Here is a 72,089-nt window from a genome sequence, read left to right as displayed (position 1 = left end):
TGAAACTCTCTACAACCTCTGGTTCTTTCAGTTTATCCAGGTCCCATCTCCTTAAATTCCCACCTTTTTGCAGTTTCTTCAGTTTCAATCTGCAGTTCATAACCAATAGATTGTGGTCAGAATCCACATCTGCCCCTGGAAATGTCTTACAATTTAAAACCTGGTTCCTAAATCTCTGTCTTACCATTATATAATCTATCTGATACCTATTAGTATCTCCAGGATTCTTCCAGGTATACAACCTTCTTTTATGATTCTTGAACCAAGTGTTAGCTATGATTAAGTTATGCTCTGTGCAAAATTCTACAAGGCGGCTTCCTCTTTCATTTCTTCCCCCCAATCCGTATTCACCTACTATGTTTCCTTCTCTCCCTTTTCCTACTGACGAATTCCAGTCACCCATGACTATTAAATTTTCGTTTCCCTTCACTACCTGAATAATTTCTTTTATCTCGTCATATATTTCATCAATTTCTTCATCATCTGCAGAGCTAGTTGGCATATAAACTTGTACTACTGTGGTAGGCATGGGCTTTGTGTCTATCTTGGCCACAATAATGCGTTCACTATGCTGTTTGTAGTAGCTAACCCGCACTCCTATTTTTTTATTCATTATTAAACCTACTCCTGCATTACCCCTATTTGATTTCGTATTTATAACCCTGTAATCACCTGACCAAAAGTCTTGTTCCTCCTGCCACCGAACTTCACTAATTCCCACTATATCTAACTTTAACCTATCCATTTCCCTTTTTAAATTTTCTAACCGACCTGCCCGATTAAGGGATCTGACATTCCACGCTCCGATCCGTGGAATGCCAGTTTTCTTTCTCCTGATAACGATGTCCTCTTGAGTAGTCCCCGCCCGGAGATCCGAATGGGGGACTATTTTACCTCCGGAATATTTTACCCAAGAGGACGCCATCATCATTTAATCATACAGTAAAGCTGCATGTCCTCGGGAAAAATTACGGCTGTAGTTTCCCCTTGCTTTCAGCCGTTCGCAGTACCAGCACAGCAAGGCCGTTTTGGTTAATGTTACAAGGCCAGATCAGTCAATCATCCAGACTGTTGCCCCTGCAACTACTGAAAAGGCTGCTGCCCCTCTTCAGGAACCACATGTTTGTCTGGCCTCTCAACAGATACCCCTCCGTTGAGGTTGCACCTACGGTACGGCCATTTGTATCGCTGAGGCACGCAAGCCTCCCCACCAACGGCAAGGTCCATGGTTCATGGGGGAAGCATTTAGAGATACAGAGTCCTAACTTTAGGATACAGAGTCCTAAAGTTAAATGAGCGCTGAAAAATCTGCAGTTAAGATACCAGAAATATTCACGCATATGGCTTCTTGCTAGAGATGAACCTTTCTTTCTGTTTGTTTGGATCATTAATTTCAGAAGCATTATAGGCAGAAAAGTGGAGGTAATGGACTTGTACCACTATTGACATAAGCCCTTCATATTAATGAATGAACGTCGTATCGCCACACACTACAACAGACTAAATTTAATATTTTACGCAGTAAGAACAGGTAGGTAGATTTCAGAGTTTTGTGCTAATATTTCACCGCTAGAGCAATTCAACTCACATCGTCCTCGTCTTACAGCTGTCTATCAAACAGACATCACATGTGTATGCCACAAATGCATTCTGTAAGGTACACAGGACGAAATACGCCTGATTCTGATGGCATGACCATCCAAATGAGTAGTAGACTTTAAACAAAGTGTGAGAAAAGGAGAAAAATTAAAATTTTTATTGTATTATGTAGGCAGCTGTAACCCTCTAAGAACAATCCGTTATGGACGAAGTGTTTAATATATGTGTTGTTTACTATCTGTGTTTCCAAGAGTCTACCTAACCTACCGATACCGCATGTTAGCTTCGTCCCGCAACATACTTTGGTTTGATATGTGCCTTCGTACAAAGGCTGAAGAAAAAATGCCACACTTGGAGGTCGGAATGCGATTGAAGACAAAAGTTTATCTACGAAAATGATATCGTGTGCATTTTGGAAACATATGTGCGAAAACGGCTTGCTGGCAACATTTCGAGATGGAAACGAGTATCACCCTGCACTATTGCACCAGCCGTCGTTGCTTACTGAGTAGATTGTTGGGACTTAAAACCCACATCCACCTTGGAGCTACTGTTCGAGTTCTCGTCAAGATCGTTTTTTATATTTTAGGGGCCCATCCCCTAGTTTCGTCGTTTATAATCAGGACATCATTTTGTCACATGACAATAGCCTACCACATGACAGTGGGATCCATCAAACTGCATGCGCAGCCTGTAGCCATAACTGGCCCTATGAAGTTCATGTAGGGATGCTTCTTGATGTAGTACACAAACGATGACTATGTCGAATGCTTGCGGTACTGGGTGCATTCAGTAACCAAGCTGCTGCTGCTCCGCTCCTGCTGCTCGTGAGTATGCTGCACGGTACACTCAAAGGTATCATCCCGATAAAAAACGTTTTTCATCGCCTGGAGCAACGCCTTCGGGTAATCGGTAATCTTCGTCCGGAAGTAACAGACAGAGGCAGTCCAAGATCCATTCCACAAACAGAGGATACGATTCTTGAAACAGTTCAAGAATCACTTCGCGAAGTACCCGTGATATTGCAGGGCACTTCCAGATATCTCAAAGACTGGTCGTTGAAGTGTTGCACGAAGAAGAGCTTCATCCATATTATTACACCTTAATTCGACACTAGCGGCCGGAAGACCGCATTCGACGAGTACATTTTTGTGAATAGCTTCTGTACAAAGTGTAAGAAACCGAACTCTTTATAAATAGCGTCATATGGATTGACGAATCTAGACACACGCACCGTGGATCTTCACCATGAATACCGCCTTGATACCCTCAAGGAAGTATTCAAGAAACGCGCCACACGACTATACAGGAACTCGAGACACTCGAACAATCCTTTCATCCTCACTCTGGGAAACTACGATCACAACCACAGGTGGAAACACAAGCGGCCAAAGACACTGCTAGCTAGGGCATAACCACCTATGGTAAGCTAACATACGCAAACAGCGACAAACGCCGGTAAGCCCCTGCATATCAGCAACACTGACTGGCAACTACCAGCTGCTATTAGAGCCGACCAACAGGCCACAGCAGGGACACCGACGAGCTCGCCCACAGACGCACGAACAATATGCTCACACTGTGCCTCCGGTATATGACCTATCGGACACAAGACCGATAGCAAAACTAACTGTTGCAGGTTGCAGGACGCTGAACGAGGACTCTGTACCAGCACCCAGCGCCAGCCGCCGAGCAGCACAAACGCACAACGTCAAGGTATCGACATGCATGATACCCACTACTAACAAAGCCTATCCTTGCACAACCTATCGCAGGCAGCAAGACAACCGCTACTGCTCTTGCCGCCCGACCTAACTTTCTCAGAGGTTTTTTCCCCTTGGCTCTTGCTTTGGCACTTTTTTTCCTCTGCCCTTCAAACCGCTACCCTTCGTCAGATTTCGACCAATCTATCTCCAGATGAGCGCGTATTAATGGTTAATCCTAACCAGACGTACGCAAACATCGCAGTACCCACATCCTGCGACACCTCACTTTAGTGAATACTAACCGTTATGCAGAGATGGCAGTAGACCTTTTGTGTTGGGCATCATGCCGGTGTGGGCGTGGAGGGGCTCCACCTCTATTAAAAAAAAATGACGAATCTAGATTCATTCGTCAAGGCTTTTTCAGCCTCCGCAACAGCCATTATTGGTCGAAAACAACCCACATGTCACCAGTGAATGTGGCTTTCAGTCATGCTTTGGTGAGCTTTTACCTATTGCAGGACACGTTGAACAAGCCCCTGTATTGTATGTTTCTTTGCAATACTTTGCCTGACGCAAAGAAAACGTTCCACTTGTTCAGCGGCAGTTATAGGGTTCAGCACGATTGTGCAGAGCCACAGCTTGGAATCAAAGTGCATAACTATTTAAACGAAGTGTTTCCAGGTGAATGGATTAGTCGTGGATATCCAGTACTCTGGCCTTTATGTTCCATAGCCCTTGATCGATTAGATTTTCATGTGTCGTAACATTTAAAGGAACGAGTTTATAGTACTGCACCCAAGCGTGTACACGACCTAATAGGTTGCGTGCATGTGCTTCCGCAATGGAGGATGCAGATGTGTTGCGCAGGTTCCAGCAAAGTATGATCCAGCAACAGGCGTAGTGTTTGCAAACGTAAGGTGGTCGCGCAGAACATATTCTCTAAAGTGAACATTGTTCGTACCTGTATATACTGGCTCTGTACATACTGGACGTCAAACGTAGAGATCGAAATTATTGTGCGTAGCATAATATGCTATCTATTGTAGCCTTCCTACTGAGTTTTTACACCGCAGTGTATACAGACGATGTTACTCTATTCTCTATTATTTTCTGTTGGCTTTATTTGTGTCATGGAAAAAGCAACGTGGTTGTTTGCGTCTGTAAGTAGTTCATGTTACGTCTTAATATTCAAATAAAGGTAACAGTAACAGAAAGAAATACACAAGATATCGCATTTTGAAGGTGTAAATTAGAGACAATTTGATGCTTTAATTGAAAATAAAAGTTTGGTGCTAGAACGACTCAACGTCGATGAATGTGCATATCCGTCCGCCACGGCATTCCCACGTCTCAGTGTGCTAATCGGGCAACTCCTGCACAGCACAGAGCTCTTACCACCTGTTCTTGACCACACTGCACGCAGTTACAGCGTTGCCACAGCCTCGTTCTTTAAATCGCATTTCTATTAAAATTATTGGTGGGACTATGTTTTGTTAGAAACACTTTAGTCTTGAAGCACGATGAGGAAACTCATGTCGATGGCCAACATTGCAGGAGCGCCTTAGTTACACCTGCAGTGCGTACTGAGCATTGTCATGGAGAAGAACAACGCTTGATGACAACATTCCTCTTCGCTTGTTCTGAATTGCCCTTCGTATACTTTTTTTTGGAATGGCCTGATCCACTCACTGAACATAATCATCCGTTGACACTCACTTCGTTCCCTGGCCACCTGCATCATTAACAACTGCACATCCTGCTTAAACGTTCCTGCACTTTGCTCTGGAACAAGACAGTTTCTTTATGTGGTCCACATGATATTAGGCAGAACCTCTCAGCATGAAGAACACGAATGACAGCACGCACTTCACTCTTGGCGGGAGACTCAATTGGTCTAGGCATCTTCACACGCTAATTGCACACTCAGAACTAAAAAGTGTGGAGACATCAGTGCAAAGCTTCGTCGGATTTTCCTTGTGGTTTTCATTGTGTAACCGATCGGACCTTGAAAAAAAAATTTACAGTTTTAAGTTGTGATGACAGATTGATCTCTAACGTGTCCCGAGGCCAAAGTTAGATTGAAAATCGAACGCTTCATCTAATCCCATGCCAAAGCTATGTCGCGAGAAATTCCACACTCATTCCTTAGCAAACACGAAGCAGTGTCTACTTCTAAAGCTTTTAGCATCCACCAACAAAGTCCGATGCCGCGAAAAAAAATTCGTTGCAGTGTTTCAGATACACTGTACCAGTTCCGTTTTCTCTCTGAAGACCCTCCAGCTGAACAGGCTGGAAATCTGAGGTATGTCCAATCACAAGGTTTTCTCAGATCAATATCTAGTGACCGAGCGAGGTGGCGCAGTGGTTAGACACTGGACTCGCATTCGGGAGGACGACGGTTCAATCCCGCGTCCGGCCATCCTGATTTAGGTTTTCCGTGATTTCCCTCAATCGCTCTAGGCAAATGCCGGGATGGTTCCATTAAAAGGGCACGGCCGACTTGCTTCCCCGTCCTTCCCTAATCCGATGAGACCGATGACCTCGCTGTCTGGTCTCCTTCCCCCAAAACCAACCACCAACCAATATCTAGTGTAAAGTACAGTTATTCTAAACCTGAAATTTGGTTTCAACACCGAAGTCCTATTGGATGTGGTAAACCGATGCCTCTTTCCGGCCTCTGTCAGTTTCAGGGGTTAATAAACGTAAACATGTTCCGTAGTAGGTTGTAATGCGGTTTTCATTTACTCGTTTGATTAGCTAATTTCGACTATTGGTCATTGTTAAGCACCTGCAAAACCAATATGGAAAAACACAGCACCGTCTGAAAACATCGCCATGTATAAATAACACTTTGCACACCTCACATTTTGATAGAACATTATTGCTACGGACCATGGTTACGTTTATTGAACATCTGGAGGCTGTGGATCTCAAAAAACAGAAAATTTAAGTTTTAGAGTGCTACACAGATGAACAGCGACTCACGATAAAAGTGGCTACTTTTCACATACACAAATCACTGGCTGTCCAGTAATTAAGGTAGCAAGTGCAGCTAACAGACCCAAAAATAAGGTATTCAGTTCTCAAGTTAGTGCCTGGGTTTCCGTCTGCCAGCTTTCACTGCTTTCACCTATGACAACGATCTGTTAATGAGAAAAAGGTCACACCGTGCAGCGCTTCAAAGTCCACTGTAAGTTCCATGTTTCCCTGTAATTGACAGGAGAAGTCAATCCAAAAGCTGGAGGAAGGTAAGGGCATATCAACTCTAATGGGATCCAGCCTATACCTCGATTAAAACAACTTTGTGATTGACGTTTCAGCGACTGAAATGGTAGCGACGAGGCGCCAGCCAATTGTAGTTATCTCTCGCTCGTGGTGTTGCCTTCTTTTCAGGTGCATACACAGCCTTCTCAAGTGTGCCTGGCAGCACTCTTCCAACACAGCCCTCCGACACTGTAACCCATTAGTTTACAGGAATCTTATGTTCAAATACGCTTTCTGATTACTGTTTTACTTTATGACAATCAAAGGCCGTAGGTTAAATGAGCGGTAAAGGTTAAACAGTCGAAGTACGGACTTGGTTCTCTATTTTCACACTGACTCGGTTAGCCGCCTAGACACATTAGCCACATATTTTAGCGTAGCGCCATACAGAATCAGTCAGAAGTTAGCTTCATAGAGGTGGCGGGTCATTCCTTCAGCAAAGCAGTAGCATTGGCAGTATCTATGTTATAGGATGTACCACGCAGTGTCCAGTGTACTACGCAGATACTCCGGCGTTCGACAGCTCTTTGAAATGATTGAAATATATACTCAGCGTACACCGCACAACAACTTCGTATCTCATAGTAACTGTTCAAAGTGACCACCACCAGTCTCAGTGAAGGCGTGGCAATGGTGTATGAAGTTCTGTCGCAATCTCGCCAAGATTCCCGGTGCCTGTTGTACACTGGAACAGGCAACACGTGATAAACAGCGTACACCCCTGACCAGCAGACATACTGTACACCACTTAGCTCATAGCACATCTGTCATGCGACGACCACATACGCCACACTGGTGAATTAACCTGAGCCACACGCTTACTACCGTCCCTGGTGTCTGGTTGTCAGAGGTGCACGCTGTTTATGACCCGTTGCTTACTCCAGTGCACAATAAACACCAGGGATCCCACACCGCACAGCAGAACTCCAGAATATGGCGGACAAGCGTAGTGTAAGCAGTCTCTTTGGTAGACCTGTTGCACCTTCTAAGTGTTCTGCCAATGAATCGACGTCTTTCGTTTGCTCTACTCGATCGTTCCATTTTAGCTTATTTTTAATTGTAATCCCTAAGTATTTAGCTGAATTTACAGCCTTCAGATATGTGTGACTTATCGCGTAATCGAAATTTAGCTGATTTCTTTTAGTACTCATGTGAATAACTTCACACTTTTCTTTATTCAGGGTCAATTGACACTTTTCGCACCGTACAGATATATTACCTAAATCATTTTGCAATTCGTTTTGGTCATATGATGACTTTACAAGACGGTAAATGACAGTATCATCTGCAAACTACCTAAGACGGCTACTCAGATTGTCTCCAATGTCGTTAATATAGATCAGGAACAATAGAGGGCCTATAACATTTCCATTGGGAACGCCGGACATTACTTCTGCTTTACTCGATGACTTTCCGTCTATTACTACGAACTGTGACCTTTCTTACAGGAAATCACGAATTCAGTCGCACAACTGAGGCGATATTCCGTAGGCACGCAGTTTGATTAGAAGACGCTTGTGAGGTACGGTGTCGAAAGCCTTCTGGAAATCTAAAAATATGGAATCAATTGGACGTCCCCTGTCGATAGCACTTATTGCTTCATGAGTATAAAGAGCTAGTTGTCTTTCACAAGAACGATATTTTCTGAATCCGTGCTGACTATATGTCAATAAATCGTTTTCTTTGAGGTACTTCATAATGTTCGAATACAGTATATGTTCTAAAACCGTACTGCAAATCGACGTTAGTGATATAGGTCTGTAATTCAGAGGATTACTCCTACTTCCCTTTTTGGGTATTGGTTTGACTTGAGCAATTTTCCAGTATTTAGGTACGTATCTTTCTGTGACCGAGTGGTTGTATGTAATTGCTAAATATGGAGCTATTTTATCAGCATGTTCTGAGAGGAACCTGACTGGTATACAATCTGGACCGGAGGCCTTGCCTTTATTAAGTGATTTAAGCTGCTTTGTTACTCCGAGGATATCTAGTTCTATGTTTCTCATCTTGGCAGTTGTTCTTGACTGGAATTCAGGAATATTTACTTCGTCGTCTTTGTTGAAGGAGTTTCGGAAAACTGTGTTTAATAACTCTGCTTTAGTGGCCCTGTCATCAATGACTTCACCGTTGTTATCGCGCAGTGAAGGGACTGATTGTGTCTTGCCACTGGTGTGCTTTATGTATGACCAGAATCGCTTTGTATTTTCTGACAGATTTCGAGACAGAGTTTCGTTGTGGAAATTATTAAAAGCATCTCGCATTGAAGTACGTGCCATATTTCAAACTTCTGTAAAACTTTGACAATCTTGGGGATTTTGCGTTCTTTTAAATTTGACATGCTTAATTCGTTGCTTCTGCGACAACGATCTGACCCATTTTATGTACCATGGGGGATCAGTACCATCACTTATTAATTTATGTGGTATATATCTCTCAATTGCTGTTGATTCTCTTTGAAAACATTCCACAACTTTTCTACACTTACATGATCAGATCGGAAGGAGTGAAGACTATCTCTTAAAAAGGCGTTAAGAGCATTTTTATCAGCTTTTTTAAATAGATATACTTTGCGTTTCTTTTTTATGGTTGTAGGTGTTACGGTATTCAGCCTAGCAGCAACTGCCTTGTGGTCGCTAACCCTGTATTCGTCACAACACTCACTATTTGTCCAGGACTATTTGTTGCTAAAAGGTCAAGTATGTTTTCGCAACTATTTACTCTTCGAGTGGGCTCATGAACTAATTATTCAAAAGATTTTCTGAGAAAGCATTCAGTACAATTTCGGATGATGTTTTATGCCTGCCGCCGGCTGTAAACGTATAATTTTTCCAGCATATCGAGGATAGATTGAAGTCACCACCGACTATAATTGTATGAGCGGGGTACTTATCTGAAATAATACTCAAGTTTTCTTTGAACTGTTCAGCAACTATGTCTTCTGAGTCGGGGTATGACCTCTCCCCTTTCTATTCCACATGAACTATCTACTTCAATTTCGCTACAAGGCAAACCACCTCTGACAGCAATAAATACTCCACCACCAACTGTATTTAATCTATCCATTCTGAACACTGCTAGATCGTTTGAAACTTCATGCGCCACTGTCATGAATTCATTGAGACTGGTGGTTGTCACTTTGAACAACTATTACGAGCTACATTGTTGCTAAGCGGTGTACGCTGTGTATGTCCATAACCAAATAAACATGCATTTCTGATCATTGGTTCCCTATATCGGTATAATCGGTTGAGGTCTCACTATCACGTCTTTTTGAATCTGACCCAAAAGTTTTTAGAGACAGTATATAACCAGTGAGATTATATCGGAATTCTCATTCGCTGACTTTCTCTCATTTTATAGTTAGGAAGAGTGATTCTTGTAGCCTGTAGATAGTTTAGTGCGACTGGTTTCCATTTCAGATTTTCCAGTCAACAAAGCACTGTTCGTAGCTTCGTGGTAGTCATGTGTGCTGCAGAAAAAGATCACCGGAAGGAGAGTTAACAATTCTCTATGTAGGCATCGAACAGAGCCACCGCAACATTACGCCAAAAGGAAGGTACAGAACGGCGTCCACACTCAGTCCACCTCCGAGTACGAAATGCGAGAGAAACCAGAGTACAGACAGATCCACATGAGGGCTCAGTGCAGCATTCAGCGAATGCGTCGCCACTCCGCTCACCGAGTACGATTACAGCCGTGTCATCTGAAATGCCACGTCACCCTCTCGTCAGCGGTCAAGTAGTCACTCCAAACGGGCGGAAAGCCGGTCCCCGCCGGCAGTCAACACGTGGTTCCATCAAAGGGAGCGAGAGACGTTTCAGCGTTTGAGGCCATCTTCAGGAATTAACACGATGACACTTTAATTCGTCGCACAGACAGTGTCAGAAGCTGGAGGCCAATCGATAGCAAAGCCGTCAGAGTCCAGCGATGCGGAGCGGGGCTGAGCCGCGCCGCTCCCCGGCGCGACGCACTCGTTCATCAGGGACAGGTGCAGGCCGAGCCCCGCGCGAGCAACGTTATCGTTCGAGAGGTTGCGCCCCGCGGGAGCGCACAAAGCTGAGCCGCTAATTATGCCGCTGACACGAAACACCGCGCACAAGGAATGTTTGTATTGTCTGTTTGCCGGCCTCTCTATCATCCCCCACTGTCTGACCGTAGGCTGAAGCGACGCGTAATTAAACCGTCCTTCCGCAGGGCCCCTGTGGCACGCACCCTTTTCTCCCGGGGCATGCCGATACCTACTTTCTTTCGGCATCGTACTCGCTTCATTCAGCTGCAGACGCAAAAGTGTGCGGTCACGAGTCAAACGGCCAAGAAAGGTATCCACTTCATGAAGCAGTCACTTTCTTATTCTTAGGATCCAGCGTCGACACTCTTATTCCGTTTTATTTGTTAGACTTAATTAGGCGCACTTTGCCGAGGGCTTTCTACCTCTCCCCCTTATTCGCTTTCCTCGTCCACCAATCTGTATCGGGTTTCGGCAGGGAGTCTTCACTGGAGTGCGTCTAATTAGGTCTACAAATGAGCTCAGTAAGAGAGAGAGAGAGAGAGAGAGAGAGAGAGAGAGAGAGAGAGAGAGAGAGTGCTTCATTTTACGAGAGGCTACGTTCCTCGCTGCTTGAAAGTGGACAGGTACGAACTAGTAAAGATGGTGGCTCATCATGTTCGAGCATGACCGTGCTATTATCTAGAAACAGGCAATGATATTATTAAGAACAACGCACCTCAGTGCTTCCTTTTTATTACAAAAATAGCAGGTAGTGACAACTTAATTCATGGTGGGTGAATAAAATTCGAAATTACTTAAGAGAAAGAATCATTGGCTGAAGATTGTAACGGAATTTAACACAATCAACTTGGAATACACGATCTATTTCTAATAAACACTCTTTTATTCGCGAAGATCTATCATATTTGACAGATGCATTCTATGTCTTTAACTATTATGTTTATATATTTGCTTGGTTCACAAATTTTATGTCTGCCTTAATTACGGAAATTATGTGCAAAAATATGGTTTCGTAGCCAGAAGAGTGGGGATTAATACTGTATTAGAATCCTGAATAAAACCAACTTGCTTGCAGAAAAAAAAGTGTTGAGTTACTGAACTCTCCCCGTATCTTTTCGGTAAGAAGGAAAAAACAGTTTACTGTAAACTATTTGATTTTACGTATGAAATCCTATATTATACTCATATTTCATAGTAAATATTTCCAATTCGATTTGTTATCTTGTTGAGTGAATTAAGGAATAAGTACACTCCTGGAAATGGAAAAAAAGAACACATTGACACCGGTGTGTCAGACCCGCCATACTTGCTCCGGACACTGCGAGAGGGCTGTACAAGCAATGATCACACGCACGGCATAGCGGACACACCAGGAACCGCGGTGTTGGCCGTCGAATGGCGCTAGCTGCGCAGAATTTGTGCACCGCCGCCGTCAGTGTCAGCCAGTTTGCGTGGCATACGGAGCTCCATCGCAGTCTTTAACACTGGTAGCATGCTGCGACAGCGTGGACGTGAACCGTATGTGCAGTTGACGGACTTTGAGCGAGGGCGTATAGTGGGCATGCGGGAGGCCGGGTGGACGTACCGCCGAATTGCTCAACACGTGGGGCGTGAGGTCTCCACAGTACATCGATGTTGTCGCCAGTGGTCGGCGGAAGGTGCACGTGCCCGTCGACCTGGGACCGGACCGCAGCGACGCACGGATGCGCGCCAAGACCGTAGGATCCTACGCAGTGCCGTAGGGGACCGCACCGCCACTTCCCAGCAAATTAGGGACACTTGCTCCTGGGGTATCGGCGAAGACCATTCGCAACCGTCTCCATGAAGCTGGGCTACGGTCCCGCACACCGTCAGGCCGTCTTCCGCTCACGCCCCAACATCGTGCAGCCCGCCTCCATTGGTGTCGCGACAGGCGTGAATGGAGGGACGAATGGAGACGTGTCGTCTTCAGCGATGAGAGTAGAGTCGCTTCTGCCTTGGTGCCAATGATGGTCGTATGCGTGTTTGGCGCCGTGCAGGTGAGCCCCACAATCAGGACTGCATACGACCGAGGCACACTGGGCCAACACCCGGCATCATGGTGTGGGGAGCGATCTCCTACACTGGCCGTACACCACTGGTGATCGTCGAGGGAACACTGAATAGTGCACGGTACATCCAAACCGTCATCGAACCCATCGTTCTACCATTCCTAGACCGGCAAGGGAACTTGCTGTTCCAACAGGACAATGCACGTCCGCATGTATCCCGTGCCACCCAACGTGCACTAGAAGGTGTAAGTCAACTACCCTGGCCAGCAAGATCTCCAGATCTGTCCCCCATTGAGCATGTTTGGGACTGGATGAAGCGTCGTCTCACGCGGTCTGCACGTCCAGCACGAACGCTGGTCCAACTGAGGCGCCAGGTGGAAATGGCATGGCAAGCCGTTCCACAGGACTACATCCAGCATCTCTACGATCGTCTCCATGGGAGAATAGCAGCCTGCATTGCTGCGAAAGGTGGATATACACTGTACTAGTGCCGACATTGTGCATGCTCTGTTGCCTCTGTCTATGTGCCTGTGGTTCTGTCAGTGTGATCATGTGATGTATCTGACCCCAGGAATGTGTCAATAAAGTTTCCCCTTCCTGGGACAATGAATTCACGGTGTTCTTATTTCAATTTCCAGGAGTGTATTAGGGAGTCTAGAAACGTACTCAGATAATAATTTGCTATTACTGAGTTTTTCGAAACTAATTATTTAATAAACTGGCTTAAAGAAATATCGTCAATGTGATTGGTACAAAGCATTAGACTCTGGATATTCAGGATTAGAACTGTAAGCTGATTGGCTATGAAGGAACACAGCATAAAAATGAGAACATATCCACAAAGCGCCTGGCAGAAATAGAACGAACACGTTTGACATACATTTCGTACCTATGCCATAAAATAATCACCAAAGACAGTCATTGCCTGTGCATTATCTAAAGTCACACTGTTAGTTTACCGATGTCTGATCATGCTTAACTTTGTGATACTTCAAAACGGCCAAAGTCGAAAATCATGACAGTACAACAAGATAAACAATCTACACAGTCGATAATGTGGACTTTTCATTTAATGCAGCGTGGTCCCCATTTATCAAAGTTTCTTTCAATATTCTACATTGCATTTGATTATATTTGTTGTTGTTGTTGTGGTCTTCAGTCCTGAGACTGGGTTGATGCAGCTCTCCATACTACTCTATCCTGTGCAAGCCTCTTCATCTCCCAGTACCTACTGCAACCTACATCCTTCTGAATCTGCTTAGTGTATTCATCTCTTGGTCTCCCTCTACGATTTTTACCCTCCACGCTGCCCCCCAATACTAAATTGGTGATCCCTTGATGCCTCAGAACATGTCCTACCAACCGATCCCTTCTTCTAGTCAAGTTGTGCCACAAAGTCCTCTTCTCTCCAATTCTATTCAATACTTCCTCATTAGTTATGTGGTCTACCCATCTAATCTTCAGCATTCTTCTATAGCACCACATTTCGAAAGCTTCTATTCTCTTCTTGTCCAAACTATTTATCGTCCATGTTTCACTTCCATACATGGCTACACTCCATACAAATACTTTCAGAAATGACTTCCTGATACTTAAATCTATACTCGATGTTAACAAATTTCTCTTCTTCAGAAAAGCTTTCCTTGCCATTGCCAGTCTACATTTTATGTCTTCTTTACTTCGACCATCATCAGTTATTTTGCTCCCCAAATAGCAAAACTCCTTTACTACTTTAAGTGTCTCATTTCCTAATCTAATTCCCTCAGCATCACCCGACTTAATTCGACTACATTCCATTATCCTCGTTTTGCTTTTGTTGATGTTCATCTTATACCCTCCTTTCAAGACACTGTCCATTCAGAACAACTGCTCTTCCAAGTCCTTTGCTGTCTCTGACAGAATCACAATGTCATCGGCGAACCTCAAAGTTTTTATTTCTTCTCCATGGATTTTAATACCTACTCCGAATTTTTCTTTTGTTTCCTTTACTGCTTGCTCAATATACAGATTGAATAACATCGGGGAGAGGCTACAACCCTGTCTTACTCCCTTCCCAACCACAGCTTCCCTTTCATGTCCCTCGACTCTTATAACTGCCATCTGGTCTCTGTACAAATTGTAAATAGCCTGCCGCTCCCTGTATTTTACCCCTGCCACCTTCAGAATTTGAAAGAGAGTATTCAAGCCAACATTGTCAAAAGCTTTCTCTAAGTCTACAAATGCTAGAAACGTAGGTTTACCTTTCCTTATTCTTTCTTCTAAGATAAGTCGTAAGATCAGTATTGCCTCACGTGTTCCAGTGTTTCTACGGAATCCAAACTGATCTTCCCCGAGGTCGGCTTCTACTAGTTTCTCCATTCGTCTGTAAAGAATTCGTGTTAGTATTTTGCAGCTGTGGCTTATTAAACTGATTGTTCGGTAATTTTCACATCTGTCAACACCTGCTTTCTTTGGGATTGGAATTATTATATTCTTCTTGAAGTCTGAGGGTATTTCGCCTGTTTCATACATCTTGCTCACCAGATGGTAGAATTTTGTCAGGACTGGCTCTCCGAAGGCCGTCAGTAGTTCCAATGGAATGTTGTCTACTCCCGGGGCCTTGTTTCGACTCATGTCTTTCAGAGCTCTGTCAAACTCTTCACGCAGTATCGTATCTCCGATTTCATCTTCATCTTCTTCCATTTCCATAATATTGTCCTCAAGTACATCGCCCTTGTATAGACCCTCTATATACTCCTTCCACCTTTCTGCTTTCCCTTCTTTGCTTAGAACTGGGTTGCCATCTGAGCTCTTGATATTCATACAAGCCGTTCTCTTATCTCCAAAGGTCTCTTTAATTTTCCTGTAGGCAGTATCTATCTTACCCCTAGTGAGATAAGCCTCTACATCCTTACATTTGTCCGCTAGCCAACCCTGCTTAGCCATTTTGCACTTCCTGTCGATCTCATTTTTGAGACGTTTGTATTCCTTTTTACCTGCTTCATGTACTGCGTTTTTATATTTTCTCCTTTCATCAATTAAATTCAATATTTCTTTTGTTACCCAAGGATTTCTACTAGTCCTCGTCTTTTTACCTACTTGATCCTCTGCTGCCTTCACTACTTCATCCCTCAAAGCTACCCATTCTTCTTCTACTTTATTTTTTTCCCCCATTCCTGTCAATTGTTCCCTTATGCTCTCCCTGAAACTCTGTACAACCTCTGGTTCTTTCAGTTTATCCAGGTCCCATTTCCTTAAATTCCCACCTTTTTTGCAGTTTCTTCAGTTTTAATCTACAGGTCATAACCAATAGATTGTGGTCGGAGTCCACATCTTCTCCTGGAAATGTCTTACAACTTAAAACCTGGTTCCTAAATCTCTGTCTTACCATTATATAATCTATCTGATACCTTTTAGTATCTCCAGGGTTCTTCCATGTATACAGCCTTCTTTCATGGTTCTTAAACCAAGTGTTAGCTATGATTATGTTGTGCTCTGTGCAAAATTCTACCAGGCGGCTTCCTCTTTCATTTCTTAGCCCCAATCCATATTCACCTACTACGTTTCCTTCTCTCCCTTTTTCTACACTCGAATTCCAGTCACCCATGGCTATTAAATTTTCGTCTCCCTTCACTATCTGAATAATTTCTTTTATTTCATCATATATTTCTTCAATTTCTTCGTCATCTGCAGCGCTAGTTGGCATATAAACTTGTACTACTGTAGTAGGTGTGGGCTTCGTATCTATCTTGGCCACAATAATGCGTTCACTATGCTGTTTGCAGTAGCTTACCCGCATTCCTATTTTCCTATTCATTATTAAACCTACTCCTGCATTACCCCTATTTGATTCTGTGTTTATAACCCTGTAGTCACCTGACCAGAAGTCTTGTTCCTCCTGCCACCGAACTTCACTAATTCCCACTATATCTAACTTCAACCTATCCATTTCCCTTTTTAAATTTTCTAACCTACCTGCCCGATTAAGGGATCTGACATTTCACGCTCCGATCCGTAGAACGCCAGTTTTCTTTCTCCTGATAACGACATCCTCTTGAGTAGTCCCCGCCCGGAGATCCGAATGGGGGACTATTTTACCTCCGGAATATTTTACCCAAGAGGACGCCATCATCATTTAATCATAAAAATATAAAAAATAGTTAGTGTTGTAATTTTTTAAACATAAATAAATTTTTAAATCGTAGTTTTCGCATGCGAAAGCAAGCATGCTCACATCCTCTCTACGAACCTAGCAATCCCAGCATTTGCAATTGCGGCAGTGGATTTTAAGTGGTCACAATGTATGCTTGATGAAGATCTGACGGATTATTCCCATTATAACATACCGAGCACGTTTTTATTTTAACTTTTTCTTTAGCGAGTAATGAGATAAAACCGAGCAACCAGTGCAGTATGGAATCGTTATCAGACAGGATTCAAGGATGACATCGAAAAAGTTCAAAGTAGGACAGCTCCTTTTCTATTATAGTGAAATAGCTGAGTGTGTGTCACTGATATGATAAGCGAGTTGGGACGGCAGTCATTAAAACAATTCGTTTTTCGTTGTGGCGATATCTTTTCACTGACTTTTTATCTCCAGCGTGCTCCTACGAACCTGAAAATATTTTGTTGACACCCCATACATGGGGGCAATAATCATTGTAATGTAACAAGAGAAATCAGAACTCGTACGGAAAGATTTAAGTGTTCGTTTTTCCCGCGCGCTGTTCGAGAGTGGAACATTGCAGAATTAGGGTGAAAGTAGTTCGATGAACCTTCTTGCCAGGCGCTTAAGTGTGCAATGCAGCACAGTCACGTAGATGTAGCTCTCATTTTCGTATTGTTTTGTGTTCAGTAGTAATTTGCATTTCTGTCGTGTCTAGATCTTTAATTCTGTTGGTGACTCGGTAGAGCTGAAACCGATTAATAGCAATATATCCACCAAATGCGATCAAGACGCTTGTAAAAAAAGGAGATTGTAATGAATTGGAAGAATTGATTAGGAAGTATTCCTTTATTCAGCTGTGGTAGACAAATGGGTGGTGGTAGTGCTGGCAGACGTAGTGGTGACGAATGAAATCGACACAAATATGGTAATCTGGCTCGGTCGAACCTAATACAGGACCCAATTATGAGGGTGCAGATTATCGGGTTTGTGGAGTATCCACCCATAGTTTGGTGATTTTTTAAAAATAGGAGACGAAGCGTGACGAATTCTCACATAATTTCAATGAATATTTTCGTTTAAAATGCACTATTATACATGTGAATCATATTTTATCTTGGAAGCCGATGCGAGCCACAGCCCCACCCTCGCACGTCGAACATCTGTCAAGCATTTCTTCCCATCCTTTTCCGCTTCGTCTTTAAATAAGTTCCAAAATCTCAACATTACAACGTATCTGCGACCTGTTTCTTATCTATATGTTTGCCTATCATTTCCCTGAAAGGAAAAGGTCGATATTCCCAGTTCACTTAAAACCAAGATGAAAAGAAAATGACTTTTTAGAATGAGATTTTCACTCTGCAGCGGAGTGTGCGCTGATATGAAACTTCCTGGCACATTAAATCTGTGTGCCAGACCGAGACTCGAAATTGGGACCTTTGCCTTTCATGGGCAAGTGCTCTATCAACTTTATCTCATTTTGTTCGTTACTGCTTTCAAGTTCATCGTTGACCAATTAACTCTTTTATTGTTGCAGAGGGCAGTTAAGCCTCTGACCGAACACGCTGAGCTACCGTGTAGGCACCAACTGAGCTACCCAAGCACGACTCACGACCCGTCTTCACAGCTTTAATTCTGCCAGTACCAAGTCTCCTACCTTCCAGACATCACACAAGCTCTCCTGCGAAACTTGCAGAACTACTGTTATACAGCGCCAGAAGAAGTGCACTGTTGATAGTACTTTTCTAGCCGCCGGCAGATCTTGGTGATACCACACAAAGATGAGCCTAAACATTATGATCGTCTGTTTAATTGTGTGTAGTTCCACTTCTCAAACACAGCACAATAGAGATTCTGCTTGGCATGCATTCTACAAGTCCTTGATACAGTTCCAGAGGTATGTGGCACCAGAGGTCTGAGCACAGATCAAGCAATTCCTATAAATTACAGGATGGTGTTTTACTGGCACGCAGTTGAAATTAGATATATGTTTTAATGCGTACAGATCAGGCATATGTGATGACCAAGACATCAATGTGAGTTGACTATAATGTCCCTCAAACCACTGTAAGAAGATTCTCACCTTGCTACCGTCCACTTTGGCTATTTAGGCGTTTCAATGCTTTACAATGACGCAGTGTAATATCGATAATGATTTATTACGCCTATGTATTTGATCGAAGTGACTTTGTGATGTCCATACTACAAATGCTGTATTCGAACATGTCCTGCTGGAAGATGTCATCACCGCAGTAAGAGACTTCAAGCATGAAGCAATACAGGTGGTCCGCAATAATGTTTACATAGTTCACTGCCGTCACGGTGCCTTCGATTACCACCACAGATCGGACGGAAGCCCAACTCAGTGCACCTCATAGCGTAATTCTGCCCTCACCGGCCTGTTCTACTCCAGCTGCACGGACTAACATCGAGTCGTCTGTCGCGAAGAAAGTGATATACCAGCCCATACAGCCAAGCAAATGAAATAATGTTACTATGTAGATTTGGCCTACGATAGTCTACCTTCTAAGGCTTGAGATGACGAAGGAAGATAGCATTAAATATAGACAGGTACAAAATGAGTATTCTGATTACAGAAACAAATAGGCAGGTGCCAGCAGAATGCCTCAAACAAGAGGAGAAATATATCTGTGAGATTAAGAGGTGAAAAAGTATCTTCCACATGTGTACCTACATCTGTGCTCTACGAATCACTGTGAAGACCATGACAGAGGGTACGCCCCACTAACCCAATTACTAACGCTCTTCCTGTTCTGTTCACGTATGGAGCGTGGGAGGAATTATTGTTTAAACGCCGCTGTGCGTGCTGTAATTAATCTTATGTTCACGATTCATGTTACTATGTAGATTTGGCCTACGATAGTCTACCTTCTAAGGCTTGAGATGACGAAGGAAGACAGCATTAAATATAGACAGGTACAAAATAAGTATTCTGATTACAGAAACAAATAGGCAGGTGCCAGCAGAATGCCTCAAACAAGAGGAGAAGTATATCTGTGAGATTAAGAGGTGAAAAAGAATCTTCCACATGTGTACCTACATCTGTGCTCTACGAATCACTGTGAAGACCATGACAGAGGGTACGCCCCACTAACCCAATTACTAACGCTCTTCCTGTTCTGTTCACGTATGGAACGTGGGAGGAATTATTGTTTAAACGCCGCTGTGCGTGCTGTAATTAATCGTATGTTCACGATTCCTGTGGGAGCTCTAAGTAGGCGGTTGTAGTATATTCTCAGAGTCATCATTTAAAATTGGTTCTTGAAACTTTGTCAGTAAACTGTCCTGGGATAGTTTGCGTCTATCTTTCAACACCTGAGACGCTCTTTTGTGGGTCACATGAATCAGTGAGCATTCGTGACGTCCTTCTCTGTACACTTTCAGTATCCCCCGCTAGTCCTATTCGGAACGGGTCCCACACTCTTAAGCAATATTCTAGGTTGGAGGGCACGAGTGATTTGTAAGCAAGCTCCTTTCTAGACTAACTGCATTTCTCTAGTATTCTACCAATAAATCTAAGTTTGCTACCTCCTTTACCCACGACTGAGGCTATGTGATCGTTCCACTTTATGTCTCTACTGAGTGACACACCCAATTATTAGTGTGACTTTACAGACTCAATAATATTATATTCATAGGAATTTTGTGAAGCACACCATTTCCATTTTTGGACATTTAAAGGAAGGAATTGCATCACTTCGAAATCTTACCAAGCTCTGACTGAATAATTGTACAGCTTCGTTTTAAGACTGTATTTCGTTATAGGTAACTCCATTATTCCGTAAGTTCAAATGGTTCAAATGGCTCTGAGCACTATGGGACTTAACAGCTGAGGTCATCAGTCCCCTAGAACTTAGAACTACTTAAACCTAACTAACCTAAGGAGATCACACACATCCATGACCGACGCAGGATTGGAACCTGCGACCGTAGCAGTCGTGCGGTTCCGGACTGAAGCGCCTAGAACCGCTCGGCCACCGCATTCCGTAAGTCTGTGGCTACTATTAATATAGCCCTGTGGGGTAGCCGTGCGGTCTGATGCGTCTTGTCACGGTCCGCGTGGATCCCCCCGTCGGAGGTTCGAGTCCATGGGTGTGTATGTGTTGTTAGCGTAAGTTACTTCAAGTTTGATTAAGTAGTGCGTAAGCTTAGGGACCGATGACCTCAACAGTTTGATCCCATAAGACCTTCCCACAGATTTCCAAAATTTACCGCTATTAATATTGTCCACAATATCATTAATATACAACATAAACAGCGAGAGACCCAACAAACTTTCCTGGGGTACAGCAGAACTTACTTCTGCATCTGTCGATGACTCTCCATCCAAGATAACATGCTGCGTCCTGCCTGCCAAGAAATCCTCAATCTAGTCATGTATTTCGTCTGATACTCCATATGTCGTACTTTTGATAATAAGCGTGGTACTGACTCAGATGCTTTTCTATCTTGTGTACCAACAGTAAAATATCCACCACTGTTCGTCTAGAGCAGCCTGAAGTGGAATGACCATGTGAAAATATTTACAGTGAAAGCAGATGCCAGGCTGAGATTCAGTGTAAACATACAAAGGAAATGAAATTCATCTTCGAAAGAACTGGGTTATAAGACGCTTGTCCGACCGAGTGTTCAGTAATGCACGTCAGGTTTGAACCGTCACAAGAAAGGATTTATGCAGGAAGCAGGAAACTCTGAAGACGAGTACGCTGTTTCCACGCGGTTTCGCAAACAGAGAGCTTCGCAGAGACGCTCCACTGTCCAGGAGTAAACTCTGGAATAGAGCGTTATGTATCACACAGAGATTTATTATTATAATTTCGAGCGCATATGTTCAAAGGAAAATCAATCTAAACATTATTTCATTTTGCATACATCACACTAAATTTCCATGACCAGAAAATTCAGAGAAATTAGAACTCACACTCAGTAAAGTCGCTCTTCAAGGGTTCCATTCGCGAAATGAAGAGAACTCGAGGGAATTCTGCTCCTACATAAAATCACTCAGCAGTTCGATGGCTTCTGTTCAGTCCCTCGTCGACGAGTCTGTTGTGGTAATAGCACACAGCGGAAGGAAAGCTGTTAAGAACACATTCACAGAGGGGGGATCGTACAGATACATCGCCCTTTGACCGTCACACAGTCTCCTGTACAGAGTAGGTGTCATCTGACTAGGGCCTCCCGGCGGGCAGACCATTCGCCGGGTGCAAGTCTTTCGATTTGACGCCACTTCGGCAACTTGCGCGTCGATGGGGATGAAATGATGATGATTAGGGCAACATCCAGTTCCTGAGCAGAGAAAATTTGCGGCGCAGCCGGAAATCGAACCCGGGCCCTTAGGATTGACATTCTGTCGCGCTGACCACTCACCTGTGGAGGGCGGACAGTCTCCTGTATGGTGGACACAGACATAAGCATCCCTGGTGTTGAGAAAAAAACGGAAAGCATTAAAAACAAATAAGCCGCCAGGACCGAACTTAATCCCATCTCGGAACTACAGAGAGTGTTGTTGTTGTGGTCATCAGTCCTGAGACTGGTTTGATGCAGCTCTCCATGCTACTCTGTCCTGTGCAAGCATCTTCATATCCCAATACCTACTGCAACCTACATCCTTCTGAATCTGCTTAGTGTATTCATCTCTTGCTCTCCCTCTACGACTTTTACCCTCCACGATGCCCTCCAATACTAAATTGGTGATCCTTCGATGTCTCAGAACATGTCCTACCAACCGATCCCTTCTTCTAGTCAAGTTGTGCCACAAACTCCTCTTCTCCCCAATTCTATTCAATACCTCCCCATTAGTTATGTGATCTACCCATCTAATCTTCAGCATTCTTCTATAGCACCACATTTCGAAAGCTTCTATTCTCTTCTTGTCCAAACTATTTATCGTCCATGTTTCACTTCCATACATGGCTACACTCCATACAAATACTTTCAGAAACGACTTCCTGACACTTAAATCTATACTCGATGTTAACAAATTTTTCTTCTTCAGAAACGCTTTCCTTGCCATTGCCAGTCTACATTTTACATCCTCTCTACTTCGATCATCATCAGTTATTTTGCTCCCCAAATAGCAAAACTCCCTTACTACTTTGTCTCATTTCCTAATCTAATTCCCTCAACATCACCAGACTTAATTCGACTACATTCCATTATCCTCGTTTTGCTTTTGTTGATGTTCATCTTATATCCTCCTTTCAAGACACTGTCCATTCAGATCAACTGCTCTTCCAAGTTATTTGCTGTCTCTGACAGAATTACAATGTCATCGGCGAACCTCAAAGTTTTTATTTCTTCTCCATGGATTTTAATACCTGCTCTGAACTTTTCTTTTGTTTCCTTTATTGCTTGCCCAATATACAGATTGAATAACATCTGGGACAGGCTACAACCCTGTCTCACTCCCTTCCCAACCACTGCTTCCCTTTTATGTTCCTCGACTCCTATAACTGCCATCTGGTTTCTGTACAAATTGTAAATAGCGTGTCGCTCCCTGTATTTTACCCCTGCCACCTTCAGAATTTGAAAGAGAGTATTCCAATCAACATTGTCAAAAGCTTTCTCTAAGTCTACAAATGCTAGAAACGAAGGTTTACCTTCCCTTAATCTTTCTTCTAAGATAAGTGGTAGGGTCAGTATTGCCTCACGTGTTCCAACATTTCTACGGAATCCAAACTGATCTTCCCCGAGGTCGGCTTCTATCAGTTTTTTCATTCGTCTGTAAAGAATTCGCGTTAGTGTTTTGCAGCTGTGACTTATTAAACTGATTGTTCAGTAATTTTCACATCTGTCAACACCTGCTTTCTTTGGGATTGGAATTATTATATTCTTCTTGAAGTCTGAGGGTATTTCGCCTGTCTCATACATCTTACTGACCAGATGGTAGAGTTTTGTCAGGACTGGCTCTCCCAAGGCTGTCAGTAGTTCTAATGGAATGTTGTCTACTCCGGGGGCGTTTCGTCTCAGATCTTTCAGTGCTCTGTCAAACTCTTCACGCAGTATCATAACTCCCATTTCATCTTCATCTACATCCTCTTCCATTTCCATAGTATTGTCCTCAAGTACCTCGCCCTTGTATAGACCCTCTATATACTCCTTCCACCTTTCTGCTGTCCCTTCTTTGCTTAGAACTCGGTTTCCATCAAAGCTCTTGATATTCATGCAAGTGGTTCTCCTTTCTCCAAAGGTCTCTTTAATTTACAGAGAGTACGCTTCGGTATTCGTCCCTTACTTGGCTTGCATTTATCGCGTATTACTCGCCCAGCGCAAAGACTCCATCGATTGGAAAAAAAGCACATTTGACTTCTATATATATGAACGGAAAAGAATGGACCGCAGAATTGCTGATCAATATCCTTAACATCGGTTTGCTGCAGAATTCTTGAAAATTTTCTCTGTTCGAGTACAATATATGTTCGTGAGAAGGAAAAACTAAACTACAAATCAGCACAGATTTAGAAAAAAATCGGTCATGTGAAACTTAGGTTAGCCTTTTCTAATATGATATTTTGCAAACCCCAGATGTTAGCCTTTTCGCATATGATATTTTGCGAACCCCAGATGAAAGCCAAAAGGTTCCCTTGGATTTCAAGATTTCCGGAAAGTGTTTGACCCAGTTCACGCCGGCCGCGGTGGCCTAGCGGTTCTAGGCGCTTCAGTCCGGAACCGCACGACTGCTACGGTCGCAGGTTCGAATCCTGCCTCGGGCATGGATGTGTGTGATGTCCTTAGGTTCGTTAGGTTTAAGTAGTTCTAAGTTCTAGGGGACTGATGACCTCAGAAGTTAAGTCCCATAGTGCTCAGAGCCATTTGAACCATTTTTTTGACACAGTTTCCCACTGCACACTGTTAACGAAAGATCCAACATATGGAATCGGTTTTCAGACATGTAAGTGGTTCGAAGAATTCTTAAGTAAGAGGACACAGTATGTTGTAGTAATTTTTGAGAACATTTATCGTGGATAACAGCGGTTTTTCTTAGTTCTTTAAAATGAACATAAACGGTATCATGTTGAGCAGTATGAGCAGTTGAAGTCCGTGGAGTGCGTAGCGCCTGCTCCGTTCACCGCCAACGCCTAGCAACATCTCATGAGGTCTGAAGATTGTCAGTAACTGACTGAAACATGTAACCACAAAAATAAAGGTTTCTTGCGATCGAGACTGTTAATGTTTATTTCCAGTACATTGTCCTGGACAGCAAGTGGTAATCAGAGGCAAGGCCACTGTCAGGAGTGCCCCAGGGAAATGTGAGAGGACGCCCTTCTATTCTACTTACGTAGCTGATATGGCCTAGATAGTGAGCAGAATTTTCCGAAGTTCAGCTAATGACACTGGGGTGTACGCGAAGGTGTCGCCGTTGAGAGACTCTAGGAGCATATAAGATGACATGCAAAAAATTTCTAGTTGGTGTCATGACTAGCAGCTTGCTCAAAATGTAGAAAAACGTAAGCTAATGTAGATTGGCAGAAAAGCAGACCCGTCACGTTCGAATACAGCATTTGTAGTATGGGCTTGACAATGTCACTTCGATAAAATATATAGGCGTAATAAATCATTATCGATATTACACTGCGTCATTGTAAAGCATTGAAACACCTAAACAGCCGAAGTGGACGGTAGCAAATCGGTCGAAACGTCGGCAATTGAGTTTTTTAGTAGTTTATAGTGACGTGGTCGTATACCCAAAATAATTTTATCCAAAAACATCTAGAAAGGAGGTCGCTACAGCATACTATAGTCGAGTCGGCTTAAGAAGCACCCTGACAGTTGCAGTGGGCTAGCCGCAGCAGCTTCGCGCGCCTACCTCCACCAGTCACTTGTCGCTATTTTGTAAACGTCTCTATGGCAACGCCTCAGTGTTGTCGGCAGATCTATATGTGGCTGTTCTTTTTGGCTCTTGTTTTCGCCTGGAGCCATTGCATTTCGCAGATGAAAACTGACATCAGCGATGCTAGCTTCAGGGATTTTCTGACACCGACTGGACTACAGTTCACCCATTATTTAGTGCGGCTCGAGTGTTTCGGATCGCTCTAAGATGGGATTAAAGAAAGACATCGACGCAGTTCAGAGGCATGCAGCTAGATTTGTCACCTGTAGGTACGATAAACACGCGAGTATTACCGAGGTGCCTCGTGAAACCAAATGCGAATCCTTGGAGGTAAGATGGCGTTCTTTTCCTGTAATACTACAGAGACACTTAAAAGATCCAACATTTTTAACGCGGCCGTCTTCGGCAAGAATGTATCGTAGAAAACGCTTGTTAATTTTGCTGCACTGAATTTTACATACTTATTCCGACCCGTTTCTGTTTTCAACCATCATCCACGGAAAAGCAAAAAACAACACAATTTTTACGTTTTATTTATCATGGCACAGACGAATGCCATACTACTGAGTATGCGCAGTGAACGACTACTGTTCATGTGCATCTTAATATGGCATTCGTCTGTAGCGTGACATATAAAATATAAAAGTGGTATTGTTTCTCGATTTTCCCTGTATGATGGTGGACCACAGAATCTGGCCGGAATAAATGTGTAAAATTCAACAGAGCAAAGGTAACGTGCGTTTTCTAGGACTTAAAAGAACGCGCATTTGCGGATGATTGCTGAAGGACTGTACTGTCTACGTCTACGTCTACATTTATACTCCGCAAGCCACCCAACGGTGTGTGGCGGAGGGCACATTACGTGCCACTGTCATTACCTCCCTTTCCTGTTCCAGTCGCGTATGGTTCGCGGGAAGAACGACTGCCGGAAAGCCTCCGTGCGCGCTCGAATCTCTCTAATTTTACATTCGTGATCACCTCGGGTGGTATAAGTAGGGGGAAGCAATGTATACGATACCTCATCCACAAACGCACCCTCTCGATACCTGGACAGCAAGCGACACCGCGATGCAGAGCGCCTCTTTTGCAGTCTGCCACTTGAGTTTGCTAAACATCTCCGTAACGCTATCACGGTTACCAAATAACCATTCGACGAAACGCCCCGCTCTTCTTTGGATTTTCTCTATCTCCTCCGTCAACCCGACCTGGTACGGATCCCACACTGATGAGCAATACTCAAGTATAGGTCGAACGAGTGTTTTGTGAGCCACCTCTTTTGTTGATGGACTACATTTTCTAAGGACTCTCCCAATGAATCTCAACCTGGCACCCGCCTTACCAACAATTAATTTTATATGATCATTCCACTTCAGATCCTTCCGTACGCATACTCCCATATCTTTTACAGAAGTAACTGCTACCAGTGTTTGTTCCGCTATCATATAATCATACAATAAAGGATCCTTCTTTCTATGTATTCGCAACACATTACATTTGTCTATGTTAAGGGTCAGTTGCCACTCCCTGCACCAAGTGCCTATCCGCTGCAGATCTTCCTGTATTTCGCTGCAATTTTCTAATGCTGCAACTTCTCTGTATACTACAGCATCATCGTCGACGTACGTCTCGCCCAACAACCGAGAAGACGAATTGAGAAAAACTGGGACTCGTACAGAGAGATACAGACAATGAAAATGAGAGTGGGGCAATGTTGCGGGTCTAAAAGTACCGTCTGGTACACACCATCAGATGGTGAGCTGGGTATTAGATGTAGGCTGGAACAGCCTCCATATATGCAATCAACGAGCAGTCATTTTCCCTCTATCCAGCATTCTCAATCTCCCGTAATGCTAGCCTCTTAAAAGATTTTTTCCTACAGCAGTAGACACTTTGTGTATTGCACGCAGAAAGAGCGGGAGCGAATCTTCGATAGTTGCCCACGCCGCTGTGGGAGGGAAACGACTCTGTACTAGAGTGAAGATAATCCCGGCGTTGTACTTGATCGCTGTATACATAAAGGCAGCGGTGTCACGGTCTGGGCCTCCAGCCGCCTACCCAGCCAGCCGGTGTAGCGTTGCGGGCGCGGCTCCAGTTGCGAGTAGCAAAGGGCGCGCTGACACGCGAGAGAGCGACCGGCCAGTCGGAGCCGGCGTCCAGTAGGACGGCGCGGCGGTCATTACAGAACGCGATACCACGCGGGCGCGCGGCCGCGCAGCCGGCTGGACACGTGAGGCGCCTAATTATGCACGCGGCCTGCCTGCCGGCACTCCGCGGGCGCAACACAGCAGCACAGCACAGCACAGCACAGCACACCGCAACGCGAGGCGAAACCCGCCGGCTCTCTCCACTGTGCGCCTGCGAGGCGGCTTTCCTTTCTCGTATACAGGATGTTACAAATAGGTACAGCCAAACTTTCAGGAAACATTCCTCGCACACAAAGAAAGAAAATATGTTATGTGGACATGTGTCCGGAAACGCTTACTTTCCATGTTACAGCTCATTTTATTACTTCTCTTCAAATCACATTAATCATGGAATGGAAACACACAGCAACAGAACGTACCAGCGTGACTTCAAACACTTTGTTACAGGAAATGTTCAAAATGTCCTCCGTTAGCGAGGATACATGATTCCACCCTCCGTCGCATGGAATCCCTGATGCGCTGATGCAGCTCTGGAGAATGCCGTATTGTATCACAGCCGTCCACAATACGAGCACGAAGAGTCTCTACATTTGGTAACGGGGTTGCGTAGAAAAGAGCTTTCAAATGCCCCCATAAATGAAAGTCAAGAGGGTTGAGGTGTGGAGAGCGTGGAGGCCATGGAAGTGGTCCGCCTCTACCAATCCATCGGTCACCGAATCTGTTGTTGAGAAGCGTACGAACACTTCGACTGAAATGTGCAGGAGCTCCATCGGGCATAAACCACATGTTGTGTAGTACTTGTAAAGGCACATGTTCTAGCAACACAGGTAGAGTATCCCGTATTAAATCATGATAACGTGCTCCATTGGGCGTAGGTGGAAGAACATGGGGCCCAATCAAGACATCACCAACAATGCCTGCCCAAACGATCTCAGAAAATCTGTGTTGATGACGTGATTGCACGATTGCGTGCGGATTCTCGTCAGCCCACACATGTTGATTGTGAAAATTTACAATTTGATCACGTTGGAATGAAGCCTCATCCGTAAATAGAACATTTGCACTGAAATGAGGATTGACACATTGTTGGATGAACCATTCGCAGAAGTGTACCCGTGGAGGCCAGTCAGCTGCTGATAGTGACTGCGCACGCTGTGCATGGTACGGAATCAACTGGTTCTCCCATAGCACTCTCCATACAGTGACGTGGTCAACGTTATCTTGTACAGCAGCAACTTCTCTGACGCTGACATTAGGATTATCGTCAACTGCACGAAGAATTGCCTCGTCCATTGCAGGTGTCCTCGTCGTTCTAGGTCTTCCCCAGTCGCGAGTCATAGGCTGGAGTGTTCCGTGCTCCCTAAGACGCCAATCAATTGCTTCGAACGTCTTCCCGTCGGGACACCTTCGTTCTGGAAATCTGTCTCGATACAAACGTGCCGCGCCACGGCCATTGCCCCGTGCTAATCCATACATCAAATGGGCATCTGCCAACCCCGCATTTGTAAACACTGCACTGACTGCAAAACCACGTTCGTGATGAACACTAACCTGTTGATGCTACGTACTGATGTGCTTGATGCTAGTACTGTAGAGCAATGAGTCGCATGTCAACACATCAACACAAGTACCGAAGTCAACATTACCTTCCTTCAATTGGGCCAGCTGGCGGTGAATCGAGGAAGTACAGTACATACTGACGAAACTAAAATGAGCTCTAACATGGAAATTAAGCGTTTCCGGACACATGTCCACATAACATCTTTTCTTTATTTGTGTGTGAGGAATGTTTCCTGAAAGTTTGGCCGTACCTTTCTGTAACACCCTGTATACAAAATGAAACTGGCCCGGAAAATATTTCGAGCCCTTTAAGGTATGCAACCCAACATACATTATCCCCATCTGGAAAATGTGAGTTGAGTTGCCTACTTTAAAGTGGATCAAATATTTTCCGGAGCAATGTTATTTTGGAACTTCGCAGGCTCTCACGGCATAATAAGTCTTGAAAGTCTCTTCGGGTTTGGTGCCGGATGCTGAAATCAACAAGTTTCAATATTTTGGCGATCCAGCTGTCTGCCGTCTCCAGGAGAATGCTACTGCTGCTGCTAAGCCCTGCTGAAAACTGATACCAAGGCTGCAAATCATCGTCCTATATGTAGGCCTCTGTACCGTACACGGTGTATACTCCACCCATCGCAGGTGCTGCCCTCCAAGACTGGGCTGTTGGCACCGCCCATAGCAGACTCTCGGCGGCAGCGATATATCGCAACAATTCTTTCATTTCTGGACGTCATGGTTTACAAAAAAATAAGACGGTACTCTGGGACATAGTGTTTACCGAAAGCCGACACACGCCTATCGGTATCAGCATGCTAAGAGTTGCCATCCGCCATACCAACGCAGTGGCGACCTTAGGAGTCTGGTACATAGAACATATGCCATTCCCGGAGCGGACAGATCAATCCAAGAACTTTATATTTACAATGAAATGAACACCCTTAGCTGCTGATAGACGTTGGCATACGTCAACGGGGACAGATGAAAATGTGTGCTCCGACCGGGACTCGAAACCGGGATCTCCTGCTTACATGGCAGACGCCATAACCATCCTTTTTTTTTTTTAAGGGTAAATGAAAAAAGCTCTTTATTGGTACAAACTTAAATACAACAGAAATGCCATCCTACCGGCGAAAATAACACAAGACAATATACTCGTACAAGGCGAGGAATTCTTTTTTTAATGAACAAGGTGTAGGGAAAAAAAAGAATAAAAATTCTGATGTAATCAAAGAGGTGTGAAGCAATATACAGTGGAGTGAGGGAAAGACCAGTCTTGTCTGGGGTAGTGCATTAAAGAAAGGAGGCGCGTGTCCATGCGCCTACTCCACTGTGGGTTACAATGTAGAAAGTAGCGCGGGGAGTCTCAGATGTCAGCAGGGGGGCGGGAGTGCTGTCGGTGTGTGGCACCATCCAACTGAGCGGGGGTGAAGTAAAGATCGCATGTAGGTAATTGGCGAAGAAGGCGCGGTAGCGCGGTTGCTGTTCGACTTCACTGTGGGCGGTTTGTAAGTACTGCCAGAAATCAAGGCGTGATTTGTCGCCACCATTATACATGTAGTTGATCGTCCATCCCTTGACCCATACAATCGCATGATTTTTGGAGGCGGGGAAATAGGTATTCTCAGGATGGATAAAAGTCCGTGGGTCAATCGAGTCCGGCGGAACGCGGAGGTAACAGGCAACGAACTGTCGGGCAAGTTTCCAGACGTCACTGGTGGCAGTACAAGTCAGTTGATGGACATCGTCATCCACGAGGTGGCAAATGGAACAAAGTGGAGAGTCCTGTAGTCCGATGGCGTGAAGGCGATGGTTTGTGGCGAATTTTTCATTTGCGACTTGGTACCATGTTGCCCGGACGTTGGAGGGAAGAAAAGGCTGGTGGATATGACGCCAAACCGTGGGCCACCGCTTGGACGGATGTCTGAGTTCGATATTGTTGCTGGATATGGAACGAAGGAGTGGGGTGTAAAAATCTTTAGGTCGAGGAGAACGCGTGGTCGGTAAGTGTGTGTGAGCATAACTGAAGTCGACGATGAAATCAGAAACGTGCGTCAAATGATGCTTGATGTGTCCGACTGGTACTGGTGGTGTTATGGTCGCGGGCACAAGAATTTCCAGCAAGCTGCGCGTAAGGGAGGTGCCCCCGTGCCACTGCTTGTGCATGGTGGACATGTACAAGGACGCCGCTCGGAGTCGCACATTGGCAAGGCCGAGGCCTCCTGCTCGCGGGGGAAGGGTGAGCGTGTCGCAGCGGACCTTAAAGATCGTACCGGCCGTAAGGAAGTATCCGAGGGCAGCCTGGAGGCTGCGTCCAATAGTGATGGCAGCGGGAGGACCTGTGCGATGTGGACCATTCTGGCCGCCACATGTTGATTGAGGTATTGGACACGTTGTAAAGAATCGAGTCGTCGGAGAAGATTTTGTCGCACCGTCGTGCGGATAGTTTGGAGTGCACGCCGAAAATTGATGGCAGCGGAGCGGCGCACGGTGGAGGTGAAAATGATACCAAGATATCGTAGTTGTTGTACACACGGGACAGGTGCTAGGTCTTCGTGTGAGAGGCCGCGTCCAATGGGCATCGCCGCGGATTTAGCCACATTCATGTTACTGCCCGCTGCAATGCCGTACGTTGATATCAAATCAAGTACCGTGTGTGTTTCACTCCGTGAGCGGATCAAGAGGAGGAGGTCGTCCGCATACGCACGACATCGAAAACTGTGCTGTCGCAAAGTGAGACCAGAAAGGTGGCTCGTCAGACTCCCGATGAGTGGCTCCAGGCTTATGGCATACAGTAGGGTCGAAAGTGGGCAGCCTTGCCGTACGGAACGCCGGATCGCCACTGGTCCCGCCACACGGCCGTTAACCTGAATCAGAGATTCGGCGGTGCCGTACAGGCGCCGGATCACGTCGATAAAGGCTGGTGGAAAACCCATGCGGTTCATCACTGAGAACAGAAAAGGATGCCGCAATTTGTCGAATGCGCTGTCAAAATCGATGGCAACCACTGCGGCGCGGAGTCTGCACGCCGCTGCCAGTGCAATTAAATCGCGACATTCTCCTGTGGCCGTTTGTATATTAACTGAGCCGCCCGGAGATGTCTGTTCCGGGGATAGAATGCTAGGCAGGATCTTGCGGCATCGCGTTGCCAGTAGGCGTGTAAAAATTTTACAGTCTGCGTTAAGCAGAGTCAGGGGACGGTAATGTGCTGTCGTCACGCCTGGTGTCGGTTTGTGGATGGGTATAATAATTCCCGTGACGAAGGACGGCGGTACGGCGTTCCCCATCGTCAGCAGTACATTAAACATCGTTGTCCACCGTGACGCCATTAGTGTGAAGAAAGCGCGATAAAATTCTATCGGCAATCCGTCGACACCAGGTGACTTATTCAGAGCACCTTTTTTGATTGCATCGTGGGTTTCGTCGCGCGTAATGGGCTCCATCAGCTCGTCCGCTTCGTCGCTGGTGAGGGTGCGAGTTACGTGTGGTAACACAGACTCCTCAGCGTGGTTGTTGGTAGTCTCCTCCTGGTACATTGTGCGGTAGTGGTCGACAAAGGCACTGACGATTTCGGCCTGGCAAGTGACGTGCTGGCCGCGACAGGTGGTGATCTCGGTGATGAGTTGTCGTCGATGTTTCCTATCGGAGGCGATATGATGCATGGTCGGATGTTCTTGTTCCGCCAAATCTTGACGTCGGGTTCGCACCATAGCCCCCTGCAGTCTACGGCGTGTCAAAGTTACAATTAGCGCCTTAATCCTGCTGCTCTGGGTGTCGGGGGTGGGCGGTTGGGCGTCCAGGTCGCGGAGAACGGCGTAGAAATAGTCGGTAGTGTGCCGGCGCCACATAGCAACTTCCTTTCCATACTGAATCAAAGTACGTCGAATGGCAGGTTTGGCACATTCTAGCCACCAGGTCAAGGTCGTGCAGTATTGAGGTAAGCGACGTTCACAGGTGGCCCATGTCTCGGTAACACGTTGAAGACATTCGGGATCATGAAGATGGGAGGTGTTTAGCTTCCAGGGTGCACGACTACGCCAGACCACTTGCTTGGGGAAGAGAATGTTGCAGATGTAGGCACAGTGGTCCGAAAAGGCCAGGGGCCAAAGTTCTGCACCTTGGACTGCAGGTGTGAGTTCCCGAGAGACGTAAATTCTATCAAGGCGGCTCGCGGAGTGACTCGTCTGGTAAGTATGTCCAGGCGCGTCGCCGTGCCGAACTTCCCAAGTGTCGCGGAGCAACAGATCTCGGACGACAAGACGCAGTTCTTGACAGGTGTTGTAGTGGGGCACTTGATCTTTAGGGTGCAAGACACAATTAAAATCACCCCCAAGCAAGTAATGGTCGCAGCGTCCAAGAAACAAAGGAGCGATGTCTTCTGAATAGAAGAGTGCCCTGTCGCGTCTGCGGGTGGAGCCTGACGGAGCGTAAATGTTGACGATACGCGTCCCCATGACGGTGACGGCCATGCCTCTGGCAGATGGAAGGTATGTGATATCGGCCACTGGAATACCTTCTCTGGCGTAGATGGCTACGCCCCGTCCCAGGTGATCACCAGGAGAAGGATAAGTGTTATATCCCGCGATGTCTGGAAGTGTGGCCAAGTGTACTTCCTGTAGTAGTGCGATATCGACGTCCGACGCCCATATCATCTCTCGCAGCAGTTGAAGTTTCACGGGTGAGCTAATGGTGTTAGTGTTGATCGTCGCTATTCGGTAGGTTTGGAGCCGTACCCCGCCGTGGAGGGGAACTCCACCGGCGGAGGATGAAGAGGGACGAGGCAACGGTGAGTCGTGCCGTACGCCACCCGACGGCATTATCAGCGGCGTAACGATGCTTCCGTCTGGGGCAACTCTGTCCCCAGCGTGTGGTCCGGGTCCTCATCGACGTCCTCACTCCACACCATTGAAGGCGTTGTCGTTGTGATGGTCGTACGTTCCACTTCGGTCGTAGGGGCAGAGGACGTCTCGGCGGCAGTCGCATCTGTGGAGTCCATTGGTTCAGGAGCACCTGAGCGAGCCAGTAGAGTAGGCATCGACGTATCCACAGTCGGCGTCATGTTGTCGTCATGCGTATCGTCGCGCAGGTTCTCCGAGGCCTCGTCGTGTCGGACGGCCTCTGGAGCATCGGGGGGTGGTGATCCGTCTCGTTCCGAGACCGTACGGCGCCTCCTCTTGCGCCTCTTAGGTGAACGTTGTTTGCGGGTTCGTCCCTCCGTGTCGGAAGACGGGAGGGAGTCGCGTCGCTCTGAGAGGAAGGCCGTCGCGGGAACGTCCAATGAAGGGGCGTCCATATGTTCAGGCGGGGGGTGTCAGAAGTCGTCGCTGTTGGTAGTGGCGCCGGAGTAGCGTCAGGCTTTGAGCGCGACGCGTCGGCCCCAGCGGTATCCGTAGCAGCTGGAAGGGTCACCGGTGCATGGTCCGATGGGCGGCGGCCGGTGGGAGGAGAAGAGAGCGCCGATGCGTAGGTGATCGGTAAAACCGTCGTCGGTGCCGGAGGTGCCACGGTAGCGGCTGGCAGTTGGGTGATTCGTCTCTGAAGACACTCAGATCTGAGGTGGCCTTCTTTGCCGCACCCGGGACAGGTCTTGGGTTGGCCGTCGTATATGACAACCGCGCGGCACCCGCTAATTTGCAGGTAAGATGGCACGTGGCGATGGAGGTCGATGGTGATCTGCCGTACACCGTTAAGAACAGGGTACGTTTGGAATTGCGCCCAACGTTCGGCAGTGTGGCCATGTACAGTGCCATAGGGACGGAAAGCCGCGATAACGTCTTCCGCTGGGAGCTCGAACGGGAGTTCGAAAACTCGTATGGTGCGCATTCCTAAGCCGGCATGGTCGACAGTGACCGCTCCGACATTGCCGTCGGCGTGGCAGAAGCGTAGTCCATGGTTGGTATCACGAAGTATTCTTTCACATACCGCGTCATTGACGACTTTGACGTACACAGTACTGCTTAATATGGACAAATGTATGCCCAAGATGTCAGAAGCTGGGATCTTAGCAACGTCGCGTAGGAAGCATTCCACTTCCAAGGCCTTTGGTCGTGCGTAGTCGTTGCAGAAGTTGAAACGTAAAGTTGATTTTCGAAAACGGTTGGCCATGATTCTAGTGCACGTAAGCGACACGTAAGTGACGGCCGCTGAAATGTAAACAACAGCGAGCGCGCGCGCTCCGCAGGCGGAAATAACAACACGTCCACACTGCACGGCGGCGAAAGCCGGACTGTTGACATACGTCAACGGGGACAGATGAAAATGTGTGCCCCGACCGGGACTCGAACCCGGGATCTCCTGCTTACATGGCAGACGCCATAACCATCTGAGCCTCCGAGGACACTGAGGATAGCGCGACTGCAGGGATTTATCTCTGGCTCGCCTCCTGCGAAACCCACATTCTCAACGTATTGTCCCGCACTACATTCGTAGTGCCCCCGCCCATTATACTCATTACTCGCGGCGCGTTGCCAGTTCCCGTAAGAGTTCGGGCACTGTTTGTGCATTAGCACAGAAGAAGAAGGTGGTCAAGTGGCCGGTGAGCCTTAACTATATATATACTAAGATGGTATCTGTTCTTTCGGACATGTCCGAAAGAACAGAGACCATGTTAGTATATATAACTTTATATTTTATGGCTGTTTTCAAGGGAAATGGATTATCTGAGTAGTAGATTCGTCAGGCTATCAAGTTTGGACCATACCCGGACGTGCACGAAGAGGAGCATACATCTATGGAAATTCTTCCAGTCCATATGTGGTAGAACAGCAAACCAATACTAATACAACTATGGCCTTTATTCCTTACGCTTGGGGCGTATCATTCAAGAGTAGAAGAATTTTAAGGATTTTTAACATTAAGAGCGTGTTCCACCCTCTTTCCAAGATTAGGGCACTTCTCGGCTCTGTGAAAGACGACATGGGGCTTAGGACGCCTGGCATATATAAAAGTTAATGTCAGTGGTGGAAAGCTTACACATGCCGTCCGATTCGTACAATTCAGGACAGGTACGTGGAACATCGCCGTCATACGAGGCTAAATCAGTCGGAAAAATCACGATACCAGAACACTGCAACGTGTAAGACAGAGACAGGATGAAATCCGATACGACTGTTGCAGTTGCAAACGCTTCCGATTTTTGTAACATTGTTTATAAGGCGCAATTGATATAACGCTGGCAGACAATGTGATTAATATACACAAGGGTTTTCCTCTTAGCAGAACGTGGAACGCTGCACTAACCCACGTAAAAACAGTGTGTTCTTCAGTGCGACCAGGATGGGTGTTAGAAAATAGTGTTTGGGTGCGATACATCGTTGCTGCCGGTGTTCTACTAAGGGCGGCACTGCCAGCCCCGTCTTGGGGAGCAGCAACTGTGATGGGCAGCGCACCGTGTACGCTAAGGAGACCTACATAAGAGGGCGATTTGCAGCCTTGGCATCTGTTTTCTGCGGACTCTCCAGCAGCGGCATTCTCCTGAAGATGGCGGACGTTGGATCACCGAAATATTGAATTATGTTAAATTTAGGATCCGGCAGCAAACTCAAAGACACTTTCAAGTCCAGTGTTATTTTGCCCAACCTGTACAGTCTCAGAAAATTTAATTACGTGGACAACAGTCAATTCTGAACTGATGGTACCTTAGGGATCGAAAACCAGTTTGTAATAAACAATTATTTACATGACTAAAACCAGGCGCGGACACAGAGTACATTTGTGGTGGGGGTCATAGTCTGTAAGAGATTTAGAATCGTCTTCAAAATGTGTTTCACCTGTGTCGTCTCTGTTGCAGATATCGGGGATGAGAGTGACGCCTAAGTCCCCTCCAGAGGCGTACTTTTTTCTTTTACTGAGTATTCGGGTTATTTTAACTGTAGATTAGCAAGTCCATATTTTTCCGAGTCTCACCATCCACTCTTCCCTAATACTTTCAGTTGCTATTACCCCAAGTGTTAGCAAGCATAGGATAATAAGGATAAAGTAAGTAAAATGATTTAATATAGCAATTTATTTCAGCCGTTGTTTATTATATCGCTTTCGCATAACTTTAAGGAAATTGACATGCACAGGAGAAGATTCTTCGCCTGAAGATGATGGAGACGCATTCCATCGAAACGTTGCTACGAGAGGACGACGCTACTCGGCTACCCGCGAAGACTCCATATATACACCTTTTTTTCTTCCACCACAGGCGCCTTTAGACATGTACTGATCGTTCACTGCCCTATACGTAAAGCACGCCTGTGATTCGACGGGAAGACATTTAAAGAGTGGCTGTAATTAAACTTTCGCTACTTAAGCCAGTGTAGGCGGAAAACTATGTACCGTATGGGCACCCAACTTTTGGGAATGAAGTTCCGACTGTGCCCTGCAGGATTTGCGTTGTTGGTAGTGTTAGAATCGTGACTTGCCGTTAAGGGCCTGTAGTGGTACGACGACGTAGGGTTGAAACACAAGCATCAGTGTGCATTACAGCTGCAGACAGTCAACATGGGTTTGGACAAGGTGGGCAGAGCTGATTTATCAAAACAACAGCTTATAGTGCCGCTGCTCTTCGCGGATATCAGAAGATTAAAGGAATACGGGCAAGTCCTCTTCCGCACCGGGGTGAAGAACATGATTCGGAAGTTCGAATTAACTGGCAGCTCCTCGGATAGGCAGATGGCCAACTTGCGACATAAATCGTTGAACAAGTTACTGTTGCCGTCGCTAATAATACTGGACGCAATATGCAGCTTTCAAGCCGTGCACGAACTTTGTCACGACAGCTGAACGTTGCTTAGTCCTGCGTTGTTTCGGGCAGCAGCACATCAATCTCTAGCGCGGTTCCAGGCAGTCGTGGATGCACGTGGTCGTTACACTGTAACCTGGAACTTAAACGTGGTATGCAATTAACAAATGTTACGACTTCATGAGAAAATTAAAATATGTTTATTTCAGTGATTTATTAGTTGTCTTCCACATCTCCACATCTACATCTATATGGATACTCAGCAAACCACATTTAAGTGCCTGGCAGAGGGTTCTTCGAGCCACCTTCACAATTCTCTATTATTCCAGTCTCGTATAGCGCGCGGAAATGATGAACTCCTGTATCTTTCCGTACGAGCGCTGATTTCCCTTATTTTATCATGCTGATCTTTCCTCCCTATGTAGGTCGGTGTCAAAAAAAAATATTTTCGCATCCGGAGGAGAAAGTTGGTGATTGGAATTTCGTGAGAAGATTCCGTCGCAACGAAAAACGCCTTTCTTTTAATGATGTCCAGCCCAAATCCTGTATCGCTTCTGTGACACTCTCTCCCATATTTCGCGATAATACAAAACGTGCTGCCTCTCTTTGAACTTTTTCGAAGCACTCCGTCAGTCCTATTTGGTAAGGATCCCACACCGCGCAGCAGTTTTCTAAAAGAGAACGGACAAGCGTAGTGTTGGCAGTCTCCTTAGTAGGCCTGTTACATTTTCTCAGTGTCCTACCAATAAAACGCAGTCTTTGGTTAACCTTCCCCACAACATTTTCTATGTGTTTCTTCCAATTTTAGTTGTTCGTAATTGTAATTCCTAGGTATTTAGCTGAATTTACGGTTTTTAGATTAGACTGATTTATCGTGTAATCGAAGTTTAGCGAGTTCCTCTTAGCACTCATGTGGATGACCTCACAATTTTCGTTATTTAGTGTCAACTGCCACTTTTCGCACCATTGAGATATCTTTTCTAAATCGTTCTGCAGTATGTTTTGATCTTCTGATGACTTTACTAGTCGATAAACGACAGCGTCATCTGCAAACAACGGAAGACGGCTGCTCAGATTGTCTCCAAAATCGTTTATACAGATAAGGAACAGCAAAGGGCCTATAACACTACCTTGGGGAACGCCAGAAATCACTTCTGTTTTACTCGATGACTTTCCGTCAATTACTACGAACTGTGACCTCTCTGACAGGAAATCATAAATTCAGTCACATAACTGAGACGATTTCCATAAGCAATTTCACTACGAGCCGCTTGTGTGGTGCAGTGTCAAAAGCCTTCCGGAAATCCAGAAATACGGAATCGATCTGAAATCCTTTGTCAATAGCACTCAACACTTCATGTGAATAAAGAGATAGTTGTGTTTCACTGGAACGATGTTTTCTAAACCCATGTTGACTGTGTGTCAATAGACCGTTTTCTTCGAGGTAACTCATAATGCTCGAACACAATATATGTTCTAAAATCCTGCTGCATATCGACGTTAACGATATGGACCTGTAATTTAGTGGATTACTGCTACTATATTTGCCGGCCGGTGTGGCCGTGCGGTTCTAGGCGCTTCAGTCTGGAACCGCGTGACCGCTACGGTCGCAGGTTCGAATCCTGACTCGGGCATGGATGTGTGTGATGTCCTTAGGTTAGTTATGTTTAAGAAGTTCTAAGTTCTAGGGGACTGATGACCTTAGAAGTTAAGTCCCATTGTGCTCAGAGCCATTTGAACCATTTGAACCTACTATCTATCTTGAATATTGGTGTGACCTGTGTAACTTTCCAGTCTTTGGGTACTGATCTTTCGTCGTGCGAACGGTTGTATATGATTGTTAAGTATGGAGTAATGCATCAGCATACTCCGATAGGAACTTAATTGGTATACAGTCTGGACCAGAAGACGTGCTTTTATTAAGTGAAAATCTCCTAATAAATGTTTCCACAATGTTTCATTGTCCTAAGATCATTCGTTTGTGATAGAGGCCTTCTCCAGCAGAGATAGTCTAATTGTAACCAGTCCCTACTTTCATAACAGCCTCCAACGTAAATCATAACTGACACCGCATGTGTTTCAGGCATCGCAAAAAGTTCCTCAAGATGACTTCTGGAGGCTGTCTACTTCTATGAAACTACGAATGCAAGAGTGTTTTAACGTCTTTGGCGTTCACACCTTCTGCTGATAATGATGATGGACATCAGTTCCAAATGAAGTGAATACTCGTTACATGATTTACATCTCTACAAAGCTTGATTAACGTCGGACTAGAGCTTCATGGATCCATTTCCGTCGGGGTAGTACTAATCCTGCTGTCGAACAGTGTAATACTTTCCGCAACCTCTTCACGTCATTTAGAATTTAGCCACTTTTAAGGAAAGGGGACTCACAGACGCTCAAAAGTTTTGGTAAAGTTCATGTGTGTTTTTGTTGACGGCAAACACTCGCATTCCAGCAGGCATTACTTCCCGCCAGCCACGAGCGATGTCCTCACCGCCGCTCCTTTCTCGTGCCGCCACGCCGCGTCGGCTCGCTGCAGGCGCCCGCGACACCTCGCGCGCCCACCCACGCTTCCGCCTTTGTTTCTCTCTCCTCTGCAGGTGGCCGCCTCGTTTCTTTGCATATTTATCAGGCTCCTGTGACGTCCCTGCCGTGACGCGCCGCCCCCGATGGAGTGAGTTCCCGAGCCGCCGCCTCCAGTAGCGGAGCTGCCGCGCCACGCCGCTTCCTCCAAATCCATATGAATATGGATAAGCGCCTGCCTGCTGCCTCTTACACATACGCAGACGCCTCTGCTGATACAGTCTGCGAATATTTCTCACTCTGCGTTTCGCTGCGTAGAAAGTTCTCATTCAGTATTTGAGTGTCTACCGACTCTGTCTCACAATTTCTATTACAGGCGTCTAAGGGTTGTAGAGGGGACTTGGTAGATAAAGTTTTCATGAGAAACTCATTTCCGGAAATTTGCCCTTTGGTGGTCGTCGTGTGACTAGGGCCTCCCGTCGGGTAGACCTTTCGACGGGTGCAAGTCTTTCGATTTGACGCCACTTCGGTGACTTGCGCGTCGATGGGAATGAAATGAGTGGAGAAAATCTCCGACCCAGCCGGGAATGGAACCCGGGCCCTTGGGATTGACATTCTGCCGCACTGACCACTCAGCTACCAGGGACTGACTCTTTGGTGGTGAAATAAATATCGATAGATTTCAAATCTCTCGCTTCACGGTTCGCACACAGCGGAGGCAATGAGCTCAGATGTGTGTGCTGTTCAGGAGCCAGTGGCATTGGAGGTGGTTTCAGTATTCGCCATCGGGTTCTCTTCTTCGTAACGAAGGATACCGTTTTCCAGGTCAAGCTTGTGGCGCGTCTGTGGAGCACCACCATCAGTCCTCCTGCCTGCGAATGTACCAGTTTCTCGCAGCAATCTAATAACCCGGTTACAACGTGGACGCTGTCGACAGTGTGAAGCAGTCTAGGAAGTGTAGCCAGCGGAAAGTGATTAACATCAAATGTTCGATGAACAGTGTCGTTGAAGATGTTGTATACATAGTTCCACGTAGTCAGCGCGTACACAACTTTCCCACTAGAGCACGCCCCGCTAAGCACAACAGCGCAGAAGCAGCGCTCGTCCGTCTCCGCACTACGAGATGGCGCTGCCATAGAGACGGACCAAATTCTGCTTCCGCCGATCCGCGTATTAATATGTAACGCATTCAGTGAGAGAACCTTTTCTCCTTGCGGATCACACTCACGCAGTGATACATGAATGCGCGAGGTATTATAAGCATTGTACAGACCTCTGATAAGTCAGTCTGCATTTGTCTGTACCAGTCTGCAGTAGTCTGTACCAGTCTATAGTCAAGTTTCAGTCTGCGCCTAATAAGATTACCATATTCCTGTACATAGCCACGAAGATAAATGTATAGACACTTTTGTCAAGTATCAGAGACATGTGAGAGTAGGATTAACGTACCAATACCAAAGTAACTTCAGATTTGTTGTTGTTGTTGTGGTCTTCAGTCCTGAGACTGGTTTGATGCAACTCTCCATGCTACTCTATCCTGTGCAAGCTTCTTCATCTCCCAGTACCTACTGCAACCTACATCCTTCTGAATCTGCTTAGTGTATTCATCTCTTGGTCTCCCTCTACGATTTTTACCCTCCACGGTGTCCTCCAATGCTAAATTTGTGATCCCTCGATGCCTCAAAACATGTCCTACCAACCGATCCCTTCTTCTAGTCAAGTTGTGCCACGAACTCCTCTTCTCCCCAATCCTACTTAGTACCTCCTCATTAGTTACGTGATCTACCCACCTTATCTTCAGCATTCTTCTGTATCACCATATTTCGAAAGATTCTATTCTCTTCTTGTCCAAACTAGTTATCGTCCATGTTTCACTTCCATACATGGCTACACTCCATACAAATACTTTCAGAAACGACTTCCTGACACTTAAACCTATACTCGATGTTAACAAGTTTCTCTTCTTGAGAAACGCTTTCCTTGCCATTGCCAGTCTACATTTTATATCCTCTCTGCTTCGACCATCATCGGTTATTTTACTCCCTAAATAGCAAAACTCCTTTACTACTCTAAGTGTCTCATTTCCTAATCTAATTCCCTCAGCATCACCCGACTTCATTTGACTACATTCCATTATCCTCGTTTTGCTTTTGTTGATGTTCATCTTATATCCTCCTTTCAAGACACTGTCCATTCCGTTCAACTGCTCTTCCAAGTCCTTTGCTGTCTCTGACAGAATTACAATGTCATCGGCGAACCACAAAGTTTTTACTTCTTCTCCATCAATTTTAATACCTACTCCGAATTTTTCTTTTGTTTCCTTTACTGCTTGCTCAATATACAGATTAAATAACATTGGGGAAAGGCTTCAGATTGTCAATTGTAAATAGCATCCAGAAGCTAGTTAAGTAATTTTTATGCTTGTTATTATTTTAAAAATGTGTGTGAAAATTAATCATGTTCTGTTTAAAGTTTGTCACCGTCAATCTGCTACTCTAAGCGTGCAAGTGGCATTTCTATCGGCTGACCTAATGGCAGAAGATAAATACGCCACGATAAGACCACGAGACATATTTCTGACACTCGCCTACTTCGTTAGAGCGACAAGTCAAATAATCTGATGGTGTGTGTACTGAAGGTCTTACAGTACGCTCACCACAGAAGATAACCTTCAAAGGTGGTTTCGCTAGAGTTATACAGTATCTAAATCTACATACACATTCCGCATGTCACCGTATGGTGCATGTAGAAGGGTACCTCGTACCTTTTGCCGATAATGGTCATTTCGTTTCGTTTTCCACTCGCAAAAAACGTGAGAGAAAAATTACTGTCCATATGCCTCCGTATAAGCCGCTGATTTCTCTCATCTCGTCATCGTGGTCCTTGGGCAAAATGCACGTTGGTGGCAGTATATTCACTATACGATGGTTGCCCAGAAAGTAATGCACCACATTTTTTTTCTCAGCCGTAAACAATGCTATGAATGCGAAACGTTACTATTCATTATTTAAAGTCTCCTTAGTGAGCGCGCCAAGTTTCCGTCACTTCCGACAGTTAGCGAAGCTGCAGGTCAGTTTCAAAATGGTTCAAATGGCTCTGGGCACTATGGGGCTTAATTTTTCAGGTCATCAGCCCCCTAGAACTTAGAACTACTTAAACCTAACTAACCTAAGGACATCACACACATCCATGCCCGAGGCAAGATTCGAACCTGCGACCGTAGCGGTCGCGCGGTTCCAGACTGAAGCGCCTAGAACCGCTCGGCCACACCGGCCGTCTGTCAGTTTCAAAATGGCGTCTGTAGCTGAGGTACGTTACAAGTAACGTGCCGTCATTGAACATCTGACTGCAGAGAAATAAATTGTGAGGAATATTCGCAAACGTTTGTGCAAAGTCTACGGAGAACCTGCTGTCGACATAATTATAATTAGTCGGTTCGGCGGAGCTCCACGATTTGCAGCAGTCGGAAGACCGTCCACCCTACAGCCCTGACGTAGCCTCCTCGGACTTCCACTTGTTTGGGCCAGTAAAGGGTGCCATTCGTGGATGAAATTTTGAGGACGATGAAGAGGTGATTCACACAGTGAAGCACTGACTTCGCAACCAGGACAAGGTTTGGTACTGACAGAGAATAGACGCACTTGTTCCACGCTAGAAGAAGGCCCCGTACAATGGGATGGAGTTTACGTGGAAGAAGAGGGTCTGTAGATAAAAGACCATTCCTTGGTGTGTGTAATTCTCATTATGTTCAATAAATAATTGTTGAAGAAAAAAGATGCAGTGTATTACTTTCTGGGCAACCCAACTGAGTCAAATAGCGACCGACCTAACAAATCATTGAGAAAATAGCAAATTGTAGCGAAATGAAAGAAAACCTGTAGAGGATCAACACACGCTGCAGGAACTGAAAATTAACTCTCATCATAAACAAATGTAACGTATTGAGCATAAAAAAGGCAGAACGAGCCATTCTTGTATGATTACACGACTTCATAACAATCACTGGAAGCACTCACTTCCACAAAATATCGAGGAGTATGCGTACAGAGTGATTTTAACTGCAACTACGACATAAAAATAATTGCAAGGAAGGCATAGGCTTGACGAAAGACTCATTGGAAAAAACCTCAGGAAATGTAGTGCACTGGCAAACAAGGTAGCTTAACTTTAATATTGCTCGTCTGCCTGGGATCCGTAACAGATAGCATTGATACAGGAGATTCAAAGAAGAGCAGCACGTTTCGTACCGAAAGCATTTAGTAAGAGCGAAAGTGTCACAAAGATGCTCTGCCAACTCCAGTAGCAGACATTACAAGAGAGACAATCTATCTGGAGGAGACAAAAGTAATGGGGTATCTCCTAACACGAGGTCTGTTCAAAAAATTCCGGAACATTCGTAATTTCGCACCAATGGTGTGTTGTAGCGAAATGCGGTTGGCAATCCTGCACAGTCCTATGTTTAATGTGTAATTGCGGCAAGTTTCATTGTTGTATGTCTGTTAGTTACTGTTCATTTCTGTATTGAGTGGAACGTTGTGTCGCACATTTTGCGAATTTCGAAATGGCAGAGTTAGAGGAGCAACGCGTCTACATTTAATTTTGCATGAAACTCAAGAAAACCTATACAGAGCCACACATAATGACGCAGGAAACCGACGGTGATGAGTGCTTAATTCGTACTCGGTGTTAGGAATGTTTCACATGGTTTAAAAGTGGTCAGACAGAAGTTAAAGGTGCCCCTCGTTCAGCACTCCCTTCGACGTCTACCGACAACGGTCATGTCAGGAACGTTAGTCGAAGACTGACATTCCGAGAGTTTGCAGAAGAATGTTATATTTCAGTTGGATCATGTCGTGAAACCCTGACACGGCATCTCGGAATGCATCGAATTGCCGCCAAGTTCGTCCCACGGATCATGAGTCAAGACCAGAAAGACCTTCACCTCGCAATCTGTGAAGAGCTTTTGGACTGCGCAAATGAGAACGAGATGTTCCGTAAGAGAATCATAAATTGTGATGAGACGGCGGTCTGAGATTATGATGTTGAGACCACGATTCAATCTTCACAATGTGGTGGGAAAGCTCCAAGACCAAGAAATGCTCGTCGGATCAGGTCAATTGTCAAAGCCATGCTGATAGTTTTTTTCTTTTTTTTACATTAAACGATTAATTCACCATAAATTCGAACCACAGTGACAAAGTGTTAATCTGTGGTACTATTGGGACGTGTTGCGAGGCCTGCGAGAAAATGTGAGAAGGAAACGGCCTGAATTATGTCGAGGCAATGCATGGCTCTTGCCTCGCGATAACGCCCCAGCAATCCCTGTTGATGCGTGACTATCGCACTAAAAACGAACTCACCGTGCTGCCTCACCCTCCGTACTCACCAGACCTGGCCCCTGAGGACTTTCTTTCACTTCCAAAGTTGAGTCAAACAGGGCTTGGATGGCGTGAACAGGTACAGCTGCCCATGCAGCTTCAACATGATACCACAGTTCATCAAGAGTAGTGACTGGCTTATTGCGACGAGACAGTTGCTCGGCCACCACTGACCAGACGTTTTCAATTGGTGAGACATCTGGAGAATGTGCTGGCCAGGGCAGCAGCCGAACATTTTCTGTATCCAGAAAGGCCCGTACAGGACCTGCAACATGCGGTCGTGCATTATCCAGCTGAAATGTAGGGTTCCGCAGGGATCTAATGACGGGTAGAGCCACGGGTGGCAACACATCTGAAATGTAACGTTCACTGTTCAAAGTGCCGTCAGTGCGAACAAGAGGCGACCGAGACGTGTAACCAATGGCACCCAATACCATCACGCAGGGTGATACACCAGTATGGCGATGAATACACGCTTCCAATGTGCGTTCACCGCAATGTCGCCAAACACCGATGCGACCATCACGATGCTGTAAACAGAACCTGGATTCATCCGAAAAAAATGACGTTTTGCCATTCGTGCACTCAGGTTCGTCGTTGAGTACACCATCTTAGCCGCTCCTGTCTGTGATGCACCGTCAAGGGTAACCGCAGCCATGGTCTCCGAGCTGATAGTCCATGCTGCTGCAAACGTCGCCGAACCGTTCGTGCAGATGGTTGTTGTCTTGCAAACGTCCCCATCTGTTGACTCAGGGATCGAAACGTGGCTGCACGATCCGTTACAGCCACGAGGGTAAGATGCCTGTCATCTCGATTGCTAGTGATACGAGGCCGTTGGGATCCAGCACGGCATTCCGTATTACCCTCCTGAACCCACCGATTCCATATTCTGCTAACAGTCATTGGATCTCGACCAACGCGAGCAGCAATGTCGCGATACGATAAACCGCAATCGCGATAGGCTACAATCCGACCTTTATCAAAGTCGGGAACGTGATGGTACGCATTTCTCCTCCTTACACGAGGCATCACAATAACGTTTCACCAGGCAACGCCGGTCTACTGCTGTTTGTGTATGAGAAATCGCTTGGAAACTTTCCTCATGTCAGCACGTTGTAGGTGTCGCCCCCGGCGCCAAACTTGCGTGAATGCTCTGAAAAGCTGATCATTTGCATATCACAGCATCTTCTTCCTGTAGGTTAAATTTCGCGTCTGTATCACGTCATCTTTGTGGTGTAGCAATTTTAACGGCCAGTAGTATATTCCAGACACACTGCGGCTCAAAATCGACATGAAAAGTCCTCAGGAAGTGGCATAAATTTCGTTAATGAAAACTCCTCTTCCTTCAGGGAGTTGACGCCCACGCATTTGAGGCCTAATACGACAGTTCCCGGGAGGTAGGCAACAGGAGTACGTTCTCGAAAACGCTCAACACTGCTAGCACCTCCTGGGCGATTGAATCCAACTCTAAGGGTATCGTGGAGCTGCCCATTGAACGTGATCTGACCCCTCTGGAACGTGATACAACTTCAGTTTTTGTTCTGGTATACAGAATGTAACGAATAGGGACCACTCAAAAGCGTTCGACCAGATGTGAACGTGATCCAAAGCAGCAAAGGTTCTTTATGCTTTCTCAGCCCTCCTATTTTGCGCCCGCCTGTGTCGTGATCATGGAGGGATGCAACATTGCCATGTGTGTGAACAAAACTGCAAAGGGCCCCTGTAAAAACCCAGCTTGGCAACACCCTTTGTGCAATCCACGCAACGTTGCTGAGCATCATAAAACTGTACCTATGGAAGACTTCGACACCCATTCAGCTGAGCGGTGTCTCGCAGCTGCTCTAGCGCCTGAGAGTAGGCAACCCTATCTAAGGGATGTCGAGAAGGTTGTATGAAGGTGCATTTACACCTGTGCGCCTTGCCCCTTGTCACCGTGCGACTATGATTGCCCCACATGCAAGTAGACGCTCGAGTGTTGGTCGCATGCCTCTTCCTCAACATGTGCGTGCGAGTGATTCTATGATTCTATTCGCACCTGTGTTCACACTGGGCGCCTCTGCTTCCGAGTGGGGCAACCTACAGCCGCAAGGCGCCCAGGTGTAAACGCGCCTTTAGAGGGGGGGGGGGGGGGTGACCGTCCGAGGGAAGGGGTGGGTGTCAGCAGTGTCGAAAGCTGTCAAGAACGCCTTCCTGTTGCTTATCCCACTATGAACTGTCGCTTTCAGCCCCTAAATGTATGGGAATGAGCACCCCAAGGGAAGGGATGGTTGCGTTGTGTCTTTTATGCCATCTCCTGAGGGCTTTTCCTGTCAATTCAGAGCGGCGGTGCGTCTGAAATGTTTCTCTCAGCCGCCCGTAACAAACCCACGCGATTTCAACTACGGATATCACGGTTTTTGACCTCAACCGTGGAGGCATTAGAAGAAGGAGTAAATGGTAAGGGTAGGTGTGACGATGTTTCCATCGTGTGACACGTCCACAACAAAGGTGGCTGAAATTCGGTGCTAATGTCACATCATTAACCCAAGTTACTATCTTACATGAACTTCCGAATTGTGACCTTTTTTCGTATGTGTCGACGCCTTGCTCTCTGTAGCGTTGCCGAGCCCGAGGGGCCATGATTTTGTAATGTTACGTAGGAAGAAGGCCCTATGCAGTTCTGAGCTAAATTTCAAATTTATGGGTCGAAATGGACACAATTACGGGATTTCGAAAAAATGATACTACATTTGCGCAGTGCATTAGCTGCAATCTCGGGCTTCTCGCAGATGACATAGTTACGCACTAGAAAAAACTAGCGGTAAAAATTGCAGTATATCCAATTACGTTTTGAGTCGACATCATTCAGCTAAGATTGCAACCAGTTTTTGATATAGAGAAAAACATAGCTGTGAACTTCACAAAACTTAAAGCACGATATTCTTTGATTACAGGATTAATAAGTCACTGAGTGAAGATTTATCCTAGGTAGAACCAGTCAGGTCACAAAAATATTTGGGACTATCAATATGTAGAGATATGACTTGTAGCGAACAGATATGATTAGTTGTAGGTAAAGCAAACAAAGAAAATGCAATTTTTCTACAAAAGCAGTTGTACGTAAAATATCTGTACGACGTATACTTGAAAGCTGCCCAAATGAGGGGGTTTATATGATCTAAACGAAGCACTGAATGTAGACAAAGAAGGTGGGTGCGAATTGTAACATGCTAATCCGACTAAGAGAGAGAGAGAGAGAGAGAGAGAGAGAGAGAGAGAGAGAGAGAGAGGGGCGGGCGGGAGGGAAAGGGTAAGAGGAATGTTGCACTTCAGAAGAAGACGCTGTACACCTAACGAGCACCAGCTTAGAGAAGTTCAGAAAGCGTTTTTCAGAGCATAAACTACAAATACTCTTCTCCCACTACGTATCTGTTCCCTAGATATCATACTGAAAAAATTACGGAAATAATAAGAAACAAACGTACAAGCAGTCGTTCTTGCCATTCTCCAATCATAGGTGGAAAGGAAAGAAACCTTAATATAAGGTACGACAGAAAGCACCCTGTGTTATGCGCCTCACAGCGACTGGCAGAAGCAGATGCAGGTGCAGTGCAGATATAAAAAAGGCAGTATTTCCAGGTAGTACACAGAATTGTGTGTGTAATTCCAGAGAAAGAATACTGAGTACTCACCGAGAAGTTATATGTACAGCAGTGATGATTATGGGGGGAAAACACTTGCAAAATGGCTCTGAGCACTATGCGACTTAACTTCTGAGGTCATCAGTCGCCTAGAACTTAGAACTAACTAAACCTGACTAACCTAAGGACATCACACACATCCATGCCCGAGGCAGGACTCGAACCTGCGACCATAGCGGTCACGCGGTTCCAGACTGAAGCGCCTTTAACCGCACGGCCACACCGGCCGGCGAAAACACTTGCATTCCTGAGACATTTATCAAGTTGGTGACCAGGGTCGAAGGCATAAAAAGGTATGTACAACAATATTAGAACTGCCAATATGATGCTCTTGCCGGGTGAACATAACCTGCTTATGAGCATACTATTTGATCAGAAGTATATGGACACCAAGTTGTGGACACTAACAAAGGTCGTTTCCACCCTTCCCCTTTATGATTGCTTGAACTCCGCTGGACACTCTTTCAGTGAGATGCCGAAGCCCCTTCTTCCTCAAGAGCAATAACCAGAGAAGGTAGTGATGTCGGATTCTTGGATCTGGAGCGAAGTCTACGTTCCATATCATCCCAAAGGTATTCCATTGGGTTCAAGACAGAGTGCATTCTCAGGCTGATAGAAGCAATCGTCGCCACCGAACTGTTCCTCCACAATACACAGTACACAAGGCTTGAAAATTTGTTAATATTCGTCCAAATTTAGTGTTTCCGTAAGTGAAATATGGGGAACACTACCTAACCACGAAATCACCACCATGCCGTGACACCATCTCCTCAGCACTTTTACAATAGGCACTACACATGACGGCAGCTCAAGTCCTTCAGGAATCCGCCAAACACAAATCCTTCCACCGAATTGGCACAAGATATAGTGTGATTCAAATCACTCGTTTCTCGTCATACATTGTCCAGTGGCGCCAGTCTTTACGTTATCTCAAGTGTCTCTTAGCACTGATAATTTAAATTTACTATGTCTTTTAAAGAAATACACGGTTGATATTTACAAAATTTGTCATTTTAATGATGCACCATTATATGAAACGTCGATCGTTAAAAGATAGACCAAAGCGTTCAGAATTTGGCATTCAGGTCCTTGTTACAAAACTTGTTAGTTTCACATTGACAGCAAATCCTGAACTATTATAGATATGATCAATATTCAAGATTTATTGGGATGACCATGAAAATTTAAGAATTGTGGCTTCATTCCCTGAATTACTACAGAATTAAATAGTTTTCATAAATGTTTCCTTTTATGGTCCGCCATATTTAACACTACTGACAGCCTTGGGAGAGCCAGTCCTGACAAAACTCTACCATCTGGTGAGCAAGATGTATGAGACTGGCGAAATACCCACAGGCTTCAAGAAGAATATAATTATTCCAATCCCAAAGAAAGCAGGTGTTGACAGATGTGAAAATTACCGAACAATCAGTTTAATAAGCCACAGCTGCAAAATACTAACGCGAATTATTTACAGACGAATGGAAAAACTAGTAGAAGCGGACCTCGGGGAAGATCAGTTTGAATTCCGTAGAAATATTGGAACACGTGAGGCAATACTGACCCTACGACTTATCTTAGAAGCTAGATTAAGGAAAGGCAAACCTACGTTTCTAGCATTTGTAGACTTAGAGAAAGCTTTTGACAATGTTGACTGGAATACTCTCTTTCAAATTCTGAAGGTAGCAGGGGTCAAATACAGGGAGCGAAAGCCTATTTACACTTTTGTACAGAAACCAGATGGCAGTTATAAGAGTCGAGGGACATGAAAGGGAATCAGTGGTTGGGAAGGGAGTGAGACAGGGTTGTAGCCTTTCCCCGATGTTATTCAATCTCTATATTGAGCAAGCAGTGAAGGAAACAAAAGAAAAATTCGGAGTAGGTATTAAAATCCATGGAGAGGAAATAAAAACTTTGAAGTTCGCCGATGACATTGTAATTCTGTCAGAGACAGCAAAAGACTTGGAAGAGCAGTTGACCGGAATGGATAGTTTCTTGAAAGGAGGATATAAGATGAACATCAACAAAAGCAAAACGAGGATAATGGAATGTAGTCGAATTAAGTCAGGTGATGCTGAGGGAATTAGATTAGGAAATGAAACACTTAAAGTAGTAAAGGAGTTTTGCTATTTGGGGAACAAATTAAGTGATGATGGTCGAAGTAGAGAGTATATAAAATGTAGACTGGCAATGGCAAGGAAAGCGTTTTTGAACAAGAGAAATTTGTTAACATCTAGTATAGATTTAAGTGTCAGGACGTCGTTTCTGAAAGTATTTGTATGGAGTGTAGCCATGTATGGATGTGAAACATGGACGATAAATAGTTTAGATAAGAAGAGAATAGAAGCTTTCGAAATGTGGTGCTACAGAAGAATGCTGAAGATTAGATGGGTAGTCACATAACTAATGAGGAGATATTGAATAGAATTGGGGAGAAGAATAGTTTCTGGCACAACTTGACAAGAAGAAGGGACCGGTTGGTATGACATGTTCTGAGACATCAAGGGATCACCAATTTAGTATTGGAGGGCAGCATGGAGGGTAAAAATCGTAGAGGGAGACCAAGAGATGAATACACTAAACAGATTCAGAAGGATATAGGTTGCAGTAGGTACTGAGAGATGAAGAAGCTTGCACGGGATAGAGTGGCATGGAGAGCTGCATCGAACCAGTCTCAGGACTGAAGACCACAACAACAACACCACCACCACCTCCTTGGGCACAACAGCTCCTACGGGGTTTCCCTATGACGTAGGCTCTTGTCTGTCTCACTCGCACACTACAGCGCTTAGGCCTTGATCTGCCTGGCCTCATTCAGCACAATAGACACCTGTGGACTTTCCCCAACTCGTGGCGAATCTGCGCTCTTTGTGGCACACGGTCCTGGACGACACGATTCGTTTCACAATTTCTGGAAGGCTGTCTCTTTCGGCCATATACTTAAATGAGAGCGAAATGCTCGTTAACTCACAAGTGGTTGCAAAAAAATCACACAAAATCAGCGAAAATAATCACTCGTGAATTCTATAGTACTGCCAGTAGTCCAGGCAGCACAATGAATGGCATAGGCAGTTAAAAAGAACTGGGTACAATGGTCAAAGAGTTCCTCATAAGCAACACTTTTCAGTTAAGTATCAGATCATCATTTCCTCCACACAAAATACATTGAACGATGACAGCATGACACCTTATTGAATCTTTAGGTAATAGAATACTTGTTATAAAGTTTAGTGCATAATAGTTACTTTTGTTCTATATTTATTTATCAGAAAGCACACTGGTGGAAGGCTACTGTCGGTGGCATTCAAAGCTAAAAAGAAAATTGTATTGGTTTTACCTAAAAGAATTTAACGTTTATTATGTAATGGATATTATTGTTACTTTATTTAGAACGTGAAAGTGGTCAAGCTTTGATTATTTGAATATGTTAAAATGTAAAATAACGTAGAATAGGCTGTAGCCAGGCAAATGGACGACGACGGTGTTCGGCACGCGGGAGACGCGGCCGGAGACAGCAGAGAGAGTGCCGGTGCAGACGCGAAAGCGTACAGTTCGGCTGGAGACACCAAAGTGGACAGTTCTGGTCTGGACACCAAAGGGTACAGATCGGATTGAGGCACGAAAGCAAACAGTCGGTCATTGGGCAGCTAGGAAATGAAACGACTTACAAAATTTCGCGTTGTGTGGTAGCGCGGGACTTAGTCTCTGAGCGGTGAGCAGCCGCGCGCCCGATGTGAAATCTCAACTTTTCGTGTAAATATCAAGGAGGAGTATTGGACTTGGGTTTCGCGATGAGATTGTGAATGATCGAACTGTGTCAAATGGAATTTTAGTGGCGTCCAATGTCTTATGGGGTAAAAAGGTGGATCTGTGTTTGGAAGTAATGTCTTAAGTGCATCGGGCAACAGTCCACAGCACTGTATGATATCTTAACGAGACAAGGAATTTAAGATAGTATCCTCAGATTTTTCCATTCGTCACTGACGTGAATATTGATGACAAGTGCAACAGAATAAATCGAGCTGCAAACACATTAGCCACTCTACTTCCCCCAGTGAAACATAGTGCTGGCTCACCGTTGTGAAATTAATGAGGAAGTTCAAGGTCTTTGCTGTAGATGATGTATGGGCAGATATGATAATGCACAGAAGCAAAATTTTATTTGTCCGCATCGAGCCCCCTCCGCTCCCGCCGACGAACTGCAAATATTGTCAGGTATCTTTAGCACAGTGGGACTTGTGCACCTTCTCCGCAGGTATAGACGTCACTGAAGGCATGTGAGGCGTCGACTCCAGCTCAGTCTTAGTTCGAAAAGTATCAGCAATCTTTACTGAAGTCCTACTGTCCTGTAATGGGCTGTGTTGTTGCTAGATAACTATTTTTACCATATGAAGTCAGCTTCCACTATTTCGTAAAAATAATTACACATAAATAGTTGTGTGTTATTTTGAATGACAGTCATTCTGGGTCGTTACAAGGCCTTTCTAGTAACTTTGCCAACCATTTGCTTACAGTTAGCAAATAAATATTCCAGAAGTTTAGAACTGTGTTACAGTCCAGCGCTCAAAATCAAACCCTATGTTTAATATGCACAATGCTTTTATCCAATGAGCTATCAAAGTTTTCATCCTGCTAGTATGTCACTGCAGTGCTGCAAATTATTCCTGTTTAATACTAAGTGTAGACCAGTATTTTTAAGGTTTCTGGGAATCACAGCGAGATTTATTGAAACATGTTGTAGTGCTGTTAAAATGATTGTGAAGATAATTGAAGACGGAGTATCATTATATAGGTCAACTACCATGACAAAACATTTACGCAGAATTATCTGTCTGTATAGCATTTCATTTATCCACATTGATTCTGCGTCCGACTGATTGCCATCATCAGCTCTGTCTGAAGACAAAAAGGGAAGAAATAGAGGTTACATATTTTCGCACATAGCACGAAAAAGAAAATAGGCCCAAAATAGGCAAGAGAAAAATTAAGTGTATAGATACCTAAGATGAATACCAAAATTAAGGGAAAAATCACTATAGTGAGTCAGATGAAACAGCATGATATTTTGGCGATCTAGGCAACTGTATTATCATTTATCAACTGCTAGCTGTTATCCACAGCTGCACTCATATATCAGTAGTCTTGTTATGAGTGATATGAGTAAGTAAGCTACTGTACGTGCAATAACAGCAGCTGCCCTCACATGTCTGCATGCTTAGTTTAGCATAGCTCTTGATGTACACCCCCACTCTCGCCTCTCCAAGCCGTCCCAACGCACAATATATCGATATGTGCAACGTCGCTGCCAAGGAATGCGTACAAAGCAGCATCGGTAGGAGCACCCATCTACACATCACACTACTGAAGTAGCTACACATAATACAACGTGTAAATTATGTAGCAAATAGTGAGGAAGTATGGACTAAACACAGTTACGGTTTGTGTAACAATTGCATTCATTATTTTCAATCGTATCACAAAGCATATATTTTCAGAAATATGTTAAAAATCAGAAATCAAAGAGTAATAGGTTTTCAAAAGAGCAAACATTTTCCCTAATTCGCGTAATCTTCTTCAAATCAGTACGTTTCTTGAACAACACGCTTTCTAAAGGACTCTATGTCCCTTCTTAGCCTTCAAATAATCTCTGTATCAAATTTCATCAAAATCGGTTCAGCAAGTTAATTGTGAAAACTTAACAGACAGAGTTACTGTCTTATTTATAATATTAGCATAGATAAAAATTTCAGTTACGAAAATTATCTTTCATGATCCGCGTATGATGAAATAAAGCTTATTAGTACCCTGATCTATACTCAAATTACCTGTGAAAACTTCACAAAAGAGATGAGGGTGTCCAAAAAGTCAGACAGACAGACAGGTGCGACGGTTTTAGATAAAACTTGAAATCCCGACATCTTTTATTCCGTGATCTGATTTTGATAAATTAAAGCCTGTATGGTGCACAAAGCTATCCTCAACTTAACTACAAAAACACCACGAAAATTCGTGTGGTAGTTTTGTAGAATCGTGTTCAAAGAGAGAAACAAACACACACGACAGTTTTACTGATTTATTATTAGTATAGATAAATAACGTTTTATTTTTGCATCATATTATTATGATTTATGAAGTCGTTCTGGATGCCGCCAGTAAATCTGCGTTCACACGATATCTATATGATGTTTTCAAGAGGTCTTCCGACGGCCAACCTCTATGGCCTAATGACTGTCGGCACGGTAGCTCAGTGTGTTCGGTCAGAGGGTTAGCTGCCCTCTGGAAAAAAAAAAAAAAACTGAACGGGTGTCAGCGGACGTATACCCCGAATAAAGTCAACGAACAATGTAGAACAAAATGAGATCGAGAAAAAAAAAAGAAAATGATCCCCATCGCAGACTGGTTCGTGTTCGATTCCCTGTGGCCGCCACAAATTTTTCTCTTTTGGAAAAATCTGTAACTGGGCCCAGTCACCCTGGGGATGCCAAATGAGAAGCTGCTTGGGTACATTAATTACGAAACTGGCACGCAAAGCACTGAGGTGGCATTACAGCTATAATCAGCGCCACGCGTCCTTTATTTTTTAATTATTTGCAGCTCTATTAAGGTTAAACAAGTAAATATGAGCGACTGTTGTCACAACCGTTATTCCCTGCGCCCACTGTTCGTTGCTAAATGAGCCGTGATGCTGCTAATTCCCCACGGAAACTGTAGTGCTTTGGAAGACTGTCATTCGTTTTTCACTCTCTCAAGTCATCAAGGACTGAAATGTCTCCTTCTCTGTAAGCTTATCGACATCTCATACTCCTCTTTCCACTACATTTCATCCTTTTTTAGCATACTTTCCTTTCTTTTTCTCTGCGTCGTTGCCGTCTTCTAGTGAATGGCGCGTCGTGCCGCAGTGGTTAAGACACTGGGCTTGCTTTATAGAAATACAAATTTCCATCGCCGTCAGGTCATCTGTCCAGATTCAGGTTTGCAATATTTCCATAAATTAATTAGAACGAATGCCGCGATGGTTCTTCCGAAAACATCGTTACCAATTTCTTTCTCTAATCGTTCCAGTCCCTTTCTAATGACGTCAGCGGCTGCTCCTGTATTGTAGTGTCACAAAATCTTTTGCGACACTCGTTTTTCAGCGTTCAACACCCCAATTTAAGGTTACTAAGAACACTGGTATGCAAAACTTGAGGACAAAAGTAACTTTCGCTTGATGTATCACTGCCAACTAATATAATTCGATGAAACGTGGACTTTCCACAGAAAGAACCGTTACAGTACAGTACAAAAGAATGATTCAAATGGCTCTGAGCACTATGGAACTTAACTTCTCAGGCCATCAGCCCCTAGAACTTAGAACTACTTAAACATAACTAACCTAAGGAAATCACACACATCCATGCCCGAGGCAGGATTCGAACCTGCGACCGGAGCGGTCGCGGGGTTCCAGACTGAAGCGCCTAGAACCGCTCGGCTACACAGGCCGGCAGTACAGTACAGAAGCAAAATGAATCAAATACGCAAGCAGTGTTACACTGACGTCACAGCGATCCATGGTTGTCCTCCTGACATTACGAAAGGCGAGACACGGCACTTAACGAAGAATGTGATGACCACCACGGACGGCAACGCATGCTGTGCGATGTTCTCCCGTACTGGCCACAATGTCGGCAACGAGTTCTTGTGGTAGGGCGTTCCGTATCTCCACAGAGCGGTTGACAGCCACTGGATGGTCATTGTTGGTGCATGTGGACGTGCTGCGATACGTCTCGCCAGCGTATCCCACTCGTGCTTCGTGGGACTTAAGTCGGTAAAACGGGAACGCCAGTTCATTCGCTGAATATACTCCAGTTCCAGGACGTCCCGCGCCCACGCTGTTCAATACAGTCGCTCACTGCAATCGACAAAAATTAAGCCAGGACCAGAGCACCCCTGAAAAGAATGCATATCGGGAAGGAGCACAGCGTCACAATAATATTGACCGATGAGTGCACCGCGCTCAAGCATTTGAAGGCCAGTGCACCCATGCAACATGCTTCCCCATACCATAAAAACTGGGCTACCAAAAGCATCATGTTCGACAGCTTTCGTGAGTGCATCATGTGCTCCCACCTCCTGCCATACACGGTATGAGGATATGTCCAGCATTCTTGAACATAATCGTTTTAGTGGCCCAGGTGTTATGGTTTGGGGAGAGATACTGTTGTATAAGCGTACTGGCTTCCAAATCTTTGGAGATGGGACAACCATCACTCAACGTAACAATGACACTGTACTCCTTACCCATGTGCGACCTTTTCAGGAGTGAATTCGGCCCTGACTTCGTTTTTATGTATGACAATGTGCGACTGCATTGAAACAGCGCAGATGGAGTAGCTCTTGGAACGAGACGACATCAGGCGAATCGGCTACCCTCCTCTTTCCCCCGACTTTTATCCCATCGATCCTGCCTGCGATGTTTTGGGGAGACGTATTGCTGCACGTGCACATGCACTAACGACCATCTAACGGCGCTGATGGAGAAATATAATGCCCTACACAATCATTCCATACCCAACCCTGTGTCCAGCGTTGAAGCATGTTGCGGAGCATGCACTGGTGTCAGACCTTGTCAGGTGAGTCGCGATTTCAGTTGGTAAGAGCGGATGGTAAGGTTCGAGTGTGGCACAAACCTCACGAAGCCATAACCTGGGTTGTCAAAAAGACACTAAGCAAGCAGTTGTCGGTTCTATAATGGTGTTGGCTGTATTTACCCGGAATGTACTGCGTCTTCTGGTCCAGCTGAACCGTTCATTGACTGGAAATGATTATCTTCGGCTAGTTGGACACCATTTGCAACTATTCATGGACTTCATGTTCCTAAGAATGTCACTGGGCCATAACTGTTTGCGACTGGTGTGAAGTCGGCTGCTTCAGTCCACAACCGCGCTGCTGCTACGGTCGCAGGTTCGAATCCTGTCTCGGGCATGGACGTGTATGATGTCCTTAGGTTAGTTAGGTTTCAGTAGTTCTAAGTCTAGGAGACTGATGACCTCAGACGTTAAGTCCCATAGTGCTTAGAGTCATTTGAACCATTTGACTGGTCTGAAGAACATTCTTCGAGTGAATGATCTGGCTCACAGATCGGTCGACATGAATCCATCGAACCATTATGGGACATAATCGAGAGGTCAGTTCGTGCTCAAAATCCTTTATCGTCGACACATTCGCAATTTTGGACGGTTATAGAAACAGCGTAGTTCAATAGTTCTGTAGAAGACTTCCGATGACTTGTTCAGTCCATGCCAAGCCCAGCTGCTGCACTACGCCGGGCAAAAGGAGGTCCGAGGTATTCCACGACTTTTGTTACCTCAGTGTGTATGCATATACAGGGTGGTCTATTGATCGTGACCAGGCCAAATATCTCACGAAATAAGGGTCAAACGAAAAAACTACAAAGAACGAAACTTGTCTAGCTTGAAGGCGGAAACCAGATGGCGCTATGGTTGGCCCGTTAGATGGTGCTGCCATAGGTGAAATGGATATCAACCGCGTTTTTTTTTTAAATAGAAACCCCCATCTTTTGTTACATATTCGTGTAGTACGTAAAGAAATATGAATGTTTTAGTTGGACCACTTTTCTCACTTTGTGATAGATGGCGCTGTAAAAGTCACAAACATATGGCTCACAATTTTAGACGAACAGTTGGTAACAGACAGGTTTTCTAATTAAAGTACAGAACGTAGGTACGTTTGAATATTTTATTTCGGTTGTTCCAATGTGATACATGTACCTTTGTGAACTTCTCATTTCTGAGAACGCATGCTGTTACAGCGTGATTACCTGTAAATACCAGATTAATGAAATAAATGCTCAAAATGATGTCCGTCAACCTCAAAGCATTTGGCAATACTTGTAACGACATACCTCTCAACAGCTAGTAATTCGCCTTCCGTAATGTTTGCACATGCATTGACAATGCGCTGACGCATGTTGTCAGGCGTTGTCGGTGGATCACGATAGCAAATATCCTTCAACTTTCCCCACGAAAAGAAATCCGGGGACGTCAGATCCGGTGAACGTGCGGGCCATGGTATGGTGCTTCGATGACCAATCCACCTGTCATGAAATATGCTATTCAATACCGCTTCAACCACACCCGAGCTATGTGCCGGACATCCATCATGTTGGAAGTACATCGCCATTCTGTCATGCAGTGAAACGTCTTGTAGTAACATCGGTAGAACATTACTTAGGAAATCAGCATACATTGCACCATTTAGATTGCCATCGATAAAGTGGGGGCCAATTATCCTTCCTCCCATAATGCCGCGCCATACATTAACCCGCCAAGGTCGCTGATGTTCCACTTGTCGCAGCCATCGTGGATTTTCCGTTCCCCAGTAGTGCATATTATGCCGGTTTACGTTACCGCTGTTGGTGAATGACGCTTCGTCGCTAAATAGAACGCGTGCAAAAAATCTGTCATCGTCCCGTAATTTCTCTTGTGCCCAGTGGCAGAACTGTACACGACGTTCAAAGTCGTCGCCATACCACAACTCCTGCTGCATACAAATATGGTACGGGTGCAATTGATGTTGATGTAGCATTCTCAACACCGACGTTTTTGAGATCCCCGATTCTCGCGCAGTTTGTCTGCTACTGATGTGCGGATTAGCTGCGACAGCAGCTAAAACACCTACTTGGGCGTCATCATTTGTTGCAGGTCGTGGTTGACGTTTCACATGTAGCTGAACACATCCTGTTTCCTTAAATATCGTAACTATCCGGCGAACGGTCCCGGACACTTGGATTATATCGTCCAGGATACCGAGCAGCATACATAGCACACGCCCGTTGTGCATTTTGATCACAATAGCCATACATCAGCACGATATCGATCTTTTCCGCAATTGGTAAACGGTCCATTTTAACACGGCTAAAGTATCACGAAGCAAATACCGTCCGCTCTGGCGGAATGTTACGTGATACCACGTACTTATACGTTTGTGACTATTACAGCGCCATCTATCACAAAGCGAAAAAAGTGGTCAAACAAAGACATTCATATTTCTTTACGTACTACACGAATATGTAATAAAAATGGGGGTTCCTATTTAAAGAAACGCGGTTGATATCCGTTTGACCTATGGCAGCGCCATCTAGCGGGACAACCATACCGCCATCTGGTTTCCCCCTTCAAGCTAGACAAGTTTCGTTTTTTGTAGTTTTTTCGTTTGATGCTTATTTCGCGAGATATTTGGCCCGGTCACTATCAATCGACCACCCTGTATTTACTATGTATATTGCTTGTCCCGATCAGAGGCATGTATATGATTTAAACTGGCGGTAGCATATGTGGAAGAAGTTAGTTACTATCGTCGTACTTGCCACTACCAGGTTTTTCTCCATCGTGGTGAAGAGAAAGAAAATATATAAATCACTATTAACTTTTCATTTAGGAGAGAGATTATTGTGGTTCTGTTGTTGTTGTTGTTGTGGTCTTCAGTCCTGAGACTGGTTTGATGCAGCTCTCCATGCTACTCTATCCTGTGCAAGCTTCTTCATCTCCCAGTACCTACTGCAACCTACATCCTTCTGAATCTGCTTAGTGTATTGATCTCTTGGTCTCCTTCTACGATTTTTACCCTCCACGCTGCCCTCCAATGCTAAATTTGTGATCCCTTGATGCCTCAGAACATGTCCTACCAATCAATCCTTTGTTCTAGTCAAGTTGTGCCACAAACTTCTCTTCTCCCCAATCCTATTCAATACCTCTACATTAGTTACGTGATCTACCCACCTTATCTTCAGCATTCTTCTGTAGCACCACATTTCGAAAGCTTCTATTCTCTTCTTGTCCAAACTGGTTATCGTCCATGTTTCACTTACATACATGGCTACACTCCATACAAATACTTTCAGAAACGACTTCCTGACACTTAAATCTATACTCGATGTTAACAAATTTCTCTTCTTCAGAAACGATTTCCTTGCCATTGCCAGTCTACATTTTATATGCTCTCTACTTCGACCATCATCAGTTATTTTACTCCCTAAATAGCAAAACTCCTTTACTACTTTAAGTGTCTCATTTCCTGATCTAATCCCCTCAGCATCACCCAATTTAGTTTGACTACATTCCATTATCCTCGTTTTGCTTTTGTTGATGTTCATCTTATATCCTCCTTTCAAGATACTGTCCATTCCGTTCAACTGCTCTTCCAAGTCCTTTTCTGTCTCTGACAGAATTACAATGTCATCGGCGAACCTCAAAGTTTTTATTTCTTCTCCGTGGATTTTAATACCTACTCCGAATTTTTCTTTTGTTTCCTTTACTACTTGCTCAGTATACGGTTTGAATAACATCGGGGAGAGGCTACAACCCTGTCTCACTCCTTTCCCAACCACAGCTTCCCTTTCATGCCCCTCGACTCTTATAACTGCCATCTGCTTTCTGTACAAATTGTAAATAGCCTTTCGCTCCCTGTATTTGACCCCTGCCACCTTCAGAATTTGAAAGAGAGTATTCCAGTTAACGTTGTCAAAAGCTTTCTCTAAGTCTACAAATGCTAGAAACGTAGGTTTGCCTTTTCTTAATCTCTCTTCTAAGATAAGTCGTAAGGTTAGTATTGCCTCACGTGTTCCAACATTTCTACGGAATCCAAACTGATCTTCCCCGAGGTCCGCTTCTACCAGTTTTCCATTCGTCTGTAAAGAATTCGCGTTAGTATTTTGCAGCTGTGGCTTATTAAACTGATAGTTCGGTAATTTTCACATCTGTCAACACCTGCTTTCTTTGGGATTGGAATTATTATATTCTTCTTGAAGTCTGTGGGTATTTCGCCTGTTTCATACATCTTGCTCACCAGATGGTAGAGTTTTGTCATGACTGGCTTCCCCAAGGCCATCAGTAGTTCTAATGGAATGTCGTCTACTCCCGGGGCCTTGTTTCGACTCAGGTCTTTCAGTGTTCTGTCAAACTCTTCACGCAGTATCTTATCTCCCATTTCATCTTCATCTACATCCTCTTCCATTTCCATAATATTGTCCTCAAGTACATCGCCCTTGTATAAACCCTCTATATACTCCTTCCATCTTTCTGCCTTCCCTTCTTTGCTTAGAACTGGGTTGCCATCTGAGCTCTTGATATTCATACAAGTGGTTCTCTTCTCTCCAAAGGTCTCTTTAATTTTCCTGTAGGCAGTATCTAACTTACCCCTAGTGAGACAAGCCTCTACATCCTTACATTTGTTCTCTAGCCATCCCTGCTTAGCCATTTTGCACTTCCTGTCGATCTCATTTTTGAGACTTTTGTATTCCTTTTTGCCTGCTTCATTTACTGCATTTTTATATTTTCTCCTTTCATCAATTAAATTCAATATTTCTTCTGTTACCCAAGGATTTCTATCAGCCCTCGTCTTTTTACCTACTTGATCCTCTGCTGCCTTCACTACTTCATCCCTCAAAGCTACCCATTCTTCTTCTACTTTATTTCTTTCCCCCATTCCTGTCAATTGTTCCCTTATGCTCTCCCTGAAACTCTGTACAACCTCTGGTTCTTTCAGTTTATCCAGGTCCCATTTCCTTAAATTCCCACCTTTTTTGCAGTTTCTTCAGTTTTAATCTACAGGTCATAACCAATAGATTGTGGTCAGAATCCACATCTGCCCCTGGAAATGTCTTACAATTTAAAACCTGGTTCCTAAATCTCTGTCTTACCTTTATGTAATCTATCTGATACCTTTTAGTATCTCCAGGATTCTTCCAGGTATACAACCTTCTTTCATGATTCTTGAACCAAGAGTTAGCTATGATTAAGTTATGCTCTGTGCAAAATTCTACAAGGCGGCTTCCTCTTTCATTTCTTCCCCCCAATCCATATTCATTACTATGTTTCCTTCTCTCCCTTTTCCTACTGACGAATTCCAGTCACCCATGACTATTAAAGTTTCGTCTCCCTTCACTACCTGAATAATTTCTTTTATCTCGTCATACATTTCATCAATTTCTTCATCATCTGCAGAGCTAGTTGGCATATAAACTTGTACTACTGTAGTAGGCATGGGCTTTGTGTCTATCTTGGCCACAATAATGCGTTCACTATGCTGTTTGTAGTAGCTAACCCGCACTCCTATTTTCCTATTCATTATTAAACCTACTCCTGCATTAAACCTATTTGATTTTGTGTTTATAACCCTGTAGTCACCTGACCAGAAGTCTTGTTCCTCCTGCCACCGAACTTCACTAATTCCCACTATATCTAACTTCAACCTATCGATTTCCCTTTTTAAATTTTCTAACCTACCTGCCCGATTAAGGGATCTGACATTCCACGCTCCGATCCGTAGAATGCCAGTTTTCTTTCTCCTGATAACGACGTCCTCTTGAGTAGTCCTCGCCCGGAGATCCGAATGGGGGACTATTTTACCTCCGGAATATTTTACCCAAGAGGACGCCATAATCATTTAATCATACAGTAAAGCTTCATGTGCTCGGGAAAAATTACGGCTGTAGTTTCCCCTTGCTTTCAGCCGTTATTGTGGTTCTATGAAAACAAAATAGGATTTTTATTTATGTGGTCTACGGTCCCATGGTCATGATATAAAACGTAACGTAGCATAAGCGGCTCCCTTCTAGCCAGGACAGGAACAGTACAGTACTCAGAATGAAGTTTCCCGTTCAACCATACTGATGCAGTTTCCCCATAATTTACGTAAATATCTCTGAAGTCTACTTCCATTATAGTTTCGTAAACAGAAATAAGTGATCAGTGAGCTGGTAAAGAAAGTACTTTTATAGTATCGCATAGAGTCGGCAGAGCTCAAGTTGTGCGGATATCTGAAGACTACACAGGTGACTGAATACGACGGAAAATGCATGAATTGTGGTTCCAACAGAAAGTAGTAAGACGAATACCAAGTGCATTCGTAGAAAAGGCGAGAAGTCGAACGGGGTGATGGCAAAGTGGTGGTGGGAGTAAAAAACGAAATGGAGAGGCCTACAAGCAAAATCGACCTGGTAGTAACTGGAAACTGTTTCTGATGATGATGCCGATGAAACAGAATGCTTGCAATCACAGCCTCCCCCCCCTCCCCCCACATCCACACTTTTGCCCTTCCTTCCACCGTTCACTTTATGCCCATCTATGGAGATCCTGGGTCGACAGGACTTAATATTTATTTCTTTTTCAGTTCCTTTCCTCCCCCTTAGTTTACTAATTATTTAGTTAGGTTTCATTTTGTGTGAAATTCTCTAAGCTATTTGCCTTCATATTCCGTCACATTTAGGGTTTGCGTCCGGGACAGCCGCATATAGACTTCCAATATTTTGGCTGTTAATCGTACGCCCATCTTCATCATAAAGCGGAGTTAAAACCACTTGATACATTGATATACTGTGGAGCAAAATGCGCATGCGTCGCAGACAAGAGATATCCAGTAAAAACGGGCACACAAAACACTAGATTAAGAAAACTCTACAAAACTAAAACGCCACGCCAACCAAAGAAAGAGGAAGATGGGAGAGACGGATAGTCTACTACCTTTCTTCCTTATATGGAAATGTTTCTGCAAACGTTGGCAGAATTACGAAAAAGCATAAAGTAGATGTAACCTTCCTCCTACTGACCAAGACGGCAGCTCTTCTGGGATCTGTGAAAGATAATCTGTTTTTACGGAAGGCGTAATTCCTTGTCAGTGTCGTAAAAGTTACATAGGACAAACGACACGCACTGTACAAGAGCGGTGCATCCAACACAAGGGACTCTCAGTTCTTCAATAGCCCAACAAAGTAATTGTGGTTGAAGATCGTATTTCCACTGGCCACTCCATGGATTATGGGAGAGTCTAAATAGTGGTCATAGCTTCATACTATTGGGCTTCAGTTGTTAAGGGAGCTGTGGAAACACAGTCAGCAGAGAATCTGCTCAACCCGGACGAGGGATTCCGACGTGACAAATCATGGAATCGTCACTTCACTTATGAGCTCTCAAAGGAATTATAGCTCAGAGTAAGTATTATGGATTTTCTGATTCGACGCTTGCTATGTACTATTCTGAGAATACTGGCACTTTTGGGTAGGCAGTCTGTCTGTAACGCATTCGTATTTTACTCCAAAATGTATCATTGGGTCAAGTGGTTGTAATTTATGACCGACTTCCCTTGAAGATATTATAATATTTTAACATACGAAAAAATGAAAAAAGAAATATTTCAATACCGGAAAACATTAAGAAATACATTTACCTTCTTACTATGAGAGTCTTATGTTAAGCATTTTCGTGTTTTAGATGTTTGGTGTAGAGTATTTAGAAATGCAAAAATACATGCAGCAAAGCGTTTCTCTAAATCGAAATGTAGAAGTGTCTTTGATGTTCTGAAAGTTAGTTTCGTCATTGTTTTTGAAAGAGAAGATGGTGCACAAGGTGACACAAACAAACGCCATATGAATCCACACCCGTTCCTAGTTCAACGACGGAACGGACGTCAGCGGAGGGCGGAGGGCAAATCATGCATCCGCAGAGCGCCGAAGAAGAGAGAGTAGCAGCGGACTGGCGTGCCCTGTGTTACTGGATTGCACGTCACTTCGGCAGACGGACGTTTACTGACAACGTGGCCGCCGAACTGTGTGCTGTTATGCGGTGTGAATGGGCGCGTAGGACTAGTGTGTCAGTCATCCACGAATGCCTACAGACCGTGTGTGGTGAAGAGATCTTGTCTCGTCAAATATTTGGTCGCTGATTTTGCATGTTCGGGGAAGAAAGGCAGAATGTGGAGGATGAAGGTCGAAGTGGGCGTTCTTCCACATCCACGAAAGAAAGCAACATTGCTTGAGTACAGGACACGTTGGTAGTGGAAAGGCTCATAATGGCTTCCATACCGCGTATTCGGCGGGCAGTCACATCCTCCACCATGTGCTGGGTCACCGAAAAGTGTCAGCAAGATAGGTGCCGAGAAACCTAGCATGAGTGCAAGAATGGGAATGAGCCTCGATCATTTGATGCGGTATGCACGAGAGGGAAATGCATTCCTGTTCGGAACCATCACATGCGATGAGACATGTGCGCATCACTTTACCTTAGTATCCAAGGCCGCCTCAATGACGTGGTAGCATCCCAGGTAAAAATTAAAAGTGTTACCTTCAGCAGGAAATATTATGGCCAGCGTGTTCTGGGACGCGGGAAGTGTGCACCTCTTTAATTTCCTCCGACAAGGGACCATCATTGGGGCACACTACTGTGACACCCTCGCCAAACTCAGGTCCGGCATTCGACGAAGGAGACCAGGGCTCTTGAGTGAAGGTTATGTGTTCTTGGACGACAAGGCAAAGCCACACAAAATAAGGCTCACTAACGATCAGATTCGTCACTTCGGGTGGGAGAGTTTGGATTACCCGGCATACAGCCCCATCGGACGTTTACCTGTTCCCTGCATTGGAAGCAGCACTCTCGGGAAATCACTTCCAAAGCATTGTAGAGGTGGATCTGGCTGTGCGACAATTCGTTGCATCGAAGGGCACCGAGTCTTACCAAACTGGTGAAACTGATACCAGAATGAGATTTTCACTCTGCAGCGGTGTGTGCGCTGACATGAAACTTCCTGGCAGATTAAAACTGTATGCCGGACCGAGACTCGAACTCGGGACCTTTGCCTTTCGCGGGCAAGTGCTCTACCATCTGAGCTACCCAGAGAGCTTCTGCGAAGTTTGGAAAGTAGGAGACGAGGTACTGGCGGAAGTAAAGCTGTGAGGACGGGGCGTGAGTCGTGCTTGGGTAGCTCAGATGGTAGAGCACTTGCCCGCGAAAGGAAAAGGTCTCGAGTTCGAGTCTCGGTCCGGCACACAGTTTTAATCTGCCAGGAAGTTTCATGTCAGCGCACACTACGCTGCAGAGTGAAAATCTCATTCTGGAAACATCCCCCAGGCTGTGGCTAAGCCATGTCTCCGCAATACACTTTCTTCCAGGAATGCTAGTTCTGCAAGTTTCGCAGGAGAGCTTCTGTGAAGTTTGGAAAGTAGGAGACTAGGTACTGGTGGAAGTAAAACTGTGAGGTCGGGGCGTGAGTCGTGGTTGGGTAGCTCAGATGGTAGAGCACACTTGCCCGCGAAAGGCAAAGGTCTCGAGTTCGAGTCTCGATCCGGCACACAGTTTTAATCTGCCAGGAAGTTTGGTGAAACAGATGGCATGCTGCGACATATCTCTCAATGTCTGCAACGACTGGGTCTAAAAATAGTGAAAGACTTTTAGTTTATGATGCCGTGGTGCTTACTTTCGGAACGTCCCTCGTACATGTAGCAACTCGCTACAAAAATATGAGGGCAACCGCTAAGACGGATGTCAGCGAAACTGGCTCTGCTTCTTCCCTTTCTTTCGCCCTTTAGAACCACGAAGAAAATTACAAGTATGTCCTCCTCTGCAGAAATCACCTGCTGACATCTACAACCTGTCTCTTCCATTACAGAGAGCTTAGGAAGTCTTAAATAACTTACCGTAACTTACCTGCACATTTGAAACGAAACCAGTATTAGAAGTACGGTGAGTCTAGGCTGACGGATTCGTTATTTGTAGCGAAAATTTGCATCGGCAGCTCAGCGACAACAAGCACCCAAAGTCAAAAGCATGCAAACAGAACCGCCGTCATCTGCTCCGTCACGCAAATGCGTGTGTAGACGACACGCCGATGGGTGCTATTTGTCTGGTCTGCATGCCGCGCGTGGTGTTTGCTTTGCTCCGCACACACGAGCTGTGTCCTTTCCCTCCGTTTGTCCGTTTGTTGCGCAAATGGCAGTACAGAAGGCTCAAATATTTAAGGGTCTGCGACGCGTAACATCCTCCGCCACAGTCGTGAAGCGACGAAACGCAGCAAACCGTGCCTATTTGTAAGAACGCTTTCTATCTCGCTACCAACTGAGTATAGATCGCGTGAAGAGGGATAGATCTCTCTCTCTCTCACGTGGGTTCTGTTTCACGATTCCGTATCTGACTGGATTATAGTTGGACTGCTAAAATAGATTTTTTTCCAAACACCAGAGGCTGATATTCCAAAGTATCACACTGAGCGTCGGAAACATTGCCGTCAGATGCCTAAAATTGTTCAGTGTGTAGAGTGTATCCATTGTACGCATATACATGCATGTCATCCTTCAAAAATGAATAAGGCCCAAATTAACAAAATGCGTTCCGACTATTCTCACTTGCGGTTGTACTGACACATTTATTTATGCATTGCAGAACATTATACTGATTCATTTACTGTCTCATAATGCCTCTGAATTATTTTTATGAAAACTTTGAAGATTTTCAATTAAAACACACTTTACTCTTTATGTCTACGTATTTAATTCTCAACATTATCACCCTGGCGACGAACACATCTGTCCCATCGAGAGATCAATTCGTTGATACCGCCACTGCAGAATGTTGTAGTTAGTTGACGGAACACAACTTCACCTCCTTTTGAACCGCTTCATCACTATTGAAGTGGAGTGCTCGAAGGTGTTCTTTAAGTTTCGGAAACATATGAAAGAAGGATGTGGGCAAGTCGGGACTGTATGGAGGATGATCGATGACAGTGAAACCAAGGCATCGGGTTGCTGCAGATGTCGCAGCTCTGGCCGAGAGGTTCTAGGCGCTACAGTATGGAACTGCGCGACCGTTACGGTCGCAGGTTCGAATCCTGCCTCGGGCATGGATGTGTGTGATGTCCTTAGGTTAGTTAGGTTTAAGTAGTTCTAAGTTCTAGAGGACTGATTACCTCAGAAGTTAAGTCCCATAGTGCTTAGAGCCATTTGAACCATTTGTCGCAGCTCTCGTATCCGGCCTAACGTTGTCATGCTGAAGGAAAACGTTTTCGGCAGTTCGCATGTCGATCGTAGCACCCTGATTCTCACGCACCGACATAGTTACTTTGAGACACAAAGGAATTACGTATATTGCCTGTAACTGCGCGTTGATTTAAATCAATGAGAAAAGTTGAAAATTTGTGCCGAATCGGGATTGGAACCTGAGTCTTCTGCTTAACAGGCAAATGCTCCGGCCGCTAAGCCATCCGGCATCGGTGGACATCGCAACTGCACGAAATACCCAAGCACGCCTCCCGTGAGACCCAAATTCTCAACTTATCCACACACTACTAATATACTGGCCTTCGCCCATTATCCTCATTACTCGTAGCATTTCGCCGATTCCCGTCAGAGTTCGAGCATGATGTACATCGGCACGGAAGATATTACTGGCCGTCCACGCCTTACTTATACATATGTGGCGTCTGTTCTTTCAGACATGTCCGAAAGGACAGACACCACGTGTGTGTATATAGTTACATTACACTGGGCAGCGTTGCACGCAGCAATTGGGATCTCTCTAGCAGCAGAGGGTTGCAAATTGCGTCAGCGAAGCGGGAATGTTGACCGAGTAACCGGCATGACGTGTAACACCTCAAACGATACTGCGATCAGGATAAAAAAATCGTAGGCCTTAATTTTCAGCACGCCCTCGTAATTCACTAATCCAGAAAGTTGTTCTTTGTGGGCACTTAGTACCAGCAGAACTTTTTTGACCGAAAAAAAACTGACTTGGATTAGGTACGAGAATATTTGCTCGTAGGCCATGGGCTATGCCCCCCGCTTGGTCTCCTCTACTGTGTGATGACAATGATGCATCACATAATTAAATTTATGAAGGGTGCGATTTTGAAATTAAAATATGAATTTACGCTAACTTATAATTATTATTGTACCTTAAAATTTAAAAAAGCGTCACTCAGTTTATCTGATTACTGTAGAAACACCCACTGATCTCACCATAGTCATACAATTATTGATTCCTAAATAATGGTTTGAAAATGCTACGAGAAGTGGAAGATAAAATTTGTGAATGAAGTACCAACTTACTACACTCGATCATAAGTTGAATTCAGTTGATGAACACAACTAGATCCTCCAGACACTGATCATAGCCATTAGTGTGCCAGTCTGCTAAACATGCGATATGAAGACCTAAGCAACAACACTGCTCCAATGTTACACGCCAAGTCGGAAAGAAAAAGTACACCTTACCTTGTGTTGCTGAGTAGACAAAGAGAGAGGGGAGGTATATGCTTGTTTCTCTCACGTCTTCAATACGAAATTATTACTGTACTGTCCGCCTCCATAGCTGAGTGCTCAGCGTGGCAGAATGCCATTCGAGGGGCCCGGGTTTGATTCCCTGCTGCGTCGCAGATTTTCTCCTCTCAGGGACTGGGTGTTGTGTTGCCTTCATCATCATTTCATCCTCATTGACACGCCAGTCGCCGAAGTGGCGTCAACTAAAAATACTTGCATCAAGCGACCAGCCTACCCGATGGGAGGCCCTAGCCACACAACATTTTGTTTCATTTACTGTGCTCACATAAAGCTCTCTCTCCCTTTCAGTGCATCTCAATGTACCGAAGCTCATTACATATTGATGCCAACGTCATGCCTTCTATCCACGACAGTGTCAAAACAGAAGACATCGAACAACTATCCGACCATCACATACAAGGACTAGCGACCACCTCCTGGCCTGCACACACTGCCTGCCAGCAACCACAACAACAAATATACTCCGACTGATTACTGTTCTCCAACTGTTTCTTCCCAAGTAAGGCGACCACGCATCCTCGATTCATTGCCTGAGCCAAGCTCCCTCGAAAGACCACAGACGAAGACCTATGTGTAGCCGATTCAGCAAATAAGATGCGGAAATTCACCAGAGTGTTACCGATACAAAAGCGAAAAATCGTGCTCGTAATCCACATGTAAATAAATGGAACACACAAAAGATGGCTGACAAGCAGACACCTTTCAAGTAGAAGTGCATTGTGACGATTCTATCATCAGGTCAGCTACACATATAAGGAACATAAATATTAAACTTTATTAGTCTGTTTGCTCAGAAGTATGATTAGCAATGTAAACAGTTATATGTAAGTTGGGAGGTCAAGTGAAATGAAATAATAGTATGGCATTTATTGGCCGGGATGTCCCCTTCGGGGTTCGGCCGCCGTTTGGCAAGTCTTTTTAGTTGACGCCACTTGGTGACTTGGGTGTCAGTGATGTTGAAAATGGTGATGAAGGACACACAACAGCCAGTCACTAGCCGTGAATCGAACCCGGGCCCCCTTGCGTGGTAGGCGGTAACGCTACCGCTGCACTACGGAGGCCGACAGGAGGACAAGTTAAAAGGAATCTTTTCTTAATTTTTTAAGCTGTGTACTGTCATGAAATCTTCGCTGACCCATGTACGTACAAGCTGTTTCACAAGTTCTACTACACATTAAAATATGTTTTTTTTTTTTTTTTTTTGGTATCTAAAGAACCAGTATTTTTATCTTTCATACAACGGCTGATTATGGGGAGAATGCACGACGTCTTTGAAGACTTGCCGCGCCGCTGAATATCCATCTGGACACAAGGTGTAAGGTGCCGGAGGTCAGTGTCCCTCAGAACAACGATCAAATATTCGCTCTTCTTTT

This window comes from Schistocerca piceifrons, chromosome 1, assembly GCF_021461385.2.
Source record: "Schistocerca piceifrons isolate TAMUIC-IGC-003096 chromosome 1, iqSchPice1.1, whole genome shotgun sequence".
NCBI classification, from domain to species: domain Eukaryota; kingdom Metazoa; phylum Arthropoda; class Insecta; order Orthoptera; family Acrididae; genus Schistocerca; species Schistocerca piceifrons.
The sequence above is the reverse complement of the archived record's forward strand: the minus strand, read 5'-3'. Positions refer to the sequence as shown.